The following is a 70,957-nucleotide window of genomic DNA, read 5'->3' on the forward strand; positions in this document are numbered from 1 at the left end:
GATATTCTTAAAATAATGGATGCTGTGTGCGAGCTAAAGTAACAGAACGTGGAGAAAGGCAACAACATATAGTTTACCGTCCTCCAGGCCCACACTCTGATTTTATACGTTCTTAACAAGCTTAGTTCTGAAAACAGAACAGATAATTGTGGGAGATTTTAACATTCATGTCAGTGACGACTGCCTTGCTACTGCCTTGTTGCCTGATCTGGTTCTCACGTATGGTATTGATATTGATCAATTACTAATTGTATTTCCACTGAATCCTTTTTTATCAGACCACAAATTCATCACTTTTACGTTTGTATTATTGGACTACGTGCCATCAAACAGAACTGCCTTGACTCGATGTCTATCTGATGGTGCTATTGATCAATTCAAAGAAATAATACCATCAACATTTATTGAACCTTTATTTAACCAGGTAAGTTAATTGAGAATTAATTTCTCTGTTTCAATAATGACCTGGACCTAACATTAAAATCTTTGTCGAGCCTTAACATGACTGAGGAGTTAGGGTAAAAAGTATTGAGACACACACAATGAATTAGGCAGACAAAGTTATTTTTCTACTGCAGGGGGAGACATGTTTTCACGTTTTCCCTGTGACCGCTAATTGTCGGTACCTGCAGCTCTATTTGAAGCACACAGAGCATAATAGAAGAGCTTTAGGAGAAGAATGTGAACGGATGGATGAAGAATGGATATAAGAAAGTTATTCAAGAAAGTAAGTTTATCACTGCTGGTAGTAACATTTAGTTAGTGTGTGACACACTTAAGGGAAACGCACAGATGCATTAGCCATGGAGCTGTACAGGGGCGTCACTAGGTTTTAAGGATAAGGGGGGCTTAGCCCCCAGGAGATGAAAAGGATGTGAGCAAATGTAGCGTACGAGCACAAAACCTCACAAACGGCTAACAAGGACTGAGAAATTATACATTATTATTATTTCAGTCTGTTTTTCAATACAGTACAACAACAAACAGGTTTAAACAGTAACAGGATGTTTACAGCATTAACAATAAACAAAATGGCTCACATTACAAGTTATTTGGTGGATGGAAGCATCAAAGAATGCCGTCTGTTTTTAAGAGAAGCAAATCGGTCGATCACTCTGTTGTGATTCTGAAGCTCGTCTTTTTCAATGACTGCAAGACTGTGAAGTCTTTTCTGGCTCGTTTGAGCCAGACGCAGTGCTCTAAAGGACCGTTCACATGAGCAGCTGCTTACGGGCACTGTTTGGGCAACTTGGGTAGAACCTTCAGAGAGGGAAACATGTCTGAATCAAGGAGGTTGTGAACAGACAATATATCTTTGGGAGAACATCCAGCCTCTGTTTTCTGGCCACCAGAACCTCCTCAGATATTGCAGGAGAACATCGAATGGGCCCGGATGAGGTTTAAACCGAGCAAGTCCAGGAGCTTATCTGTGGTGAAAGGGAAGCTATCAGACCAGCGCTTTAACATCGGCGAGGAGCCCATACCAACTGTGTTAGAGAAGCCAATCAAGAGCCTCGGGCGTTGGTACGATGCAACCCTTAAGGATATGGTTCAAGTGGAGCAGCTTAGACGGGATGCCATCAGCGGTCTTCAGAGCATTGACAGGACCATGCTCCCTGGCAGGCTGAAGCTTTGGTGTCTTCAGTTTGGTCTCATACCTCGGCTGATGTGGCCTCTGACCATTTATGAGGTACCATGCTCGAAGGTTGAGAAGCTGGAGAGGGTCATCAGCTCTTTTGCCAGGAAATGGCTTGGGCTTCCCAGGTGCCTTACCAACATAGCACTGTATGGTAAAGGCATCCTGGAGCTTCCTCTATGCAGCCTCACAGAGGAATACAAGAGCAGCAAAGTCAGGCTGGAGATGATGCTGACAGATTCTCGAGACCCCTGTGGAGCTCAAACCGCTCCTGCAATTGCAACTGGGAGGAAGTGGACTCCAACTGTAGCTATACACCAGGCTAAATCAGCCCTTAAGCACCGGGATATTGTCGGCCACATGCAAATGGGAAGAGGAGGCATTGGCCTAGAGGAGGGTAAACCATCCTGGTGCAAGGCATCTCCAGCTCAGCGACGTGGGCTGGTGGTCGAGGAGGTTCGCCGAGAGGAGCAGGCTGCAAGGTGTGCAAAGGCTGTCTCACAAGGAAAGCAAGGTCAATGGATGCGTTGGGAAGATGTTGAGAAGCGCAAGCTCTCTTGGAGAGAGATGTGGGACATGGAAGCTTATCGAACCAGCTTTATCCTGCGAGCGACATATGATGTGCTACCATCACCACAGAACCTCAACCAATGGTACGGAGAAGATCCTACATGCCCCCTCTGTCCATCTCCAGCAAACTTGAAGCACATTCTAGTTGGCTGCAAGACAAGCCTTACACAAGGCCGTTACACCTGGCGGCACAATCAAGTCCTGAAGTGTCTGGCAGCTGCACTGGAGAATAGAAGAATTGTCGTCAATGCCCTCCCCCCCCTTTCCTCCCATCTTACATCATTAGGACATTTTGTCCGTGAAGGGGAGAAACAGCAAAAGAGATGTATTCCAAAATCAGAGGTAGGACAGATGGGAGCAGCACGGGACTGGAGACTCCTTGTTGATCTGGAGCAGAGACTCTGCTTTCCAGTGGAGATTGCCACAACCAACCTCAGGCCAGATCTTGTGTTGTGGTCTACCTCAATTCGAAGTGTTTACATCATAGAGCTCACAGTGCCATGGGAGGATAATATAGGCGAGGCCTTTGAGCGGAAGAAGCTTCGGTATGCTGAGCTGGCAGCGGATGCTGAACAACGGGGCTGGAAGACCACAGTCCTCCCTGTAGAAGTGGGCTGCAGAGGCTTTGTGGGCAGGACTGCTACTAGTCTCCTCAGGGGCATGGGAATCCGGGGCCAGGCCCAACGGCAAATCATCAAAGCCCTGTCCAGTGCTGCTGAACGAGCAAGCCAGTGGCTCTGGATCAGGAGGAGAGACAACAGCTGGGCCCCAAAATGACAGAGACAACAACAGGGTGTATAGAAGGGGGTAAGGCAGAGGGGGGCACACCCGGGACGCCAGGTGTTGCTGCTGAGCCCTCTTGAGGTGTCGTGGGCCTGTTCAGTGAAACACCTATGATGGAGGGTGCCCACCTGATGACCCCAATGAAACCCTTAGCCCCTTCTATCCTGCCCTTTGATGACTATAATCCCTACCCATTTAGCAAGGCGAAAAGGATTGTAACATCCAGTCCCATTCCGGTATGCAGTCAGACGAGTTTGGCTCAGGGATGAGGATGCCCCTGCCGTGCAGAGTCCAGTGCACTTTGGGTAATAACACCATATCCTGTGTTTGTAAAACTATATAAAGTATTGTCACGTCAGGTTTTGTGGGATAAAAACATTCTTACGCGTTAAAAACCCCTAAAACCAAAGCGGTTCGGCGGCTTTGCGTTCCCGTTGGTTCAGCGCGGATCACGTGACCAGGAAGTGTCGCCCAGACTTGTGGGTAACGTCCCACTTTCCTAAAGTAACTCTCTTTCTCAGCGATACTGTGACGTTTTCTTCACTGCGCTGTGTTTTATGTTATTCGTTATTCACGCGACCCGGATCCGGTCCCGGTTCGTGACTCGGTTCTGCGGACCGTCAGTGAGAAGGACGGGGCGGCGGAAGACCCCCCCGCCTCGGACCCTACTCCGGTTATCGCTTCTCGGCCTTTTGGCTAAGATCAAGTGTAGTATCTGTTCTTATCAGTTTAATATCTGATACGTCCCCTACCCGGGGACCATATATTAAATTGATTTTTGGAGCAGGGAGATGGAATAGGGGCTTGCTCCGTCCACTCCACGCATCGACCTGGTATTGCAGTACCTCCAGGACCGGTGCACCCCCCCTTTGATGTTCAGAAATACAACCATAGAAGCTGCAGCGAGCTCCGCCGGGTCCGTGTTCTCCCACGCAGCGTGACGTCACGACCCAGGAGACAACACGTTCAGTGTTGTCGTTCAGACACGTTCAGACACTTAAAGATTTTACCCACTGATCTTAAAGTTCCTGTGTCTTTTAACCTGCCACCAGCTTACACTGCGATTAAAAATTTATTAAAGAATTTTAATCTGGAACATGAGGAGTTGTCGGTTTTAACCAGCCATCGCTCTCTTTTATGTGTTGTGCAGGAGCGCGAGCCGGTGAGTCCAGTGCGGGGGCTTGCACTCGGCGAACCCCAAACAGTTTGGCGCAACGTGAACCATCCTGCTCTTTCAAACAAGCTCCGGGATCTGTCCTGGATGGTGGCCCACGAGATCCTCCCGGTCAGGTCCGTAATGCACTCCCGGGGAATGGCGAGACTGTCGACCTGCCCCCGACCGGGTTGTGGCGCCCCGGAGTCGGTGAGGCATCTGCTCTGGGAGTGCGGCGCTGCTGTGGACCTGTGGGAAATGGCCAGCTCCTTGAATTTCCCGTACTTGCCAGCAAGGGAGGTCCTCACTGCACAACTGGTCCTCTACGGAGTGAACCAAAAACAAGTGCCTGCAAAAGAACACGCAAAGCAGTGGCTCGCCATCACCGCCATCAAAGACGCCATCTGGACCTCCAGAAACTTGCTGGTAAGGAAGCACATGCAGATCCCCCCCGTGGCTGCGTTCCGGATGGCGGCAGCAACCGTCAAAGCAGCTGAAGCTGCAGGCGGAAGGCTGCGGACGCAGCCACAAAGAAGAATCGCCTCTGTGCCCATTCGGACGAAGGAGCTGGACCCACGAAAATAAGGACACAGCAGCGGCGGCCTGGCTCTCCGGGTGAGGCAGGCGGGAAGGAGCACGAGGGCGGGGGATCTCCTCTGGGCACCGGGGCAGGACCCCGACAGACCGGCTGTTTGGAGGAGCAGGATGAGTTCCCCTTGGTAGGGACTCACTGCGCTCCGGCACAAACTGAAAGATCAGCAGAGCCTTTTAAACAATGCACTCCTCTTTTAAAGACTGTTTTAAGGATATTTGACACAGTTTTAACTTGTATAAGATCATCTTTTCACAAACACTTTTATCTGTATAACCTCTTTTAAGGCAGAATTTTAATGTCTTAGATGTGTTTTTACAGAATTGTGTTCACATACTATATGAAAAGAATTATATGAATGTATATATGAGTATTAAGTGTCAATAAAACTTTTCGAAAGAAAAAAAATCTGTTCTTATCAATTTAATATCTGATACGTCCCCTACCCGGGGACCATATATTAAATTGATTTTTGGAGCAGGGAGATGGAATAGGGGCTTGCTCCGTCCACTCCACGCATCGACCTGGTATTGCAGTACCTCCAGGACCGGTGCACCCCCCCTTTGATGTTCAGAAATACAACCATAGAAGCTGCAGCGAGCTCCGCCTGGTCCGTGTTCTCCCACGCAGCGTGACGTCACGACCCAGGAGACAACACGTTCAGTGCCGACGTGGACGTGGACACTTACTGACATGGATTAAAAAGTCAGTCAGGAAAACTCTAATGACGTCATCCGTGTTACGTGGTGGCGCCATCTTGTGTTAGAATCGGATATTACATCATGTGATTGATCTGCTGGAATCGATAAAATCAGGTGTGGCCCAGGGGTCACACCTGAGAGACGCTACCCAATACGCAGTCACAGGCCTCCCAAAAGACTGTCCCTCTGAGCAGACCTGGTTCCCGCGGGGGACGGCCCTGCCTCTGAGGAGTTTACTGCTGCTTTGTTTCTTGAGGTATGGTCTATCTTATTTTAATACCAGAACGTTTAAACATAAAATCTGAAACCGCAAAAAGATTACTTCACCTTTATCTCAGACACACACACACACACACACAGTAGTCGTATCATCTGGAATGGATTGTGGAGGTTTAATCCATTTTTACCTTTATGTTTTTGACAGCATTTATTTGTTTGTCTGTCTGTTTGTTCTCATTAAATATTGAGAATGATCCGGATGCCGGAAATCTGGATTTTCCCCATTTACTTACAGGAGGCATTTAAAAATAAAAAATAAAAAAGGACTATCTGGTGAGTCGTTGCCTCACTGATTAGGCATGATCTCACATTTCCGTGACTGAAAAGAGTGGGGGGCGGGGAAATGATCAACCCTGTAACAATGTAATAATTATAATACGTATGAGGAATAATTGTGTGTGTGTGTGTGTGTGTGTGTGTGTTTTGCACATCGATATGAGGTGGTATCCTAGCAACAAAAATATCAAAGCCTCAAAGGCAGCTGTGCCATAAAAGGAATTGGGTTCTTCCTTTGATGTCTTTATGCCAGACATCAAAGGAATGGGTCAAGCTTAAAATATATTTAAAGCTTGACCCAGGTTCAGGTCCAGACACTGGTAACAGTGAAATTAACATCCAGAAGAAGACACACCTTCAACGCAACTTGAACAGTCCCATTAAAATGAACCAAATGACGGACAGAATCAACACCGAAGTTGAGAAGGAGGATCTGCTTCGCTTCCTCCGCATGCAAGTGCAGGAAACGATGCACACAATGGCGGTGGCTGAGAAGCGTCTCAGACAGAAGCTGAAGGATGACTCCGTGAGCCTCTCCCAGAGCAAACATGCGGGGAGGTTCAACGTCCAGCTCAATGGCAAGCTGCTGATGGTTTTCCTTGTCAAGCTTCAGGCAAAGAAAGATGGCCACTCCTGGAGTGCCGAGAAGGAGCTCCTGAAGGAGAATATGCGCCATGTCGAAAGAGAGCTGCATGAAGCCAAGCAAGAAAGCATAATATGTCCAGTCGAGTATCTGGACTTGAATGCTGTCACCTTCTGCGATGTGAGGTCGGAAAAAGGCCTTCAGAGACAAGTGAAGAAGATGCAAGCAGAGATTAAGCGTCTGGAGCAGGAGCAGGAGGAACACAACAGGGCTGCACTCCACAGTCAGAGCATCTCCATTCAGATGAGAGACGCGCAGTGGCAGGCGCTTATGGAGAGAATGCAGGCTGAACATGAAGCCCAGCTTCAGGTGGGGCACACAGAGATTCTTCAGCTCCAAGATGATCTGAAGGAGTGTCGTCATCGGAATCTCCAACTCCAAGAGGAGAACGCCTCCCTGCTACAGGTAATTGAGTAATTAAATATTGGTTTTATTTTTATCTGTATTGTGAAATTTGTGTTGTTAAATGTCGATGATTTATGTACCAAGGACTTTCAACGGAAAGACCGCAAGGGCTTTTTAGAAATGCTCCTCTTAGACAGGATGTTTGACTTTATTTGTACTGTAAAACCTGCTACTGTGTGACTGTACTTGTACTCTAACATTCTATCTAATAAATATATTCATCATTCTTCACAGGAGGTGGCGACGTATGCTAAGACCATGGTGGAACAGACTCTGGAAAACAACAGCACTAAGAGGGCTTTGAAGGACCTGGAACGTCGCTGGGATGAGCAGGAGAAGAAGTCGTCTCCTCCTCCTCAAGAGACTAACCTTCAGTTGGGGAAAGAAGAGGAGCAACCGGAGAAAGACATGGCCTCCACATCGCAGCAAAATGACAAAGAGAGAACCTCAGGCTTGAATGAGGCTCCCCTTCTGGCAGAGAATGAGGAAGACTCTTTGAAGGAGGAGCAAGAAGAGGAAGACTCTTTGACGGAGGAGCAGGAAGAGGAAGACTCTTTGAAGGAGGAGCAGGAAGAGGAAGACAACACCAACGCCATGAGGACTTTGGAAGATCTTCAGAGGCCAATACCTGAAGAGAAGCCACAGAAGAAGAAAAAGAAGTGGTTCAGGAGAACGCTGGCCAGATTGTCCATCTTCAAAAAGCGTGCTCCAAAGTGAACTTTGCTGAAATGTGTACACATCAGGGGGGGCAGAAACAGAGAAGGAGATCCTGCCCCAAGTGGAGGAGTTCAAGTACCCGGGATCTTGTTCGCGAGTGAGGGAAGGATTGAGCGGGGATCGACAGACGGATCGGTGCAGCGTCTGCAGTGATGCGGACTCTGCACAGATCCGTCATGGTGAAGAGAGAGCTGAGCCGAAAGGCGGAAGCTCTCAATTTACCGGTCGATCTTCGTTCTCCGACCCTCACCTATGGTCACGAGCTTTGGGTAGTGACCGAAAGAACAAGATCGCGGGTACAAGCGGCTGAAATGAGCTTCTTCCGTAGGGTGGCTGGGCTCTCCCTTAGAGATAGGGTGAGAAGCTCAGTCATCCGGGAGGAGCTCGGAGTAGAGCCGCTGCTCCTCCACTTTGAGGGCAGGGTCATTCTCCAAAACGGGTGCCATTTCCAAATTTTCATGCACAACCCACAACGTGAAGGACGTGTTAATCCAACAACAAAACATATTTTCCCACCTCAGGAATAAACTCTTTATTAATAATATCCATTTGATTTACACCTTGTAGCCATTTTTGTACCGCTCCGTCACGGACAATATGTACACTATTTGAGTGGTGGTACATGAAAAAAATAAATAAAATCTAATGTTTTACTGCTCGTAAAATGTCCTTTTTCGGAAACCATCAATATTTAATCAGTTTTTTTCATTTTTATGATCATTATCTGTGAAATATGAATTTCACATGTCAACAGTGCCATTGTTTTTACAAAAAAAATATAGATTGACTTAAAAATTAGAAATAAAACATACTCCCTTCATTAGTCCACAAAACGAGAACGTTATTCAACATTAATTTCTGAACCATTTCAGTCTATTTCCATTTTTTTTTAACAAGATGACTCTGTGATTTGGTCAAAATAGCAAACCAATGCTGCAGGACAGCGTCCGTCATTTCTGTATCAAACGGCTCTGTAAGAAACGCTCTAAACCCTGAAGCAAGAGTCGTTCATATCGAGCACGCTTGCATGCACGCTACCATGCCCATTTTTGCCGGAACATTACCACCAAAATTAAACTCGATGCAGGGAAAATGCAGCAGAGCGTGGACGGGCAGAACACAGACACGGGGACGCACACACATCTAGTGCACATTTGCCCGCTGTGCCGTCACAGCGAGCGTAATTTCTTCCAGACGCATTTCAGGAGCTGATTACAGACCTACACAAACTACGAAGGATTGGCTTGATGGTTTATTTCGCTGTTTTGGGTTGATAAGGACCCAAAATCACAATAATAGTGTAGAAAGAAGGGGAAAGTGAGTTTTTCCATAATATTGGACCTTTAAGATTTTAATTATGTGTTGAAACTACATTATTACATAATTTGGACAGTTTTCTGAGTGAGTTGAAGAACCACCCCGTCACAATAAATTATGTGACAGGCTGGTAAAATTCATCCTAAAATGGCCTTTTTTCTCCATGTGATCAATTTCCTGACCTATAAGTGAGTATACTTTCAATTGATAATTTCATTTTCTTTACATTAATAGTGGACATTTTTTAATACAAATCTGTTTTCCCTCTCAATATTGCGTGAAGGGGTGGTTAGATTGAGCTTGACGGACCTCATCCAACATGACAAAACAACAAAAAAGGAATGGAAAGGAATGTCAGAACTTGCTTTCTTTGCTCCTGGATGCTAGAGGTTCAAATGATGTCACTTAATCTTTGTGATGTCACTTAAAGCAACAGTCAGTTATTTATAGACAAAAATAGTCAGTGTGAGGGGGGGAAGCACACAAATAATGTAATTTCTACCAAAAATAATGTTTTTATTTTTAATAAATATATTTTATGGAATCAGTGGTACATTTACACGTGCATATAAAATTTAAATTGAATCCCTGACTTCACCTTACAACTAAAGAGACTGCTATTACATGTGTAAGGAAGAAAGTATTCACCTGTCCTGTAAACTTCAACTTGTGTAAACTTCATACATGAAACATACAATATTGACAAAGTTTGTTGTCATGAAAGTGTTTCCTTAGCTTGAAGGTTTATTTTTCTTGAGGGACTTAATTCTGTGTCTTTTCTTCTGCTCCCCGCTGAATATTCATCCCAGTTTCTCACCGTCTCATTATCCCTGTTTATATAGTTTGTGTATGTACTTCTTTTGTCAGTTCAAAAAGCGTGTCCTTCCTGTGCTTCCTTGTGTTTGCTCCTGTGTTTCAGGCTGGCTTCCCCTGCTCCTCCTCAGCGTCTGCGGAATCCCTGTGAATTTTGTTGTTGGTATTTAAAGTCAAAAGTTGAGTAAGGTCATGTTTTTTTTCTCCCCTGTGAGTGTCCTTTAGGGGCCAAAATCAAAAATTAAAGTGTAATGTTTCTTAGCGGGCCTTTGAAGACTAACAGGTTTAAAATGTGTCCTCTACAGGTGCACACATTCTCTATCGGGTTTCCAGACACTCAGATGTGTCACATTAAGATAAACCACAACAAATTATAACTCTGAGTTGAAAATAAAAACAACTCCTGCCAGAAAGACTTCCCTGATCTTTCCCACAGAACACACCATGAATGCAAAATGACCTTGTGTCAAGTGCTGGAGGCATGTTAAATCTTTTTTTGTTTTGGGGGGATTTGTTGAGGTACAGTGCATGGAATTTGCTCATATGGGTTAAAGCTGTCCTGCCTTTTATTATCATCAGTGACAGACCTATTAGAAATCTCCCCTTCAGCGCCGTCATCCTGGCCCTCCCTTCAGCCTCACTTTCCTTTAAGCGTAGATCTACATGTTATCAGCTTACTTTCTGGGCCGAGGCAAAAAGCCCCAGAACTCCCTCTTGACAGGCCCTCTTGACCCCCCCCCTCACTCCTCCCACCCACCCCTTTTTTTTTTTTTTTTTTGGCTCCATTGTTGGTGTCAGTTTTTATTATTTTAATTATCAATGTAAGTGTGTATGGGTATGTGTACATTGTATGTGTATTTGTACATGCTGTACTTCAATGTTTTATGTGTTCATAAGAAAATAATAATAAAAAAAAAAAAATCGGCAACACTATAAAGGAGGATCGACAGGGTGTAGCTGGTGTGCTTGTTTTCATCGTGCTGCAGCCGATGCTCACTCATTGAATCTTGTTTCAATGTTGCATGTCATGACACTGATGCTTTCCATTTCCATATTTAATTTCAGTTTGCACGGAAAACAAACACAAATAATACTACCATGTCTGGGTTCACAACATTATCCGGACGCACACAAAGACAGCCGGCAAGCTTCTGCATCACACAGCTGTCCCCCCACCCCTACATGTGTTTGTGTATCTGATGTGAGATTTGCTCATTTAATTCGCACCGTTCACGTCTACTTGTGTCTCATTTCTGCTTTCCTACGACTTTGTAAATAACTGCACCACACACGTGAACTGAGTCACGCAGACAACGTTAAATGACACGCAAAGAACAAAAAAATCTCAATAACACTGAAACAAAGAGATGACGCAATCAGTTTATGCAACACACTCTTTCAGAATGAACTGTAATGCTGTAATTTGCAATAGGAATTAGCCTCCCATCTCTTATTGTCCTTTAGCAACAAATCCCCCTCTTTCATGCTATAAACAACACACACACACACACACACAGAGATAGACCTGCTCCGTTATGTAATGTTAACTGACCATATTTATAAGTATATAATTGCATTTTTCAGTTGTTCCAGGTATTTTAACAAGAGTAGTCGACACAAAGTGGAATGAATGAGTGTGCCAGCCCAACCTGTGGCCAAAGGAGCCATTAAACTATAGAGAACCACCTGCAGTCTATTGATCAAAGCAGCCATGCTTACTGAGATGCTAACTTTATACGCCTGACAAGACAAATGAACAATGGGTTAATTGCCCCGGTTTAGGATAAGAGGAAATAGCTCCAGCCCTGTGGGTACAGTGGCCCAATGAGCTCACCCCAGTACCAGTCCTGCCTGCGTGGGTGGGTACAGAGAAATAACCCAGAACCCCCAAAGAGCAATGATAAGACCAAGAAGATCAGCCGCAAACCACTAGCTGCCAAGAACAAATAGAGAGTACAAAGGCCGGAGAACTTGCTAAGCAGCTGACTTCACTGCATTAGATCCTTTTACTTCTGTTTTATGAATAAAACAATATGTCGCATCCTAATGTATTCATTAGGTTTCTCATTCTGTAATCTTTTAATGTGCACGCAGCACCATACCAGCTACAGCAATAGATATGGTTTTTAATGGTGTGAACTGATGGATTGTGGGGATGTACATTCTGACTTTCATACATACCTGCATTTGAGAACTATTTTATGTGTAATGGTGAGGGAGCCTGCCAAGAACTGTTCATTCCACTGATCTGAGAATCACTTCTTGCATTTGAACCTCGCTGTACCTCCGAATTTAAACGTATCTTTATTGTATAACCTTTAACAAGCATCATGGCGTTTAAGACTGTTGCAAATATGAATGAATATATTTTTTAACAATTCACGCTTTTATCACTGCCTCTCTGTATTGCACACTTAAAATAAACCATTTATACAACCCTCTGGCATGTTGTTCTTTTCCGAAAGATATTCTGTCGCATCCTGATCCTTTCTTCACAGTCACATAAAGTAATGTAGAGATTCAAGGACAGGCTAAAAAGTATTTATATTATAAAAGGTTTGTCAAATAGATTAAAAAAAACAAGGAAGTGTCGAGGATTTGGAGGAGAAAAAACATTCCTTCATCCGCTTCCTAGCAGAAGAAATGAAAGATATTGTAAAATTACAAAAGGATATTCTTAAAATAATGGATGCTGTGTGCGAGCTAAAGTAACAGAACGTGGAGAAAGGCAACAACATATAGTTTACCGTCCTCCAGGCCCACACTCTGATTTTATACGTTCTTAACAAGCTTAGTTCTGAAAACAGAACAGATAATTGTGGGAGATTTTAACATTCATGTCAGTGACGACTGCCTTGCTACTGCCTTGTTGCCTGATCTGGTTCTCACGTATGGTATTGATATTGATCAATTACTAATTGTATTTCCACTGAATCCTTTTTTATCAGACCACAAATTCATCACTTTTACGTTTGTATTATTGGACTACGTGCCATCAAACAGAACTGCCTTGACTCGATGTCTATCTGATGGTGCTATTGATCAATTCAAAGAAATAATACCATCAACATTTATTGAACCTTTATTTAACCAGGTAAGTTAATTGAGAATTAATTTCTCTGTTTCAATAATGACCTGGACCTAACATTAAAATCTTTGTCGAGCCTTAACATGACTGAGGAGTTAGGGTAAAAAGTATTGAGACACACACAATGAATTAGGCAGACAAAGTTATTTTTCTACTGCAGGGGGAGACATGTTTTCACGTTTTCCCTGTGACCGCTAATTGTCGGTACCTGCAGCTCTATTTGAAGCACACAGAGCATAATAGAAGAGCTTTAGGAGAAGAATGTGAACGGATGGATGAAGAATGGATATAAGAAAGTTATTCAAGAAAGTAAGTTTATCACTGCTGGTAGTAACATTTAGTTAGTGTGTGACACACTTAAGGGAAACGCACAGATGCATTAGCCATGGAGCTGTACAGGGGCGTCACTAGGTTTTAAGGATAAGGGGGGCTTAGCCCCCAGGAGATGAAAAGGATGTGAGCAAATGTAGCGTACGAGCACAAAACCTCACAAACGGCTAACAAGGACTGAGAAATTATACATTATTATTATTTCAGTCTGTTTTTCAATACAGTACAACAACAAACAGGTTTAAACAGTAACAGGATGTTTACAGCATTAACAATAAACAAAATGGCTCACATTACAAGTTATTTGGTGGATGGAAGCATCAAAGAATGCCGTCTGTTTTTAAGAGAAGCAAATCGGTCGATCACTCTGTTGTGATTCTGAAGCTCGTCTTTTTCAATGACTGCAAGACTGTGAAGTCTTTTCTGGCTCGTTTGAGCCAGACGCAGTGCTCTAAAGGACCGTTCACATGAGCAGCTGCTTACGGGCACTGTTTGGGCAACTTGGGTAGAACCTTCAGAGAGGGAAACATGTCTGAATCAAGGAGGTTGTGAACAGACAATATATCTTTGGGAGAACATCCAGCCTCTGTTTTCTGGCCACCAGAACCTCCTCAGATATTGCAGGAGAACATCGAATGGGCCCGGATGAGGTTTAAACCGAGCAAGTCCAGGAGCTTATCTGTGGTGAAAGGGAAGCTATCAGACCAGCGCTTTAACATCGGCGAGGAGCCCATACCAACTGTGTTAGAGAAGCCAATCAAGAGCCTCGGGCGTTGGTACGATGCAACCCTTAAGGATATGGTTCAAGTGGAGCAGCTTAGACGGGATGCCATCAGCGGTCTTCAGAGCATTGACAGGACCATGCTCCCTGGCAGGCTGAAGCTTTGGTGTCTTCAGTTTGGTCTCATACCTCGGCTGATGTGGCCTCTGACCATTTATGAGGTACCATGCTCGAAGGTTGAGAAGCTGGAGAGGGTCATCAGCTCTTTTGCCAGGAAATGGCTTGGGCTTCCCAGGTGCCTTACCAACATAGCACTGTATGGTAAAGGCATCCTGGAGCTTCCTCTATGCAGCCTCACAGAGGAATACAAGAGCAGCAAAGTCAGGCTGGAGATGATGCTGACAGATTCTCGAGACCCCTGTGGAGCTCAAACCGCTCCTGCAATTGCAACTGGGAGGAAGTGGACTCCAACTGTAGCTATACACCAGGCTAAATCAGCCCTTAAGCACCGGGATATTGTCGGCCACATGCAAATGGGAAGAGGAGGCATTGGCCTAGAGGAGGGTAAACCATCCTGGTGCAAGGCATCTCCAGCTCAGCGACGTGGGCTGGTGGTCGAGGAGGTTCGCCGAGAGGAGCAGGCTGCAAGGTGTGCAAAGGCTGTCTCACAAGGAAAGCAAGGTCAATGGATGCGTTGGGAAGATGTTGAGAAGCGCAAGCTCTCTTGGAGAGAGATGTGGGACATGGAAGCTTATCGAACCAGCTTTATCCTGCGAGCGACATATGATGTGCTACCATCACCACAGAACCTCAACCAATGGTACGGAGAAGATCCTACATGCCCCCTCTGTCCATCTCCAGCAAACTTGAAGCACATTCTAGTTGGCTGCAAGACAAGCCTTACACAAGGCCGTTACACCTGGCGGCACAATCAAGTCCTGAAGTGTCTGGCAGCTGCACTGGAGAATAGAAGAATTGTCGTCAATGCCCTCCCCCCCCTTTCCTCCCATCTTACATCATTAGGACATTTTGTCCGTGAAGGGGAGAAACAGCAAAAGAGATGTATTCCAAAATCAGAGGTAGGACAGATGGGAGCAGCACGGGACTGGAGACTCCTTGTTGATCTGGAGCAGAGACTCTGCTTTCCAGTGGAGATTGCCACAACCAACCTCAGGCCAGATCTTGTGTTGTGGTCTACCTCAATTCGAAGTGTTTACATCATAGAGCTCACAGTGCCATGGGAGGATAATATAGGCGAGGCCTTTGAGCGGAAGAAGCTTCGGTATGCTGAGCTGGCAGCGGATGCTGAACAACGGGGCTGGAAGACCACAGTCCTCCCTGTAGAAGTGGGCTGCAGAGGCTTTGTGGGCAGGACTGCTACTAGTCTCCTCAGGGGCATGGGAATCCGGGGCCAGGCCCAACGGCAAATCATCAAAGCCCTGTCCAGTGCTGCTGAACGAGCAAGCCAGTGGCTCTGGATCAGGAGGAGAGACAACAGCTGGGCCCCAAAATGACAGAGACAACAACAGGGTGTATAGAAGGGGGTAAGGCAGAGGGGGGCACACCCGGGACGCCAGGTGTTGCTGCTGAGCCCTCTTGAGGTGTCGTGGGCCTGTTCAGTGAAACACCTATGATGGAGGGTGCCCACCTGATGACCCCAATGAAACCCTTAGCCCCTTCTATCCTGCCCTTTGATGACTATAATCCCTACCCATTTAGCAAGGCGAAAAGGATTGTAACATCCAGTCCCATTCCGGTATGCAGTCAGACGAGTTTGGCTCAGGGATGAGGATGCCCCTGCCGTGCAGAGTCCAGTGCACTTTGGGTAATAACACCATATCCTGTGTTTGTAAAACTATATAAAGTATTGTCACGTCAGGTTTTGTGGGATAAAAACATTCTTACGCGTTAAAAACCCCTAAAACCAAAGCGGTTCGGCGGCTTTGCGTTCCCGTTGGTTCAGCGCGGATCACGTGACCAGGAAGTGTCGCCCAGACTTGTGGGTAACGTCCCACTTTCCTAAAGTAACTCTCTTTCTCAGCGATACTGTGACGTTTTCTTCACTGCGCTGTGTTTTATGTTATTCGTTATTCACGCGACCCGGATCCGGTCCCGGTTCGTGACTCGGTTCTGCGGACCGTCAGTGAGAAGGACGGGGCGGCGGAAGACCCCCCCGCCTCGGACCCTACTCCGGTTATCGCTTCTCGGCCTTTTGGCTAAGATCAAGTGTAGTATCTGTTCTTATCAGTTTAATATCTGATACGTCCCCTACCCGGGGACCATATATTAAATTGATTTTTGGAGCAGGGAGATGGAATAGGGGCTTGCTCCGTCCACTCCACGCATCGACCTGGTATTGCAGTACCTCCAGGACCGGTGCACCCCCCCTTTGATGTTCAGAAATACAACCATAGAAGCTGCAGCGAGCTCCGCCGGGTCCGTGTTCTCCCACGCAGCGTGACGTCACGACCCAGGAGACAACACGTTCAGTGTTGTCGTTCAGACACGTTCAGACACTTAAAGATTTTACCCACTGATCTTAAAGTTCCTGTGTCTTTTAACCTGCCACCAGCTTACACTGCGATTAAAAATTTATTAAAGAATTTTAATCTGGAACATGAGGAGTTGTCGGTTTTAACCAGCCATCGCTCTCTTTTATGTGTTGTGCAGGAGCGCGAGCCGGTGAGTCCAGTGCGGGGGCTTGCACTCGGCGAACCCCAAACAGTTTGGCGCAACGTGAACCATCCTGCTCTTTCAAACAAGCTCCGGGATCTGTCCTGGATGGTGGCCCACGAGATCCTCCCGGTCAGGTCCGTAATGCACTCCCGGGGAATGGCGAGACTGTCGACCTGCCCCCGACCGGGTTGTGGCGCCCCGGAGTCGGTGAGGCATCTGCTCTGGGAGTGCGGCGCTGCTGTGGACCTGTGGGAAATGGCCAGCTCCTTGAATTTCCCGTACTTGCCAGCAAGGGAGGTCCTCACTGCACAACTGGTCCTCTACGGAGTGAACCAAAAACAAGTGCCTGCAAAAGAACACGCAAAGCAGTGGCTCGCCATCACCGCCATCAAAGACGCCATCTGGACCTCCAGAAACTTGCTGGTAAGGAAGCACATGCAGATCCCCCCCGTGGCTGCGTTCCGGATGGCGGCAGCAACCGTCAAAGCAGCTGAAGCTGCAGGCGGAAGGCTGCGGACGCAGCCACAAAGAAGAATCGCCTCTGTGCCCATTCGGACGAAGGAGCTGGACCCACGAAAATAAGGACACAGCAGCGGCGGCCTGGCTCTCCGGGTGAGGCAGGCGGGAAGGAGCACGAGGGCGGGGGATCTCCTCTGGGCACCGGGGCAGGACCCCGACAGACCGGCTGTTTGGAGGAGCAGGATGAGTTCCCCTTGGTAGGGACTCACTGCGCTCCGGCACAAACTGAAAGATCAGCAGAGCCTTTTAAACAATGCACTCCTCTTTTAAAGACTGTTTTAAGGATATTTGACACAGTTTTAACTTGTATAAGATCATCTTTTCACAAACACTTTTATCTGTATAACCTCTTTTAAGGCAGAATTTTAATGTCTTAGATGTGTTTTTACAGAATTGTGTTCACATACTATATGAAAAGAATTATATGAATGTATATATGAGTATTAAGTGTCAATAAAACTTTTCGAAAGAAAAAAAATCTGTTCTTATCAATTTAATATCTGATACGTCCCCTACCCGGGGACCATATATTAAATTGATTTTTGGAGCAGGGAGGTGGAATAGGGGCTTGCTCCGTCCACTCCACGCATCGACCTGGTATTGCAGTACCTCCGGGAACGGTGCACCCCCCCAATAATGTAAAGAAACAAACAAAAAGCTGGTAAAGACTGAAGCTCTACGTCACTTCCGGGTTCCAGAAGAGCCCAACGCTGTTGTGTGTGTCGCAGATTATTTTAACCAAATAAACCTTCATTTCTCTCAGTGTGGAAATTCTTTATAACACAAATGCGCAGTGCGCGTAGGGGGCGTGGTCTCAATAGCCATGCAGGAAGCATCTGTTTTTTTTAGTCAAGATTATACTAAAATGTACTTTCCCCAACTATATTTAGGTTCCCTATGTGGAGCAAACCTTCAATTTGGAAAATTCCCAGTTTATTCCCCGTTAATCCATTAAATTCCCATTAATTCCATTCCTCCCGTCGCTGATCAAACTTTAATCTCTGGCTCCACCGAATGGCAAGAAATGCCATACAGGTATTAATGTCGCGCATGCAGTCCGTCCTCCGGAACACCAGGCGGCGCTAATGTCTCATTTAAATGACGTGACGTAACGTTTATTCATTGACAAAAACAAAGTGCGTCGAGCTGTTTCAGTCCGGAGACTCGTTACCCACCAGGTAAAAGGAATTACAGCTGGAAGAGTTAATTTTCTGATTCCTAATTCATGTGATCAACAATGATTGTCAATCCCGAGATGTGTCGAAAAGTTGCAAAAGAACTTTAACCGTCACTTTGGAATAGTCCTCAGAAAGAAGTTCATGGAGGAGATGTGACGTAACAAAGACATGAAAGGGTTTAATAATTATAATAAAGACAAACACAACGTGCTATTATTGGATTATCAGCGTTTCCCTTTTTGTGTTTTGGCCTCTGCGTGGGATTTCATGTCCTTCCTCGTACAACTTTAAGAAAATATCAATCACCCAAAAAGAAAAACACACTCAATAATTTCATTTCATAAAATGAGTTTAGCTATGTTTTTAAAAATGTAAAACCGTGTTCATAAATGTTGTCCTAAAGCATTGTTTTAAAAAAATTTTTTTTTTTCATTTTTCTAAAATGAGTGCGGAGATGGACTTGCAGCTTCCACCTCACGAAGGAGACGAGTTCTCAGTGGTGGACATGCACGCAGGAGGACACCCTTTACGGATAGTCCTCAGTGGCTACCCAGCAGTCGAGGGGGACGGCGTGCTGTCCAAACGCCGTTACGCCCGGGACCACCTGGACCACCTCAGGAAGACGCTGCTGTTCGAGCCCCGGGGACACTACGGTGAAGAGCGAGCTGCCCGAGGCCGACAGGGGGCGCTGTTCATGCACAACGAGGGCTACAGCACCACGTGTGGACACGCCGTCATCGCCCTGGGACGCTTTGCCGTGGACTACGGACTGGTGGAGCGTCCCCCCGGTCTCCAGAGACCCAAGTGAACATCCACTGCCCCTGCGGGCTGGTGAAGGCGTTTGTCGAGTACTCTGACGGTAAAACGGGGGCGGTGAGGTTTCACAGCGTGCCAGCCTTCGTCTGCGCTACGGGTAGGATGTGTGAAACTGATCCCTAGAGGGGTCCGCGTGTCCTGCGGGACTAATGAAGGGACCTGTCCTTCTAGATGTGACGGTGGACATCAGCTACGGAGGAGCCTTCTACGCCTTCGTCGGCGCCCAGAGGTTCGGCCTCGACGTGTCCAAGTCCAGGACGCGAGATCTGGTGGACGCGGCCACGGCCGTGACCGACGCCGTCAAGTCTCAGGTGGAGCAATAGACTACAGTACCCATGATTCAGAGCGAGTGGGAGAGCCCAAAGAGGAACATTTCTGCTCCTCGAGAGAGAAAAACAAATGCGTACGAGAAACGGGTTGATCTTACATTCAGTCTCTCTAAGAGCCGTTTGACCTCCAGGTGAAGTTCCGCCACCCCACCAGTGAGGATCTGGCCTTCTGTTATGGGACCATCCTCACCGATGGCAGAGATGATTTCTCCTCCGATGCCACCGCCAATGTCTGCGTGTTTGCAGACGCTCGGGTACCTCGGGTGGGGAGGCCGCCTCATACCGGACACACACGGAGCGATTCGATATCGAGAGGTTTTAAACCGATATAAACCTGGTCGCAGGTGGACCGGAGCCCCACGGGTTCTGGTGTGACGGCGCGAGTGGCTCTTCAGTATCACAAAGGGCTCGTCCAGCTGGACCAGGCCAGGACCTTTCAGAGTGGAACCACTGGATCCCGGTTCACAGGGCGAGCCGTCAAGGTACCAGAGTTGGAGCCGGTTATGTGATCGCCCAGAATGGATTAAAGTTTGAGGCACATCTGGATTCTGATGCTCAATCAAGATCACTTTGTTTTTTTTATCTGACTTTTTGCCCAATATATCATGAATAAAAATACCCAGGCGTGTACAACTCAAGCCATCACAGAAAATGTCTGTTTTTATTGATGTAGGAAATGCATCTTGAACACTAAACGTTTCCCTTCTGACCAGCATGAAGTATGAACATCTCTTTGAGAATGAATCCCTCAGTTTGCCTGCTCAGGTGGAATCGGTTCAGAATGACATTAATGACTGGACGCCCTCTAAATACCTTTATGACGTTGATGGCTGTTGCAACAAAGAACCGCCTGCTTGGTTGACGCCTTCGTTTCTGTTCAGGAGACAACGTGTGGCGGCTACGAGGCCGTCGTGGTGGAAGTTGCTGGCAGAGCCTTTTATACCGGAGCTTCACGCTTCGTCCAGGAGACGGATGACGAGCTGAAACTCGGCTTTCTGCTCAACTAAACCGGCGTTGCACGTTGTGTTTGCACACGAGCGCTCCAACAAGGGGTGTGGATCCATAATTGTGTAAGGAAAATACAGTATTCAAATATTCCATTGGCTTTGATTGTTTTGTTTTTCAAAATAATATTTTTTATTTTGAATTAAAAGCTCTAGTGTATAGAATTTCCTGGTAATTGACAGTTACAGGCAATTAAACAACCTCCACCTCACCCTCATCTAAGGGGGCCACCGAAACACCTGATAATCCCTGAGGAGATAATCTAAATGAAATAAATAAATCATATCAATTGCATTGACCGACCACTAGATGGAGCTACACCCTACTCACAGCAAGAAGGTGCTGGCTTTGTTTGGGGGGGGCTCTCTAGGTTCCTCCAACAACATGCAACTTGGGTGAACTGGTCACACCAAATTCTCTGCAGGTGTGTGAGCGTGTCGTTTCTTTCGTGTGGCTCCGATGAGCTGGCGCCTTGTCCGGGGTGTACCCCCAACCCTCTTCTGTTCAAATGGGAGAACATAAAAAAGAATAGAATCCAAAGTGCAAGATGTTGCAAACGACACAGGAAGCCGCATCACTGTTCTTCCTCTTTATTATTAACAGTTCAGTATAATGGAAGGAAATATTTAAATGATATAAAGTCCAATAACGGAGGTCGACACTGGATGGATCCACGCTGGATCCACATCCTTCAAAACGGCCCTAAAAATACACCTTTCAGGGGGACAGAAACGGAGATAGTCATCACGACTCTCTCCGGATCAACCCCCCCCCCCCCCCCCTTTTTTTTTGTCCACCTACGTTGCACATATTAATTGCCTTAGTAATTTATTGTAATTTATGTAATCTATTGTCATTCATTGTCATTTTGCATCAGTGGTGTAATTTATTTTAGATTAATTGTTAGTTTGCATCAGTGGTGTAAAATCATTTTATTTTTATTTTTCTAATGTTACGTTGCATCAATTGAGTTATTGAATATTGGTTTTATTTGTATTTGTATTGTTAAATTTGTATTGTTAATTGTGGATGATTTATGTACGAAGGACTTTCAACGGAAACAAGACCGCAAGGGCTTTTTAGAAATGCTCCTCTTAGACAGGATGTTTGACTTTATTTGTACTGTAATACATGCTACTGTGTGACTGTACTTGTACTGTAATACATGCTACTGTGTGACTGTACTTGTACTGTAATACACGCTCCTGTGTGACTGTACTTGTACTGTAATACATGCTACTGTGTGACTGTACTTGTACTGTAATACATGCTACTGTGTGACTGTACTTGTACTCTAACATTGTATCTAATAAATATATTCATTCATTCATTCACGCTGCTCATGGAGCAAACCTAAATCAAGTTGGACAGTGGGCATGACGATGACCCCCAACCCCTTTAGATGTTGCGTTTTGTGACGGGTCGCTCTCTAGCATCTGTAGTCTGGTTGTTGATACGCTTTCGGTTGCGTTTCATCTTGGATAAGTCCTCGTCAAAGACCTCCCCCGACCGCAGCGCAGACACCAAGTGGTCAAATTCACCGCCGTCGTCCTCCCCGTTGGCCTTCGCCTTCCGGGCCTTGCGCTCCTTCAGCTGGGGGAGACAGAATAAAATTGTTTCAATCGTGTCGGAGGCGACCACCAGCAGCTGTTTATTTTAGATTAGCATAAAAATAGGAAATAGCCTTTAGCGCTGGCCGAAGGTAACAAAATCTGACGAGCTGCTTCTTGGCTGCACTCACATCTCCAGACTGACGGATTTGATGTTGAAATAATACACGAGAGCAGTATCAATCTGTAATTCTGATCATCTGCCAGAAAGAAACGGATATGCTTATCAAAAATATTCATAGAATTAAAGAACATTCTAAGTAAAAGAGACCAGTTCAATTTACTAGCTAAACTTTTCACTTGAAAGATTAAAGTCATGTTTAAAAATAAAATGTTGCTTTAACTCTGCATTCAGTTCTCAATGGATGAATCTAAAAGGGAAAGTCAGATTATGCTCCACGATCTTAAAGTATCGGTGCATTCTGACGGCTGTCGTGCCTGAGCTTCCGTTTTGGCCCTGCGCTCCTCCTCCTCTTTGCGTTTGCGCACGTTCTCGTTCTCCTGCTGAGCCTCAGAGAACGACTGCAGGAACTGGTCGAAGACGCCGAAGAACTCATCCGGCTGCATCTTACCGGGATCCTCACCGAAGTGCTTCACCGCCCTCAGGAACTGTGGGACCAAAGAGAAGGGGCAAGCGGGGGGGGGGGGGGGGGGGGCATGGAATTAGGTTTACAGCAGGACGCAGTAGAAGCACGTTTTACTGAGTCTCTGACCGTTTCACAGGAGACTCGTTAGATCTCGGCGCTTTGAAAGGAGAGCAGGGAACCAGCTGTGAGACATCGAAGGCTCACAGCTGGTTCCCTGCTCTCCTCCTGTATAATATTCATCTTATTTTTTTCCTCTTATTGACAAACCAAATAGAGTGACCTGTAAAACAGCCACTCTTATTGACAACATTATAACTAATACATTTGATTATCAAGTTAACTCAGGAATATTATACTCTGGCATTTCTGACCATTTTCCTGTTTTCCATGTCACTTCAAGTAATAGTTTTAAACATAAGGTTGCAAATGTTGGAGTAAGTTTCCGCAAATTCAATGAAGATAACATCAAATGCTTTAGAGGTAAGGTCGAGAACGTAAATTGGGAAGAAGTTTATCATCAGCAGGATGCCAACAAAGCCGATCAATCTTTTATCCATCTGTTCAATACCGTATTTAATGAGTGTTTTCCACTTGTGAACATCAAAATCAATAAACGACATGGTTTCAATAAACCCTGGTTCACTACTGGTTTCTTAAAATCCTCATTTAAGAAAAACAGATTATATCAAAAGTTAATCTCCAATCCGACTCCACAGAACTCTAATACATATAAAAGATATAGAAACAAGTTTACTTATTTACTTCGTATGGCAAAGAAGAAATACTATTCAGATAAATTCAAAGAATCTACTAATAACATAAAAAATACATGGAATATTATAAATAAATATAAATTTATATTCATAAATTCTTTCTGTTATCATCTGATATCCACTCATATTCAGTAAGAGGTCAGAAACATTTTCATTTACCGCTTTGTCGTACATCGAGTCATAAATTCTATATACATCAATCATATATATTGATTGATTTTGTTTAGTTAATTTGAACTTGAGGGGAGGATTTTTATATAAGCCCTTTCGGCTTCTTTTCCTCTCCTGCACTATTATTTGCCTTTGTAATGTTTTGTTTATGTTTATTATTGTGCATATGAATAAAATAAAAAAATTAAATGAAAGGTTTCCTTTTAAAACTCAAAGCTGGTTCGGGCTCAAACCCACAAACTCAACATCTCAGGTCAGACGCTGATCCTGCTGAACCACCAGAGGCCCAAGAGTCGGTCAGAACTCGAGATTTACAGATGCAATGAGAGAATTCATTCTCAATTTACTTACCGGGTTAAATAAAGGTTAAATGTTTTTTTTTTTTTAATGAGAGCTGGAAGATGAAACAAAAAAAAAACAGAGCCCGGTGTTTACGAGGTCGCAGAAAGACGCGACTCGAAGCGTTGACATTGTCGATGCCAGCCTGGTTGGAAGCAGGTAAGGGGAGGAGCCACTGCGAGGATCTGTAAACAACGCAAATGTAAATATTAAATTAAAACACACAAATACTGCAGGTTCGAGCGCCGGTACGTTTTTACACTTTTGTGACGTCGGTCGAAAAACCCGACATAAGATCTAATATATTTATTGAAAAATAGCTTTTATGTGTTGCATCTGGAACAGTTAGAAAATAAGTGTCGCGTTTTTCGCCATAATAAAGCGCCTTTGGTTAGAATCTGTGATTTGGACCCGACCATGAAAAGTCAAAGTGAATCAGAGTTGATTTGTATTTTTACCTGATTTTTTAATCCATAAATGGTTTTAATGTTTTTTTCTGGACTCATTCTGGTTCAGATCCAGAAGACATTTATTATGATAGTTCATATCGGACTCCTTTGAGACTGTGATTTTATTTATATTATATATTATATATTAAACTATAAAATATGGGTCTTTCTTATCACCAGTTGCTGCTCTTTTTAACAATTAATTTAACTTCAACTTCAACCTCAATTTACTGTCCAACATGAAACAGATTATACCGTTTGTTTTCCTATAAATAGTAAATAAAGTTACAATCCATGAAACGTTCAGCACCGCTGCATTATAGGAGCCGACGGCGGTCTAACAGTCGCTATACTGAATGATAATGAGAGGTGTCCCTTGTGATAGCTGCTAATGCCTTCACGGAACCTCAAACGGTGACATATAGAGACACCCTCGAGAAGATAACACACACACACACACACACAGTGTTGTGTAATAACAGGCAGTGAGGAAGAAGAGGCAAAGGAAGATAGTGAATATCATACTTTGACACTATTGTAGTGAAGAACTTGGATGAGAGACCGGCGTATATTTTATGAGAAAAAGACAGGAAGAGATGGAGACAAGAGTGAATCTTTGGAAGTCGGACAAATTCAGGATATATTCAGAATATTTCAAGGTAGTTACGATCACTAGGACACTTCAAGGAGATCACACACTCATGCACAGTGTGTGAGTGTGCGTGCGTGTGCTTTGAAGGTGGAATCCAAGCATTGCCAAGATCAAAGCCATAAAGGCAGCTGTGACATTCCTTTCATCTCTACCTATAACTGCTGACCCTGTATGAGGTGCAGACGTTTCCTGACAGTGGAAGCTTCTGACAGAGAGATGACTGAAATCAGCTGCCAAATGTCCCCTCTGATGGACAGGGTCAACGTTGAGATTAAAGAGGAGCTGCTGTTGTTCTTCCTCGGGTTGAGACACAAGAAGACGATGCAAGCCACTGAGAAACGTCTTCGACGTGAGCTGCGCGACGACTCTGTGATTCTCTCCCAGAGTAAACTTGTGGGGAGCTACAGCATCCAACTGGACAAGAAGCTGCTGGAGGGTTTCCTTGACAAGCTTCAGGCAAAAAAAGATTGCCACCCATGGAGCACGGAGAATGAGCTCCAGAAAAAAGAGATTCAGCACCTCAAAGCCGAGCTGGCTGAAGCGAAACAGGCCAGCCAAACAGATCAAGTCCAGTTTCTGGAGGCTCAGGTCACGGCCCTCTGTGAGGTGCCGCAGAATGCTTCATCGTCCGACTGCGACTGCCTCCGTAAACAGCTGGCGACGGATTCATATATTGAGATGCTGGAGGAGTATCTGCATTACGACAGGGAAGCCTTTCACAGTCTGCACATGGCTTCCTGGAAGAGGGACAATGAGTGGGTTGCAGTTCTGGAAGGAATGAAGGCTGAACATGAAGCCCAACGTCAGGCGTCCAGCGCAGAGATTGATGCGTTAAAAGCTGATCTGAAGGCATCGCATCATCTGTGGCAGCAACTCCAGCAGGAGAAGAACTCCCTGATACAAGAGTTGGAGACATCCAGAAGTCAGCAAGTGGAGGAGATTGGGGCAATCTCTCTGGAAATGAACACTGCTAAGAATGCTCTGAAGGAGCTGCAACGTCGTTGGGAGGAGAAGGAGCAGAAGTCGTCTCTTCTCCAAGAGACAAACGTTCAGCCGAGGGAGGAGCAGGACCTGCAGGAGAAAGAGGCGTCCTCCACACCCCAGCTTAACCTCAAGGAGAGATCATCATCCTGCAATGAAGCTGATCTGCAGGAGAACAAGGAGAACTGTGTGACCGAGCAGGGGCCTCATTTAGAAAATGAAGAGGAGCTGGAGCACACAGACAAAACCGACATGGAAGATCTTCAGAGCCCCGTCCCAGAACAGAAGCCACAGAAAAAAAAGAAGTGGTACAGAAGATTGCTGGCCAGACTGAAATAACTTATTTAACCTCCTGACAGCTCCGCCCCTGCACATATGTCCGGACACCCTTATGCTTCTTCAAGCATAAGGGTGTCCGGACATATGTGCACTTGGCACCAGGACACGCTCGATGATCGACTTTGTAGTCGTCTCACCGGACTTGCGGCCGCATGTCTTGGACACTCGGGTGAAGAGAGGGGCGGAGCTGTCAACCGACCATCACCTGGTGGTGAGTCAACTCCGATGGTGGGGGGGGGGGGATGCCGGACAGACCTGGCAGGCCCAAACGTATTGTGAGGGTCTGTCGGGAACGTCTGGCAGAATCTCCTGTCAGAAGGAGTTTTAACTCCCACCTCCGGGAGAGCTTCGACCATGTACCGGGGGAGGCAGGGGACATCGAGTCCGAGTGGACCATGTTTCGTGCCTCCATTGTTGAAGCGGCCGATCGGTGCTGTGGCCGTAAGGTGGTCGGTGCCTGTCGTGGCGGCAATCCCAGAACGTCTTGGTGGACACCGGTGGTGAGGGACGCCGTCAAGCTGAAGAAGGAGTCCTATCAGGCCTTTTTGGCAGCAGACAGGTACCGACAGACCGAGCGGGGCGCAGCTACCGCGGTTGCTGAGGCAGAAACCCGGGCATGGGAGGAGTTCGGTGAGGCCGTGGAAAACGACTTCCGGACGGCTTCGAAGAGGTTCTGGACCACCATCCGGCGTCTCAGGAGGGGGAAGCAGTGCACGGTCATATAATGGACATATGTCCACTACAGAGCTTTCTGGTAAACACCAGAAAGCTCTGGCCAAAGCAGGAGAACAGGCTTCTCTGGTGTCAAATGTAAAATGTTTCTCCTGAACTATAATCACAACTTTAAATAAAATTAGCAAAAAAATGTCCATTCGAGTCCTGTGTGTTACTAACTATTTATTACATGAACTGATCCGTTCCGATGACAGCAGACGACTGGACTCGGATCTGATTACGGATGAGTCGTGACCGTCCTGTTGAGGCGATGTAGAGTTTGAGAAGTCACGAATGTGCACACTTAACCCTCTTGACTCACCTTCACCATCGTTTAAACATACTCACTTAGCTGATTTGTATTTTTGGATTCTAAACATATACACATCTATAAATAGTCTATCAATACTTCATCACATATAGTTTCTAATCTTTATATAAATCTATACAGACAAAAAAACCACACACGCTGACTTTAGTTTGTCCCTTCAGAGAGCTAGCACAGGAAGTTTGTGTATTCCTGTTTCCTCCCAGTGACTGACATTACGTTCCAGATTTACGTTGCAGGAAAACATTATAATTTTTTTTTGCAGGACTTCTGCGAACCCTCAAAGGATTCCTTCGAGTTTTTTGGTTACATAAATCTGGTAAATCCATCATCAGTGGTGGGTAAGCTGGTTACAAGAGTGGGCTTCAAACGCAGCGTAGAAGTTAGCCTTAGATGAAGCCACCTCGAGCGAGAGAGAAAAAAAGAAGCGACGCGAAGATAAAAGTCAAGAAATTAAGAACAACAAGAAATTATTCAAGAAGAAGAAAACTACGGCTGATTCCTCTCCCGCTACTCAGCCAACGAGGTATTTTGCCTGTTTTATTTTGTAGTTATTTGATTTTTCTTTAAATTTGAGATTAATTGTTTTGTTTTTTTAACTCTTGTTTTCTTTAGCTCTGAGACATTGATAAAAAAAAAAAAAGAAGTCAGCAGTAATACTCCTGGAAAGCTGTTCAATTAACGAAGGAAATAATCACCAAATACGAAAATGGCGTCCGGTGTCTTCGGATTTCGATTTTTCTCAAGAAAACTGCGCATAACGATATGGAGAAATCAACCATTTCAAAATGTATTTTTATTTTTAAACTCAGCTAAATAGAAAGAAAAGGGAATTCATCTCGTTTCCACTATTTCTTACGGGAAATATAACTTCGACTTTTGAATAAATTCTGAACAGTATTACAGAACTAATTGTATTCTACAACGGAGGTTCGACTGGCTGCAGGGCTGGGTGGATGACAACGTGTCTGTTAACGCGTTCACAACTCGTGAATGTGTTCATCTTGAAATCACGAGACCTCTTCCATGAACAAATGATCTTGCGCTCTAACTTTAATGTCGCAGTCTCTATTACCATTCCTCGTGCTCCATTCTTTATGATCTGATGCCCTCTGCTGGTCACATAATATATCAGAATTACATTGCATATCAACACAGTGAGTAGGATTTTCTTTGCGCAGTTAATGTTTTACAAATGTGAGATTTTATCCGGAAAATATTCTGTTCGTTGTGTTTATTCAGGAAAGTGTGCTGCAGTTACGGCTTGCGTCCACTAGAGGCTGTCGGCTCCGGCATTTCAAACAAAACATTTAAATTTTAATTTTAATGCCATTTAAAAACCTCGTCTTTTTTCCAACTGTAGCTGAACTACGTTAGGGTTATCATACTTCGAATAAAAACATTTCTTACGCCTTCAAAACACTAAAAAATAAGGAGATTTTCTCGGCTTTGAGTTTTCATTGGTTTAGCATGAAACACGTGACCAGGAAGTGTCTACCAGACTGCGGGTAACTTTTTTTTTTTTTTTCAAACTTTATTAACTTAACTCACAGTACAAAACTCACAGCATAGATCTCGCCCTTCGACATTACATCAAACATTCACATCTTCATAAATCAAACATATAAGTAAATCCAACAGTGAGGCATATACAATCACTAATCCAGATCCAAATGAAATGTGCAAAAGAAAGGAAAGGATGAGAAGGAAAATAAATAAACAGAAAAACAAACAAGAATACACATAAAAATAAAATATACAGGAAAATACAACAAAGGTTACAAGCAAGGGGTATGGGAAAGGTTAAATTCTGACATAAATGTGTTCAATCTTTTTGCCTGGGGAGTATTTATTTGTTTTAGTATCACTTGTAACAGGGAGAGCTCATTCCTAAGAGCAGGCCATGACGGGGGTGATTTAGCATACCGACATTTGTGTATATAGTACTTTGTAATAATAACAAGATTGTTCACCAAAAACTCACTATTTTTGTCTTTGAGGATTACTCCTAACAGAATATCTTGAGGGGACCAAGAAGCAATGTCTCTGGAACTGGACGATATTAAGTCATAGAGAGATTTCCACAGCTTTTGGACAATCTCACATTCATAGAACACATGCTCAGACTGCGGGTAACTAAAATAACTCTCTTTCCCCGCCGGTCTGTGACGTTTTCTTCACTGCGCTGTGTTTTATGTTATTCGTTATTCACGCGACCCGGATCCGGTCCCGGTTCGTGACTCGGTTCTGTGGACCGTCAGTGAGAAGGACGGGGCGGCGGAAGACCCCCCCGCCTCGGACCCTATTCCGGTTATCGCTTCTCGGCCTTTTGGCTAAGATCAAGTGTAGTATCTGTTCTTATCAGTTTAATATCTGATACGTCCCCTACCCGGGGACCATATATTAAATTGATTTTTGGAGCAGGGAGATGGAATAGGGGCTTGCTCCGTCCACTCCACGCATCGACCTGGTATTGCAGTACCTCCAGGACCGGTGCACCCCCCCTTTGATGTAAAGAAACAAACAAAAAGCTGGTAAAGACTGGAGCTCTACGTCACTTCCGGGTTCCAGAAGAACCCAACGCTGTTGTGTGTGTCGCGGATTATTTTAACCAAATAAACCTTCATTTCTCTCTGTGTGGAAATTCTTTATAACACAAATGCGCAGTGCGTGTAGGGGGCGTGGTCTCAATAGCCATGCAGGAAGCATCTGTTTTTTTAGTCAAGATGATGCTAAAATGTACTTTCCCCAACTATATTTAGGTTCCCTATGTGGAGCAAAGCTTCAATTTGGAAAATTCCCAGTTTATTTCCCGTTAATCCATTAAATTCCCATTAATTCCATTCCTCCCGTCGCTGATCAAACTTTAATCTCTGGCTCCACCGAATGGCAAGAAATGCCATACAGGTATTAATGTCGCGCATGCAGTCCGTCCTCCGGAACACCAGGCGGCGCTAATGTCTCATTTAAATGACGTGACGTAACGTTTATTCATTGACAAAAACAAAGTGCGTCGAGCTGTTTCAGTCCGAAGACTCGTTACCCACCAGGTAAAAGGAATTACAGCTGGAAGAGTTAATTTTCTGATTCCTAATTCATGTGATCAACAATGATTGTCAATCCCGAGATGTGTCGAAAAGTTGCAAAAGAACTTTAACCGTCACTTTGGAATAGTCCTCAGAAAGAAGTTCATGGAGGAAATGTGACGTAACAAAGACATGAAAGGGTTTAATAATTATAATAAAGACAAACACAACGTGCTATTATTGGATTATCAGCGTTTCCCTTTTTGTGTTTTGGCCTCTGCGTGGGATTTCATGTCCTTCCTTGTATAACTTTAAGAAAATATCAATCACCCAAAAAGAAAAACACACTCAATAATTTCATTTCATAAAATGAGTTTAGCTATGTTTTTAAAAATGTAAAACCGTGTTCATAAATGTTGTCCTAAAGCATTGTTTAAATTTTTATTTTATTTTTTAATTTTTCTAAAACTAGTGCAGAGATGGACTTGCAGCTTCCACCTCACGAAGGAGACGAGTTCTCAGTGGTGGACATGCACGCAGGAGGACACCCTTTACGGATAGTCCTCAGTGGCTACCCAGCAGTCGAGGGGGACGGCGTGCTGTCCAAACGCCGTTACGCCCGGGACCACCTGGACCACCTCAGGAAGACGCTGCTGTTCGAGCCCCGGGGACACTACGGTGAAGAGCGAGCTGCCCGAGGCCGACAGGGGGCGCTGTTCATGCACAACGAGGGCTACAGCACCACGTGTGGACACGCCGTCATCGCCCTGGGACGCTTTGCCGTGGACTACGGACTGGTGGAGCGTCCCCCCGGTCTCCAGAGACCCAAGTGAACATCCACTGCCCCTGCGGGCTGGTGAAGGCGTTTGTCGAGTACTCTGACGGTAAAACGGGGGCGGTGAGGTTTCACAGCGTGCCAGCCTTCGTCTTCGCTACGGGTAGGATGCGTGAAACTGATCCCTAGAGGGGTCCGCGTGTCCTGCGGGACGAATGAAGGGACCTGTCCTTCTAGATGTGACGGTGGCGGTGGAGGGATTCGGCCACGTGACGGTGGACATCAGCTACGGAGGAGCCTTCTACGCCTTCGTCGGCGCCCAGAGGTTCGGCCTCGACGTGTCCAAGTCCAGGACGCGAGATCTGGTGGACGCGGCCACGGCCGTGACCGACGCCGTCAAGTCTCAGGTGGAGCAATAGACTACAGTACCCATGATTCAGAGCGAGTGGGAGAGCCCAAAGAGGAACGTTTCTGCTCCTCGTGAGAGAAAAACAAATGCGTACGAGAAACGGGTTGATCTTACATTCAGTCTCTCTCAGACCCGTTTGACCTCCAGGTGAAGTTCCGCCACCCCACCAGTGAGGATCTGGCCTTCTGTTATGGGACCATCCTCACCGATGGCAGAGATGATTTCTCCTCCGATGCCACCGCCAATGTCTGCGTGTTTGCAGACGCTCAGGTACCTCGGGTGGGGAGGCCGCCTCATACCGGACACACACGGAGCGATTCGATATCCAGAGGTTTTAAACCGATATAAACCTGGTCGCAGGTGGACCGGAGCCCCACGGGTTCTGGTGTGACGGCGCGAGTGGCTCTTCAGTATCACAAAGGGCTCGTCCAGCTGGACCAGGCCAGGACCTTTCAGAGTGGAACCACTGGATCCCGGTTCACAGGGCGAGCCGTCAAGGTACCAGAGCTGGAGCCGGTTATGTGATCGCCCAGAATGGATTAAAGTTTGAGGCACATCTGGATTCTGATGCTCAATCAAGATCACTTTGTTTTTTTTATCTGACTTTTTGCCCAATATATCATGAATAAAAATACCCAGGCGTGTACAACTCAAGCCATCACAGAAAATGTCTGTTTTTATTGATGTAGGAAATGCATCTTGAACACTAAACGTTTCCCTTCTGACCAGCATGAAGTATGAACATCTCTTTGAGAATGAATCCCTCAGTTTGCCTGCTCAGGTGGAATCGGTTCAGAATGACATTAATGACTGGACGCCCTCTAAATACCTTTATGACGTTGATGGCTGTTGCAACAAAGAACCGCCTGCTTGGTTGATGCCTTCGTTTCTGTTCAGGAGACAACGTGTGGCGGCTACGAGGCCGTCGTGGTGGAAGTTGCTGGCAGAGCCTTTTCTACCGGAGCTTCACGCTTCGTCCAGGAGACGGATGACGAGCTGAAACTCGGCTTTCTGCTCAACTAAACCGGCATTGCACGTTGTGTTTGCACACGAGCGCTCCAACAAGGGGTGTGGATCCATAATTGTGTCAGGAAAATACAGTATTCAAATATTCCATTGGCTTTGGTTGTTTTGTTTTTCAAAATAATATTTTTTATTTTGAATTAAAAGCTCTAGTGTATAGAATTTCCTGGTAATTGACAGTTACGGGCAATTAAACAACCTCCACCTCACCCTAATCTAAGGGGGCCACCGAAACACCTGATAATCCCTGAGTAGATAATCTAAATGAAATGAATAAATCATATCAATTGCATTGACCGACCACTAGATGGAGCTACACCCTACTCACAGCAAGAAGGTGCTGGCTTTGTTTGGGGGGGGGGCTCTCTAGATTCCTCCAACAACATGCAACTTGGGTGAACTGGTCACACCAAATTCTCTGCAGGTGTGTGAGCGTGTCGTTTCTTTCGTGTGGCTCCGATGAGCTGGCGCCTTGTCCGGGGTGTACCCCCAACCCTCTTCTGTTCAAATGGGAGAACATAAAAAAGAATAGAATCCAAAGTGCAAGATGTTGCAAACGACACAGGAAGCCGCATCACTGTTCTTCCTCTTTATTATTAACAGTTCAGTATAATGGAAGGAAATATTTAAATGATATAAAGTCCAATTACGGAGGTCGACACTGGATGGATCCACACTGGATCCACATCCTTCAAAACGGCCCTAAAAATACACCTTTCAGGGGGACAGAAACGGAGATAGTCATCACGACTCTCTCCGGATCAACCCCCCCCCCCCCCCCTTTTTTTTGTCCACCTACGTTGCACATATTAATTGCCTTAGTAATTTATTGTAATTTATGTAATCTATTGTCATTCATTGTCATTTTGCATCAGTGGTGTAATTTATTTTAGATTAATTGTTAGTTTGCATCGGCGGTGTAAAATCATTTTATTTTTATTTTTCTAACATTACGTTGCATCAACTGAGTTATTGAATATTGATTTTATTTGTATTTGTATTGTTAAATTTGTATTGTTAATTGTGGATGATTTATGTACTAAGGACTTTCAACGGAAACAAGACCGCAAGGGCTTTTTAGAAATGCTCCTCTTAGACAGGATGTTTGACTGTACTTGTACTGTAATACATGCTTCTGTGTGACTGTACTTGTACTGTAATACATGCTACTGTGTGACTGTACTTGTACTGTAATACATGCTACTGTGTGACTGTTCTTGTACTCTAACATTGTATCTAATAAATATATTCATTCATTCATTCACGCTGCTCATGGAGCAAACCTAAATCAAGTTGGACAGTGGGCGGTGACGATGACCCCCAACCCCTTTAGATGTTGCGTTTTGTGACGGGTCGCTCTCTAGCATCTGTAGTCTGGTTGTCGATACGCTTTCGGTTGCGTTTCGTCTTGGATAAGTCCTCGTCAAAGACCTCCCCCGACCGCAGCGCCGACACCAAGTCGCCAAATTCACCGCCGTCGTCCTCCCCGTTGGCCTTCGCCTTCCGGGCCTTGCGCTCCTTCAGCTGGGGGAGACAGAATAAAATTTACCATTTACCGCTTTGTCGTACATCGAGTCATAAATTCTTTATCAAATTCCGTGGTCCCCAACTTTGGAACTCTTTAGACAAGTCGTTAAAACTATTATCTACGTACACAATGTTTAAGTCTAATTTGGTGAAGTATATTCTGTCCAGGCATGTATAGTATTTTAAAATTAATTTGTAGTTTGTATGATCTTTGTTCTTGTTGTTTTTTTGTTTGTTTTGATTTTGGGTTTTATTTTTAAAATTGTTTTTATTTTACTTTATTTTATTTTCTATATTTTCTTTCTTTCTTTTGCTCAGTTTGTTTGCTGGGTTTTTTCCGTGTATCTTTTCCTTTTTAGCATTTATTTAACTTCCTTTTTTTTGTTTTATATATATATTGATTGATTTTGTTTAGTTAATTTGAACTTGAGGGGAGGATTTTTATATAAGCCCTTTCGGCTTCTTTTCCTCTCCTGCACTATTATTTGCCTTTGTAATGTTTTGTTTATGTTTATTATTGTGCATATGAATAAAATAAAAAAATTAAATGAAAGGTTTCCTTTTAAAACTCAGAGCTGGTTCGGGCTCGAACCCACAAACTCAACGTCTCAGGTCAGACGCTGATCCTGCTGAACCACCAGAGGCCCGAGAGTCAGTCAGAACTCGAGATTTACAGATACAATGAGAGAATTCATTCTCAATTTACTTACCGGGTTAAATAAAGGTTAAATGTTTTTTTTTTTTTTTTAATGAGAGCTGGAAGATGAAACATAAAAAAAAACAGAGCCCGGTGTTTACGAGGTCGCAGAAAGACGCGACTCGAAGCGTTGACATCGTCGATGCCAGCCTGGTTGGAAGCAGGTAAGGGGAGGAGCCACTGCGAGGATCTGTAAACAACGCAAATGTAAACATTAAATTAAAACACACAAGTACTGCAGGTTTGAGCGCCGGTACGTTTTTACACTTTTGTGACGTCGGTCGAAAAACCCGACATAAGATCTAATATATTTATTGAAAAACGGCCTTTATGTGTTGCATCTGGAACAGTTAGAAAATAAGTGTTGCGTTTTTCGCCATAATAAAGCGCCTTTGGTTAGAATCTGTGATTTGGACCCGACCATGAAAAGTCAAAGTGAATCAGAGTTGATTTGTATTTTTACCTGATTTTTTAATCCATAAATGGTTTTAATGTCTTTTTTTCTGGACTCATTCTGGTTCAGATCCAGAAGACATTTATTATGATAGTTCATATCGGACTCCTTTGAGACTGATTTTTGCTGAGTGAATTTAATGCATATTATACAGTATATATATATATATATATTTAAATCTTCCATTATAAATAAATGGGAAAATCCAGATTATTATAAAAATTTTATTTAATAATTGCATTTTTTTAAAATCTGGATCGCTCTCGAAATGTAATGGAATCCAAGTTAGACCAAGACCCATTTTCAGATTTTTTATCAAGATTCATCCAACAGTTTTTCCGTAATCCTGCTAACAATGACGTAAAATAACTAAAAACAACCTCCTTGCTGGACGTATCAAATGAATGCTGTGGCTCCAAGCTTTGACCAGACCTCTATTGATGATAAACAACTTGGTGTTGGAATTAGAGCTGGGGGGGGGGGGGGGGGGCATCGAATAGACTCGCTATATCGCGGGTTGTTCAACGTGAGATGTATGAAAGACACATCGAGACCGGCGAGGACAAATTATTAACGTAAATGTTTTACCGCATCGGTCCCTTCTAAATGCGTCCCTCTGCTGTTGATTTTAAAGTATTACAAACTTCATCATTGATTGATTGATAGTCTTGACATCGATTTCTGATTATTTATTTTAAATCTTTGTCTGGTGGACAATTTAATCATATTAAACTATAAAATATGTCATGTGTAAACTGTTTTCTTTCTTTTTTTAAAGTTATTGTAAATACTTCTATCAGAGTGATAAACTATAGTTAATTATCTTATTCCAAACTTTTAAATGCCAAATTCAACCAATCAGCACCTCGCACATCATTTGGAGCGTTGGATCAAAGCCCATCGTCCTGACAACGGCGAGTATAGCGATCGAAGCCACAGTGAAGTCTGCGCGTCTTTCTCATCACGAGTAGCTTCGTTGCGGCTTTTTTTTTAACAATTCAACCTCGAGACAACTTTAATAAGAAAATGGCGGCCACGGCAAGTCACACCGAACGTAAGTAACTCTCCTTTTGCCCAGCAGGGGGCGGAGAAGGGTCGAGCTGGATATTTGTTTGCTGAAGCGGTTGGGATCGATACCAACACTTCCGGTCTTTGCATTAAATGAACCCAAATTTATTTGATGCAAAGACTGGAAGTCTTGTTAAGAAGATAAATATGTGTTTATGCTAATATCTGCTGTTTGCAATGCATCAATGTCAAATAAGGATTTAAATGGTGACGACTTTGGGGACAACAGTTGGACTGTTGGACAAATGAAATCCTGGACACGTCCTCGCTGAAAGTAAAACCTTCATGTCAATTCAGGATGTTATCTCCTCTGCCATAGTTTAAAAAATATATGCTCTTAATCATCATTTTCTTTTGGGTGGGGGCTCAACCTTTATTTAGAGTTATTGAAAATACTTCTGACAGAGTGATGAACTAATAAGAGCGTAACGGAAGCTACGACGCAGGCAGGAAGAAACCCAGACGTGACGACGTTATTATTAAATACAATGTTTATATTATCACAGGAAGGGACGTAATGTCAGGCAGCTTATAAGGAACTTTAATATTATTTGTTTTTTGTTCCTTTCATTCAAATCAGTGGCGTTTGGGGGGGGGGGGCAGCTTCGTTGAATCCATCGAGTTTCAGTAATAATTGATCATTAATGCAGAATAAAAGCAGGAAGATTCAGTAACTTTCCTTTTGCCCAGTAGGGGGCGCCCTTATATCATCGTCAAAATTATACCCGGAACTCAATCCGGGAATTAGACGAGCCCGTTGTCAGCGCTCAGGACGCTGATTGGCTGAGCATTGGTTATCAGCGACGATGCCCCGCCCCCTGCGGACGGAGAGAGAGGAGAAGCAGAAAATGTTCCATCGTCTCACGGAAGAGTTTCAGTCTTTGCTGCTGCGATGATTATTTTATCTTGATAATCTAAATGATCTGTTAAAGTCTGCTTTGTGAAATAATGACACAGATTCCAGAATCATCTGTGTTTCATGCTGGGGGGGGGGGGTGTTACAACAACTTGGTTGTGTTTCCCTCCCTCGCTGAGTAAATTCTCTCCATCTTCTCTCATCACCCGAAGCGACTGAGATCCAGGAAGGTCAGCTCCTCCGAAGCGTCTCCTCCTGCTACCTGGTGCAGGAGTTCATCGGGGAAGGGACTTTTGGGAAGGTCAACATCTGTGCCAACCTGAGAACGCAGGAGAAAGTGGCCGTGAAGTTCCTGAACAAGAAGAAAGGGAAACTCCACCTGGAGAAGGAGGTGCAGTTCTTCAGTGTGTGTGTGTGCGTGTGTGTGTGTGTGTGTGTGTGTGTGTGTGTGTGTGTGTGTGCGCTCCTCCAGAACATGAACCAAGTCTCCCGTCTTTACCCCCCAGTTCCACATGTTGGAGCTCCTGAGGGCCTTGAACCCAGACCGGTCAAACATCTCCAAGGTCATCGAGCAGTTTGAGCACGGGGGCAACGTTTGTCAAGTGTTCGAGCTGCTCGACATTAATCTGCTGGACCTGATGGAACGTCGGGACTGGCAGCCGCTGTCCCTGGATGAGCTCCGGTCAATCGGCCGTCAGGTGTGTGCTGCAACATGACATCAATCACCCTGGGGGCGATGGTGGCGCAGTGGTTGAAAGGGGCAGACAGGATAGGGAGGGTGGACATAGGGCTGAAGGAGAGGAAGGATTATTTTAGGGTGTTAGGAGTCAACTTAGGGATAGCGGATAGAGAAGGGAGAGACATGCAGTACGAAGGGATCGTCAACAGCATCAGGAAGTGGTTGAGGTTTTGGAAGAGGAGAGGGTTGAAGCTGAGGGGGAAAGTGGTTGTGCTGAACGGGTTGGTGATGAGTCAGCTTGTGTGTGCGATGGCTGTGTTGGATGTGCCGGAGAGGGTGATGCGAGATGTGGATGAGCTGGTTAAGGATCTTCTGTGGGGAGGGAAGGGAGTCAGGATAGCGAGGGAGGTACTGGAAAACGATTATGTGGACGGGGGATTGAAGCTGATTAATTTACGGGATAAGGTGAAGGCACTCAGAGTTAAAACGGTGATTAGATATTTGGATAAAGGTAGGGACCGTGGGTGGAAGGTTTTTTTGAGGGAGGCGATAAATAAATGTGGGGGGTGCGGGGAGAGCGGAGTGTTCATGACACTGAAGAAGGCAAGAATGGACGGAGTGAGCGAGTTTTATAAGGAAGTACTGGCGGCATGGGGAGAGTTTGTGAAGTATGAGTGTGCGAACGTGAAGCAGGTGTGGGAGCAACCACTGTTCTTTAACCCACAAATAACACACGAGGGGAACACAATGTACAACAGGGTCATGTGGGAGGCGGGGTTTAGGAAGATCAGGGATATAGTCTATGAACATGTACCGGGGTTCATGAGGGCACAGGTGATGGTGGATGAGGTGAGGGAAAGGGAGGAAGAGATTTGGCGGGGCACGGCGGAAGGAGTGATGGAGAGAATGAAGAGTGGAATGCCGTGCGAATGGGTGAGAATGATTGAGGAGGAGGAGAGCGTGTGAAGAAGGAGAGATCGAGATGTATGTGGGTGAGGGTGAACGGAGGGTGAGGCTGGAGAATGTCAAGACGAGAATGGTGTATAAATGCTTGAGGGCGAATGAGGTGAGGAGACCGGCTGCAGAGAGAGTGTGGGTGAGAGTAGTGAACGAAGTGAGAGTGGAAACAATATGGAAGAACCTGAGGGTGAAATGGAACAGCCATGAATGTGAGGATTTTGATTTTCTTTTACGTCACAATAGGGTGTTCAATAATTTAATAATTAGTAGGTTTGATGCGAATGTGAAGAAAGAATGTGATGTGTGTAGCGTGAGGGTAGAAACGTGTGTGCGTGAGTTTGTTGAATGTAGAGAGCTTCAGGATGAGGGAGATGATTGACAGATGCTGGAGAGGACGGTATGTGGTGGAGATGGAGTGGAAGGCGTTGTGGCTGTTCGGAGTGACCGGGAAGAAGAAGGGGGAGAACATCAATCTGTTAAACCTGGTCCTGAGCCATGCGAGGTATGCGGTAAAATTCAGGAGGAATCTGGCCCACTATGACAATAATGTAACGGACGTCTGGAGGTTATTCAGGAACACGGTGAGGAGGACAATAACGACACTTCATAAAAACATTGATCACAAAGACTTTCTGCAGGGGTTTATTGAGGGGAGCACTTTGGTTCAAATGCACGGTGAAGCACTGAAATCTAATTTTGACTGAGTTACTGATGTTCGGTTTTATTGATTTGTTTTGATTTGGTGGGAGGCCGAGTGTCTGTCCACCATTATGTTTCCTGAGTTTATGTGTTTATGATTTGGTGAGAGGCCTCGTGCCTACTCACCCTTATGTTTTGCTGTGTTTATGGTTTTATGATTTCGGTGCCGGTTTGGAGTACGCATGAGTACGCATGTATGGACTGCTGACACCCGTTTTTATCACTGTATATATTGTAAAATTGTAAATAATATGAAATTTTTGATAATAAAAGATAAAAAAAAAGAGAGGGTCGCCCGATGATCGAGAGGTTGGCGGTTCGATCCCCGGCTCAGGCACATGTGTACACTGTCGTTGTGTCCTTAGGCAAGGCACTTCACCCACATTGCCCGGGCGCATGCGCACGCTGCGACCAGCAGCAGAGTTAACTGCTGTAAACCAAATCTACCTTCGGGTACAGATAAAGTCACCTTACCTTACCTGTTGCTAAGCAGCAGCAGGACACGTGAAACGGTCCCGTCTCTGTCCCTGCAGCTGTGTGTGGCGTTGGACTCCCTGAAGACGCTTGGCGTCGTCCACACGGACATCAAGCCGGACAACATCATGCTGGTGGACCGTCTGGAGCAGCCGCTGAGGGTCAAGCTGATTGACTTTGGACAAGCCGTGGAAGTGTCTGAAATCCGGCCGGGGATGATGCTGCAGCCGTGTGGATACAGGTGACCTGTGGGGGGGGGGGGGGGGGTTGGTCCTCGCACACAGCCAAGAGTTTTCTCACCTTTGACCTTTGTCCTCCCACCTCAGAGCTCCAGAAGTGTCCCTCGGCCTGCCCTTCAACGAAGCCATTGACGTGTGGAGCGTGGGATGCGTCCTGGCGTCCCTCTACCTCGTAGAGAACGTCTTTTCCATCGACGGCAACGTGCAGATGGTAAAGCGGACCGCAGCGCACGGCCGAGCCGAGCCGGTCTCCACGCCGGAGACTGACGGGACTCTGTTTGTCGTTTGCAGATGAAGGACATTGTGTCTCTGCTGGGCCAGCCAGAGGACAAGCTGCTCTTCGCCAGGGTGTACACCAAAGCGTATTTTAAAAGGGCGCCCCTTTCCGCCAGGCCGAGGTGGAGGCTCAAGGTACGTACTGAACAGAAAGTACTGTAACGACTGCTTCAAGGATGTTTTGCTCTATCTGTTGTCGTTAGCCTCTTTATTCTAATGAGGTTTCTCTTTTATTTGAGGACTGGTTTGTTTTCTTTGATGGGGGGTTGTGGAAGCAGCACTGTAAAGACCCGCTGAGACCCGCTGAGAGACTGACGTACCCCGGTGAGCGTATTGCGTCACTTCCTGTCCGCTTGTTACATGAATTGTTTGTTCTCTCTGCCACTTTTTCTGCTCTTTTCCCACATAACTTTAATCACTACCTGTCCTATTTATTGTTAGCGGATTAACGCCGCCAATTTTCACAACTCTTTGGGGCGTTTCTCCTTTGGTTTGATAAGCTAACTATCGAATAGCATTTAGCACCGCTAGCTAGCTAGCGATGGCTTCTCCCTCTGCCTCTCCGCTGTCCTGCTCAGTGTGTCAAATGTTTAGCTTCTCCTCTGCTTCCTTTACTGACAGCGAAACGTGTAAGAGGTGTAGTCTATTTGTTATGTTGGAGACGAGGCTAAATGATTTAGAGACCCGGTTCCGCACCATAGAAGCGAATCCAGTAGCTTCGATAGCTAGCCAGCCCTCCCTTAGCGGTGCGGACCGAGCCGCTAACCGTCTCGGGACACCAAGGCGGCTGGGTGACTGTTTGGAGGAAGCATAGTCCGAAGCCCGCTACGGTTCACCACCGCCCCGTTCACGTTTCTAATAGATTTTCCCCGCTCAGCAACACACCTGCTGAGGACAGTACTCTGGTGATTGGTGACTCCATTCTCAGAAACGTGAAGCTAGCGACTCCAGCGGCCATAGTGAGGTGTATCCCGGGGGCCAGAGCGGGCGACATTGAATCAAATTTGAAGTTGCTGGCGAAAGCTAAACGTAAATACCGTAAGATTGTAATCCACGTCGGCACTAATGACGTCCGGCTACGACAGTCGGAGGTCACTAAAATTAATATTGAGTCGGTGTGTAGCTTTGCTAGGACTATGTCGGACTCCGTAGTTTTCTCTGGCCCCCTCCCCAATCTGACGGGTGACGATATGTTTAGCCGCATGTCGTCATTCAACCGCTGGCTGTCTAGGTGGTGTCCGGAAAACAACGTGGGCTTCGTAAATAACTGGCAGACATTCTGGGGAAAACCTGGTCTTATTAGGAGAGACGGTGTCCATCCTACGTTTGGTGGCGCAGCTCTCATTTCTAGCAATCTGACCGAGTTTGTTAGACAACCAAAACCCTGACAATCCAGAGTCGGGACCAGGAGTCAGAGATGTAGTCCTACACCCATCTCTGAGCGTCCTCTGGATCAGTCACCCACCCAGAACCCCATCCAGAACCCCACACGGAACCCCATAGAGATGGTGTCTATAGAGATGGTGTCTGTTCCCCGACCCCCTAAGGTTGTTAAATTGTACAGGAGACGTGTTACTCCTGGAAACCTTATAAAAATAAAAATTGCTGCCACAGAAATTAATAATAGTAAAACCATTAAATGTGGACTATTGAATATTTGCTCTTTGGCGTCAAAGGCATTTTTAATAAATGATCTGATCTCAGATCAGCATGTTGATATTTTCTCTTTGACTGAAACCTGGCTGGGTCCTGAAGATTATTTCAGTTTAAATGAAGCCACGCCTCAGAGTTATGTTAACTCTCACATTTCTCGAGACGCCGGCCGAGGAGGTGGAGTTGGAGCCATCTATAACTCTGAGCTCCAGATTAACACTAAACCTAAATTAAACTATACCTCCTTTGAGAGTCTTATTCTTAGTCTGTCACTCCCAACATGGAAATCAAGCCAGCCAGTCCTGATTGTTATAGTTTACCGCCCTCCAGGCCCATACTCTGATTTCATGTCAGAATTTTCAGAATTTTTAACAAGCTTAGTTCTGAAAGCAGAACAGATACTTGTTGTGGGAGATTTTAACATTCATGTAGATGTCAGTGACGACTGCCTTGCTACTGCCTTCCTCTCATTACTGGACTCAATTGGCTTCTCCCAGATAGTGAACGAACCCGCCCACAGCTTTAACCATACCTTGGATCTGGTTCTCACGTATGGTATTGATATCGATCAATTAATTGTATTTCCACTGAACCCTTTTTTATCAGACCACAAGTTCATCACTTTTACGTTTGTATTATTGGACTACGTTCCATCAAACAGAACTGCCTTGACTAGATGTCTGTCTGATGGTGCTATTGCTAAATTCAAAGAAGTGATCCCGTCAGCATTAAACTCTTTATCGAGCCTTAACATTACTGAGGAGTCATGTGGTAACTTTAGCCCCTCCCACATAGATCATCTTGTAGGTGGTGCTGGGGACTTGATGCGCACGACGCTTGACTCCATCGCCCCCTTAAGAATTAAAAAACTAAAACCAAAAAGGAAAGCTCCGTGGTTCAATTCTGAGATTAGATTGTTAAAGCACACAGCCAGAAGACTGGAGAGAAGGTGGCGCTCAACTAAATTGGAGGAGTCTTGTTTAATCTGGAAAAACAGCCTGAAAATGTACAGGAAGACGCTCCGCAAGGCAAGAGGTGCATATTACTCATCTCTAATAGAAGAGAACAAATCTAATCCGAGGTTTCTCTCTGTCACCGTAGCTAGGCTGACACAAAGCGCCAGCTCTGTTGACCCTTTTGTCCCGACAGGTCTCAGTAGTGAAGATTTCATGAACTTCTTCAGTACCAAAATCGAATCGATTAGGGACGTCATTCATCAGCGTCTGCCTTCGTGTGGCATTGACCCCTCCCTGAGTGATGGAAGTAGAGATACGGCTGGTCGATCAGTTGGTTAGACTTCAGACGTGCCTTAAGGACATTAACTCCTGGATGACCGAGAACTTCCTGTTATTAAATCTAAATAAAACTGAGGTTCTGGTTCTTGGGCCAAAGCATCTCTGAAATGTTTGTTCTAGTGTTGTAGTTGAACTAGATGGCGTCTCAGTGTCCACCAGCACCACGTCCAAGAATCTGGGTGTAATCTTTGATCAGGACCTGTCATTTCAGTCCCAGATAAAGCATATTTCAAGGACTGCGTTCTTTCACCTTTGGAATATTTCAAAAGTCAGGCACCTACTAACCCGAAAAGATGCAGAAAAAATAGTCCATGCTTTTGTGACTTCCAGACTGGACTACTGCAACTCCTTACTGTCCGGCTGCCCAAAAAAGTCTATTAAACATCTCCAGCTAATCCAGAATGCAGCAGCTCGTGTTTTGACGGGGACCAGACTGAGAGAACACATTTCCCCTGTTCTGGCGTCTCTGCATTGGCTTCCTGTTAGGGAACGGATTGAATATAAAATCCTTCTACTTACTTTTAAAGCCCTCACTGGCCAGGCCCCTCCTTACCTTACAGAGATGATTATCCCGTATTGCCCCACTAGGACCCTGCGGTCCCAAAACGCTGGCCTGCTCGTGGTTCCAAAAATTTCCAAGAGCAGACAGGGGGGCGGAGCTTTCAGTTATCAAGCTCCTTTATTGTGGAATCGGCTCCCCGTTTTGGTTCGTGAGACAGACACCATCTCTATGTTCAAGAGTAGATTAAAGACTTTCCTTTTTAACAAAGCTTATAACTAATCGATGCAGTAATCAGTATAATCAATCTGCTGTCATTATGCAGCATTGGTGGCTTAACATCATGACACACTGAGCTCCTCCCCCTTTATCTGATTATTTATGTTATAAATATATGTGTGCAATCTGTCTCTATTCCCCGTAGTCTTGTTCGCTCTCTCCCGCTGTTTGTCCCTCTCTCTCTTTCAGGTCCTTCTGTCCGTGGTGCTGCAGAACCTGGACCTGTGTCCCTCAACACTGAAGTCCACGTCGCTAGCATTAGCATTTTGTTTTTGTCTGCTCCTGCTCTGTCTCGCTATCACTTCCCTATCCATCTCCTTGACTCGTCTCCGACCTGCCATTCTCTCTCTCTCTCTCTCTCTCTCTCTCAACCCAGCCGGCCAGACAGATGGCCGTCCACCATGAGCCTAGGTTCTGTCCAAGGTTTCTGCCCGTTAAAGGGAAGTTTTTCCTTGCCTCCGTTGCTCTTGTGGGTCAAGTTGGGTTCTGTGTTTCCCTGCAGGTCTTTCCCTGCTAATCCTGTAAAGTGCCTTGAGATGACTTTATGTTGTGATCTGGCGCTATATAAATAAAAAAAACTGAATAAAGTACGAACGCTGTTAGTTTTTTTTACCACTTTGTATTTGGGTTTAATTTACGATGGAAAGAAGAAATGATTGTTTTATCAATGAATAATGATTTGATCATCTGTATTTTGTTCATTCATCCAGTGAATTATCTAAATAACTATCCACAGGATCCACAGCTGTCTTGATGAGACGTCATCAGATGCTTCCACCTGGAACAAGAGAACACGGAAGTGTCAGAATCATGAAAGCAATAAAACAAACGCAAATGATTCAGGGTTGTTAATTAGGTCTTTTTGGTGCCCGTAATTGCAGAATAGGATTCTGAACAATTAAAACTCGTTGTAAACAACGCAAATGTAAACATTAAATTAAAACACACAAGTACTGCAGGTTCGAGCGCCGGTACGTTTTTACACTTTTGTGACGTCGGTCGAAAAACATAAGATCTAATATATTTATTGAAAAATAGCTTTTATGTGTTGCATCTGGAGCAGTTAGAAAATAAGTGTCGCGTTTTTCGCCATAATAAAGCGCCTTTGGTTAGAATCTGTGATTTGGACCCGACCATGAAAAGTCAAAGTGAATCAGAGTTGATTTGTAATTTTACCTGATTTTTTAATCCATAAATGGTTTTAATGTTAAGATTTAATGTGTTTTTTTCTGGACTCATTCTGGTTCAGATCCAGAAGGCATTTATTATGACAGTTCATATCGGACTCCTTTGAGACTGTGATTTTATTTATATTATATATTATATATTAAACTATAAAATATGGGTCTTTCTTATCACCAGTTGCTGCTCTTTTTAATAATTAATTTAACTTCAACTTCAACCTCAATTTACTGTCCAACATGAAACAGATTATACCGTTCGTTTTCCTATAAATAGTAAATAAAGTTACAATCCATGAAACGTTCAGCACCGCTGCATTATAGGAGCCGACGGCAGTCTAACAGTCGCTATACTGAATGATAATGAGAGGTGTCCCTTGTGATAGCTGCTAATGCCTTCACGGAACCTCAAACGGTGACATATAGAGACACCCTCGAGAAGATAACACACACACACACACACACAGTGTTGTGTAATAACAGGCAGTGAGGAAGAAGAGGCAAAGGAAGATAGTGAATATCATACTTTGACACTATTGTAGTGAAGAACTTGGATGAGAGACCGGCGTATATTTTATGAGAAAAAGACAGGAAGAGATGGAGACAAGAGTGAATCTTTGGAAGTCGGACAAATTCAGGATATATTCAGAATATTTCAAGGTAGTTACGATCACTAGGACACTTCAAGGAGATCACACACTCATGCACAGTGTGTGAGTGTGCGTGCGTGTGCTTTGAAGGTGGAATCCAAGCATTGCCAACATCAAAGCCATAAAGGCAGCTGTGACATTCCTTTCATCTCTACCTATAAGTGCTGACCCTGTATGAGGTGCAGACGTTTCCTGACAGTGGAAGCTTCTGACAGAGAGATGACTGAAATCAGCTGCCAAATGTCCCCTCTGATGGACAGGGTCAACGTTGAGATTAAAGAGGAGCTGCTGTTGTTCTTCCTCGGGTTGAGACACAAGAAGACGATGCAAGCCACTGAGAAACGTCTTCGACGTGAGCTGCGCGACGACTCTGTGATTCTCTCCCAGAGTAAACTTGTGGGGAGCTACAGCATCCAACTGGACAAGAAGCTGCTGGCGGGTTTCCTTGACAAGCTTCAGGCAAAAAAAGATTGCCACCCATGGAGCACGGAGAATGAGCTCCAGAAAAAAGAGATTCAGCACCTCAAAGCCGAGCTGGCTGAAGCGAAACAGGCCAGCCAAACAGATCAAGTCCAGTTTCTGGAGGCTCAGGTCACGGCCCTCTGTGAGGTGCCGCAGAATGCTCCATCGTCCGACTGCGACTGCCTCCGGAAACAGCTGGCGACGGATTCATATATTGAGATGCTGGAGGAGTATCTGCATTACGACAGGGAAGCCTTTCACAGTCTGCACATGGATTCCTGGAAGAGGGACAATGAGTGGCTTGCAGTTCTGGAAGGAATGAAGGCTGAACATGAAGCCCAACGTCAGGCATCCAGCGCAGAGATTGATGCGTTAAAAGCTGATCTGAAGGCATCGCATCATCTGTGGCAGCAACTCCAGCAGGAGAAGAACTCCCTGATACAAGAGTTGGAGACATCCAGAAGTCAGCAAGTGGAGGAGATTGGGGCAATCTCTCTGGAAATGAACACTGCTAAGAATGCTCTGAAGGAGCTGCAACGTCGTTGGGAGGAGAAGGAGCAGAAGTCGTCTCTTCTCCAAGAGACAAACGTTCAGCCGAGGGAGGAGCAGGACCTGCAGGAGAAAGAGGCGTCCTCCACACCCCAGCTTAACCTCAAGGAGAGATCATCATCCTGCAATGAAGCTGATCTGCAGGAGAACAAGGAGAACTGTGTGACCGAGCAGGGGCCTCATTTAGAAAATGAAGAGGAGCTGGAGCACACAGACAAAACCGACATGGAAGATCTTCAGAGCCCCGTCCCAGAACAGAAGCCACAGAAAAAAAAGAAGTGGTACAGAAGATTGCTGGCCAGACTGAAATAACTTATTTAACCTCCGGACAGCTCCGCCCCTGCACAGATGTCCGGACACCCTTATGCTTGAAGCTTCAAGCATAAGGGTGTCCGGACATATGTGCACTTGGCACCAGGACACGCTCGATGATCGACTTTGTAGTCGTCTCACCGGACTTGCGGCCGCATGTCTTGGACACTCGGGTGAAGAGAGGGGCGGAGCTGTCAACCGACCATCACCTGGTGGTGAGTCAACTCCGATGGTGGGGGAGGATGCCGGACAGACCTGGCAGGCCCAAACGTATTGTGAGGGTCTGTTGGGAACGTCTGGCAGAATCTCCTGTCAGAAGGAGTTTTAACTCCCACCTCCGGGAGAGCTTCGACCATGTACCGGGGGAGGCAGGGGACATCGAGTCCGAGTGGACCATGTTTCGTGCCTCCATTGTTGAAGCGGCCGATCGGTGCTGTGGCCGTAAGGTGGTCGGTGCCTGTCGTGGCGGCAATCCCAGAACCTCTTGGTGGACACCGGTGGTGAGGGACGCCGTCAGGCTGAAGAAGGAGTCCTATCAGGCCTTTTTGGCAGCAGACAGGTACCGACAGACCAAGCGGGGCGCAGCTACCGCGGTTGCTGAGGCAGAAACCCGGGCATGGGAGGAGTTCGGTGAGGCCATGGAAAACGACTTCCGGACGGCTTCGAAGAGGTTCTGGACCACCATCCGGCGTCTCAGGAGGGGGAAGCAGTGCACGGTCATATAATGGACATATGTCCACTACAGAGCTTTCTGGTAAACACCAGAAAGCTCTGGCCAAAGCAGAACAGGCTTCTCTGGTGTCAAATGTAAAATGTTTCTCCTGAACTATAATCACAACTTTAAATAAAATTAGCAAAAAAATGTCCATTCGAGTCCTGTGTGTTACTAACTATTTATTACATGAACTGATCCGTTCCGATGACAGCAGACGACTGGACTCGGATCTGATTACGGATGAGTCGTGACCGTCCTGTTGAGGCGATGTAGAGTTTGAGAAGTCACGAATGTGCACACTTAACCCTCTTGACTCACCTTCACCATCGTTTAAACATACTCACTTAGCTGATTTGTATTTTTGGATTCTAAACATATACACATCTATAAATAGTCTATCAATACTTCATCACATATAGTTTCCAATCTTTATATAAATCTATACAGACAAAAAAAACACACACGCTGACTTTAGTTTGTCCCTTCAGAGAGCTAGCACAGGAAGTTTGTGTATTCCTGTTTCCACCCAGTGACTGACATTACGTTCCAGGTTTACATTGCAGGAAAACATTATAAATTTTTTTTGCAGGACTTCTGCGAACCCTCAAAGGATTCGTTCGAGTTTTTTGGTTACATAAATCTGGTAAATCCATCATCAGTGGTGGGTAAGCTGGTTACAAGAGTGGGCTTCGAACGCAGCGTAGAAGTTAGCCTTAGATGAAGCCACCTCGAGCGAGAGAGAAAAAAAGAAGCGACGCCAAGATAAAAGTCAAGAAATTAAGAACAACAAGAAATTATTCAAGAAGAAGAAAACTACGGCTGATTCCTCTCCCGCTACTCAGCCAACGAGGTATTTTGCCTGTTTTATTTTGTAGTTATTTGATTTTTCTTTAAATTTGAGATTAATTGTTTTGTTTTTTTAACTCTTGTTTTCTTTATCTCTGAGTCATTGATAAAAAAAATAAAAAAAGAAGTCAGCAGTAATACTCCTGGAAAGCTGTTCAATTAACGAAGGAAATAATCACCAAATACGAAAATGGCGTCCGGTGTCTTCGGATTTTGATTTTTCTCAAGAAAACTGCGCATAACGATATGGAGAAATCAACCATTTCAAAATGTATTTTTATTTTTAAACTCAGCTAAATAGAAAGAAAAGGGAATTCATCTAGTTTCCACTATTTCTTACGGGAAATATAACTTCGACTTTTGAATAAATTCTGAACAGTATTACAGAACTAATTGTATTCTACAACGGAGGTTCGACTGGCTGCAGGGCTGGGTGGATGACAACGTGTCTGTTAACGCGTTCACAACTCGTGAATGTGTTCATCTTGAAATCACGAGACCTCTTACATGAACAAATGATCTTCCGCTCTAACTTTAATGTCGCAGTCTCTATTACCATTCCTCGTGCTCCATTCTTTATGATCTGATGCCCTCTGCTGGTCACATAATATATCAGAATTACATTGCATATCATCACAGTCAGTAGGATTTTCTTTGCGCAGTTAATGTTTTACAAATGTGAGATTTTATCCGGAAAATATTCTGTTTGTTGTGTTTATTCAGGAAAGTGTGCTGCAGTTACGGCTTGCGTCCACTAGAGGCTGTCGGCTCCGGCATTTCAAACAAAACATTTAAATTTTAATTTTAATGCCATTTAAAAACCTCGTCTTTTTTCCAACTGTAGCTGAACTACGTTAGGGTTAGCATATTTCGAATAAAAACATTTCTTACGCCTTCAAAACACTAAAAAATAAGGCGATTTTCTCGGCTTTGAGTTTTCATTGGTTTAGCATGAAACACGTGACCAGGAAGTGTCTACCAGACTGCGGGTAACTAAAATAACTCTCTTTCCCCGCCGTTCTGTGACGTTTTCTTCACTGCGCTGTGTTTTATGTTATTCGTTATTCACGCGACCCGGATCCGGTCCCGGTTCGTGACTCGGTTCTGCGGACCGTCAGTGAGAAGGACGGGGCGGCGGAAGACCCCCCCGCCTCGGACCCTATTCCGGTTATCGCTTCTCGGCCTTTTGGCTAAGACAGTGATCACTCCTTGGCAGCAAGGTCTTTCCAAATTATTGGAAAAATCCCTTAGCTTGAGAGGAGGATATTGTTCCGTTTCTGTGTTAATTTGTTGTATTTTGCACATTACTTGCTTGTTTGCACTTTTTCCACTTGCACTTTAGGTCTACCTCAAGGTAAGTTTTAACATTTTTTATATTTTAAATTGTATTTTACCTGTTTTTAGCTAATTTATTGTTCTTGGTGGTGCCTCTCGCCATGTCGGCTGCACGTGCCGGCATGCGGAGGCACCACAGTGTGCGTTTTAAATTCAGGGAGGAGGGTGGGAGGCTCCTGGGGATGTCGAGGCTAGACTTCTCCAGGAAGCTAATCCAGCAGGCCCTAGGTTTTCAGCCAGATGACCTCCATTGTATTTTGACCCTCCCTTTTAACAAAGGTTTTGACGTAAGTTTTATGTCCGATTTATTACTGAAACAGTTTTGGATGAAGTATGAAAATGTGAAGACCCAGTTCTCTGTGTTCGAAATTGAGAAACTGACCGACAATAGCCTTAAAACGGTTATTGTCAGGATGTTCAATGAAATGGTGAACGCAGGAGACATTTTGGTTTGGCTGGGTAGATACTGCACGGTCAAAGGACAGGCTACCAAAGTGAGGGATGTGGATGGCATTTGGAACTGTGCCTGGAGGGTCCCCATTCAACAATGGGAGGACCCTCAGGGCTTCCAGGGCCTGAAGCATCTCCCGTCCATGATAGTCCTGGGAAACGACCGGGGCTACATCCACTATCAAGGACAGCCCAAGCTGTGCCACAAGTGTGGTGAGCATGGGCACCTTGCTGAGGCGTGTCCGCACATCATTTGTGGTAAATGTAGAGAGATTGGGCATACATTTGAGGAATGTACCAATGGCAGAAAGTGTAATCTCTGTGGAGTCACTACCCATCTCTTCAGGGATTGCCCAAACTCATTTGCGAACAAATTGAAGGCCAGACCGACAATGACTGACACACCTGCGGAAAATGGCGGCAAAGTGCTGATTGAAGGGGCGGGGCTGGGAAATTCAAACTTCCCGCCAAAACTGGTGATTGGAGGAGAGCCCGGTGAGGCGGGAAAAGGGGAGGGGCCTGAACTCAACCCAGCAGAGGGAGCTGAGGAGCCTGCCGTGGCGAGCCAGGCAGCTGGGGAGCCTGCTGGGGAGAGTCAGGCAGATGGTGGAGCTGGACCTAGCTCTTCCGGTGAGGACTCCACGGGAAGTCTTATCACAGTGAGTGAAGAGGGGTCCGGTGAAACCTGCCTCCCCAATGCCCAGCCCTGTTATAAGAGGACTGCATCGGAACTGTCGAGCTCTGAGGCTGAGGAAGCCTTGGAGAAGAGGGGAAGGGCTGAGCCAGGCTCTCACAGTTCCTCTGTGGAGCAGGACGAAGCCCCCCCCTCCGGTTCACCAGGTCAGTGTTCCTTCCTAACAATTGCACTGCAATCAACTCCATTGGAACGGCGAGCAGATATTGCTTTCCGGAGGACAGGATCTCGAAGTTCACCTCCCGACTGTGAGGATATTATGACATGAGATCCTGTTACAATATTGGCGGACACGTACGACTAGGTTTAGTGTTTTAATTATTTATTGTCTTTTAAAATGTTGTACCTGTTTTTAATAACCATATTCACGACCCTCACCTTCACGACAATTAATGTCAGGAGTGTGAAGTCGAAGGTGAGGGCACAGAGTATTTTATCCTTCCTTTACAATTTTAAGTCAGATGTGTTTTTAATTCAAGAATGCAACCTTCCGTTTTTAAAGAGGTACACGCAGTGGGAGGAGATGTGGCCACTCCCGTCTATATGGAGCGGATCAGACGAAAACAAGAATGACGGAGTGGCCATTTTAGTAAAAAATCCTCAGATTGTGGTGAAGGGCAGCACTGTGGTGAGACACGGTCGGGCACTTTTAGCACATTTGACTTTTATGGAACAGGATTTTAACCTCTTAAATGTTTATGGTTTTAATGACAAAAACGACAGGTACGACTTTTTAGAAGACCTGCAGTCCCACATGCTAGGTAGGGCGCCATTAGTTGTAGGGGGTGATTTTAATTGTATCTTGAGTAGGCAGGATAGGAAGAGAGCAGGGACAGATTTTAAAATAGACAAGACGTCGGTTTTACTTCAGGGAATTTGCAAGGATTTTAAGCTGACTGACTGCTTTAAATCCATGCATCCCAGAGAGGAGGGCTTCACCTGGACCAGTGGTGACGGCACCAGAGCCTCTCGCATCGATTACATTTTTACCCGGGGTTGCCCACCCACCGATGCTAGATTAATCCCTGTTTTCTTCTCAGATCACTCGATGCTGACCTGCACCCTCTCACTCTCTTCAGGTGTGACTGTAGGGACGGGTCTGTGGAAGCTCAACTGCTCCCTTCTAGAAGATAGGGAGTTAGTTAGTCAGTACAGGGAGCAGTACACAATGTGGCAGACCCTCCAGGACTTCTACGATACACGAGCACTATGGTGGGAAATGGTTAAAAAAAGGACCCAGACTTTCTTTAGGCAGGCAGGTAAGAGAAAGAAAGATAGGGAAAACAGACGCATGATGGGACTGCAGAAAAGACTGCAGCGTTATTTTAGATTAACTTTACAAGGTTTGGATTTTAGGGAGGAGGTAAAATATATTAAGCGTGAAATGTCAATTTTAGCAGATAACCACAGTAAAGGTGTCATTTTAAGAAGCAGGGAGAAGCAGCTAGAGGAAGGGGAAAAGTGCACGCGATACTTTTTTAGAAAGATTTTAAATAAAAGAGGGGCAATTTTAAAACTAAAGGACCCGAACGGATGCACTTTTAATACTTCCAAAGAAATACGAGAGCATATAGAAAGCTTTTATTCTGAATTGTATAGAGAAAAACCTGTTTTTATTGACACCTTGAATGAAGTTTTAGATTCCACTGAACAGGTTTTAAGTGACAGTGTGCTTTTATCCCAAGATTTTAACATGCTAGAGTTAAATAAATCCATACAAGCTTTTACGAAAGGGAAGTCCCCAGGACAAGACGGACTTCCCTTGGAATTTTATTTGACATTTTGGGATCTTTTAGCACCTGACTTACTGACTGTTTTTATGGAATTCGAACGACTAGATCGGCTACCTGACAGTTTTAGGACAGGGATAGTGACCCTCCTATTGAAAAACAAAGACAAGACTGACATTAGAAACTGGAGACCAATCACGCTTTTAAACTTTGACTGTAAACTTTTTAGCAAACTTTTAGCAGTTCGGATGTCCCTTGTTTTAGAAGACTTGATTCACCCGGATCAAGCCTGTGCCGTCCCGGGGAGGAAGATCGCCGACAGCCTCGTACTGATCCGAGACACCATCTGTTTTGCGAGAGACAGGAATATTCGGTTAGTTGTTTTAAACCTAGATTTTGAGAAAGCCTTCGATCGGGTCTCGCACCAGTACCTGTTCCAGGTGCTGCAAAAAATGGGGTTTCCAGGGAGGTTTATAGCTTGGGTGGGATTGCTGTACAAAGACATCACCAGCAAATTCATGGTTAACGGGGATCTTACAAAAGCAGTGGAGATTAACTGCGGTGTCCGTCAGGGTTGTCCGTTATCCGCTCTCCTCTATGTAATCTGCATCGAACCGCTGGCACAGGTCTTGAGAAGGGACCCACAAATCCACGGGGTGGTAGTACCAGGGTCCGGGGGACTGAGTAACAAATGCGTTTTATACATGGATGACATCAACGTTTTATGCACTGACCTTTTATCTGTCAACCGGACCCTGGACTTGACTGACTGGTTTGGGCGGGCTTCTGGTTCCAAACTGAACAGAAGCAAGACGCTAGCCCAATTTTATGGCCCTTGGACACTGACTGAACGTACAGGACTGCCCCTGACTGTGACTCAGACTGACCAAAAGATTCTGGGGATTAAATTTGACAGGGATGGGGGAGGGCATACAAATTGGCCAGACGTGGTAGGGAAAGTTAGGCAGAGACTAGGGTATTGGGGACTAAGGGAACTGACTATGGAAGGGAAGGTTTTAATCATTAAAGCCGTGATTTTACCTTTGCTTTTATTGGTCAGTTCTGTTTTTACCCCTCCGAGGAGAGTGATTTTAGACCTGGAACGAGCCATTTTTTATTTTTTATGGGGATCCAAGTGGGAAAGGTTGAGGAGAGGTGTGGTAAAAAGGCCAAAGGAGAAAGGAGGCAAGGGGGTTCCAGACCTGACCTTGTTTTTAACGTCCTTGTACACCACAGCGCACATTGGAGCAGCCACAGCCCCATCCAGAAACCCAAAAACTGCGGCCATGGCACGCTTCTGGATGGGGTCCTACCTCAGACACTTAAAGATTTTACCCACTGATCTTAAAGTTCCTGTGTCTTTTAACCTGCCACCAGCTTACACTGCGATTAAAAATTTCTTAATGAATTTTAATCTGGAACATGAGGAGTTGTTGGTTTTAACCAGCCATCGCTCTCTTTTATGTGTTGTGCAGGAGCGCGAGCCGGTGAGTCCAGTGCGGGGGCTTGCACTCGGCGAACCCCAAACAGTTTGGCGCAACGTGAACCATCCTGCTCTTTCAAACAAGCTCCGGGATCTGTCCTGGATGGTGGCCCACGAGATCCTCCCGGTCAGGTCCGTAATGCACTCCCGGGGGATGGCAAGACTGTCGATCTGCCCCCGACCGGGTTGTGGCACCCCGGAGTCGGTGAGGCATCTGCTCTGGGAGTGCGGCGCTGCTGTGGACCTGTGGGAAATGGCCAGCTCCTTGAATTTCCCGTACTTGCCAGCAAGGGAGGTCCTCACTGCACAACTGGTCCTCTACGGAGTGAACCGAAAACAAGTGCCTGCAAAAGAACATTCAAAGCAGTGGCTCGCCATCACCGCCATCAAAGACGCCATCTGGACCTCCAGAAACTTGCTGGTAAGGAAGCACATGCAGATCCCCCCCGTGGCTGCGTTCCGGATGGCGGCAGCAACCGTCAAAGCAGCTGAAGCTGCAGGCGGAAGGCTGCGGACGCAGCCACAAAGAAGAATCGCCTCTGTGCCCATTCGGACGAAGGAGCTGGACCCACGAAAATAAGGACACAGCAGCGGCGGCCTGGCTCTCCGGGTGAGGCAGGCGGGAAGGAGCACGAGGGCGGGGGATCTCCTCTGGGCACCGGGGCAGGACCCCGACAGACCGGCTGTTTGGAGGAGCAGGATGAGTTCCCCTTGGTAGGGACTCACTGCGCTCCGGCACAAACTGAAAGATCAGCAGAGCCTTTTAAACAATGCACTCCTCTTTTAAAGACTGTTTTAAGGATATTTGACACAGTTTTAACTTGTATAAGATCATCTTTTCACAAACACTTTTATCTGTATAACCTCTTTTAAGGCAGAATTTTAATGTCTTAGATGTGTTTTTACAGAATTGTGTTCACATACTATATGAAAAGAATTATATGAATGTATATATGAGTATTAAGTGTCAATAAAACTTTTCGAAAGAAAGAAAAATCTGTTCTTATCAGTTTAATATCTGATACGTCCCCTACCCGGGGACCATATATTAAATTGGTTTTTGGAGCAGGGAGATGGAATAGGGGCTTGCTCCGTCCACTCCACGCATCGACCTGGTATTGCAGTACCTCCAGGACCGGTGCACCCCCCCAACAATGTAAAGAAACAAACAAAAAGCTGGTAAAGACTGGAGCTCTGCGTCACTTCCGGGTTCCAGATGAACCCAACGCTGTTGTGTGTGTCGCAGATTATTTTAACCAAATAAACCTTCATTTCTCTCAGTGTGGAAATTCTTTATAACACAAATGCGCAGTGCGCGTAGGGGGCGTGGTCTCAATAGCCATGCAGGAAGCATCTGTTTTTTTTAGTCAAGATTATACTAAAATGTACTTTCCCCAACTATATTTAGGTTCCCTATGTGGAGCAAACCTTCAATTTGGAAAATTCCCAGTTTATTCCCCGTTAATCCATTAAATTCCCATTAATTCCATTCCTCCCGTCGCTGATCAAACTTTAATCTCTGGCTCCACCGAATGGCAAGAAATGCCATACAGGTGTTAAGGTCGCGCATGCAGTCCGTCCTCCGGAACACCAGGCGGCGCTAATGTCTCATTTAAATGACGTGACGTAACGTTTATTCATTGACAAAAACAAAGTGCGTCGAGCTGTTTCAGTCCGAAGACTCGTTACCCACCAGGTAAAAAGAATTACAGCTGGAAGAGTTAATTTTCTGATTCCTAATTCATGTGATCAACAATGATTGTCAATCCCGAGATGTGTCGAAAAGTTGCAAAAGAACTTTAACCGTCACTTTGGAATAGTCCTCAGAAAGAAGTTCATGGAGGAAATGTGACGTAACAAAGACATGAAAGGGTTTAATAATTATAATAAAGACAAACACAACGTGCTATTATTGGATTATCGGCGTTTCCCTTTTTGTGTTTTGGCCTCTGCGTGGGATTTCATGTCCTTCCTCGTATAACTTTAAGAAAATATCAATCACCCAAAAAGAAAAACACACTCAATAATTTCATTTCATAAAATGAGTTTAGCTATGTTTTTAAAAATGTAAAACCGTGTTCATAAATGTTGTCCTAAAGCATTGTTTTAAAAAATATATTTTTTTAATTTTTCTAAAATGAGTGCGGAGATGGACTTGCAGCTTCCACCTCACGAAGGAGACGAGTTCTCAGTGGTGGACATGCACGCAGGAGGACACCCTTTACGGATAGTCCTCAGTGGCTACCCAGCAGTCGAGGGGGACGGCGTGCTGTCCAAACGCCGTTACGCCCGGGACCACCTGGACCACCTCAGGAAGACGCTGCTGTTCGAGCCCCGGGGACACTACGGTGAAGAGCGAGCTGCCCGAGGCCGACAGGGGGCGCTGTTCATGCACAACGAGGGCTACAGCACCACGTGTGGACACGCCGTCATCGCCCTGGGACGCTTTGCCGTGGACTACGGACTGGTGCAGTGGCCACCGGTCTCCAGAGACCCAAGTGAACATCCACTGCCCCTGCGGGCTGGTGAAGGCGTTTGTTGAGTACTCTGACGGTAAAACGGGGGCGGTGAGGTTTCACAGCGTGCCAGCGTTCGTCTTCGCTACGGGTAGGATGCGTGAAACGGATCCCTAGAGGGGTCCACGTGTCCTGCGGGACTCATGAAGGGACCTGTCCTTCTAGATGTGACGGTGGCGGTGGAGGGATTCGGCCACGTGACGGTGGACATCAGCTACGGAGGAGCCTTCTACGCCTTCGTCGGCGCCCAGAGGTTCGGCCTCGACGTGTCCAAGTCCAGGACGCGAGATCTGGTGGACGCGGCCACGGCCGTGACCGACGCCGTCAAGTCTCAGGTGGAGCAATAGACTACAGTACCCATGATTCAGAGCGAGTGGGAGAGCCCAAAGAGGAACATTTCTGCTCCTCGTGAGAGAAAAACAAATACGTACGAGAAACGGGTTGGTCTTACATTCAGTCTCTCTAAGAGCCGTTTGACCTCCAGGTGAAGTTCCGGCACCCCACCAGTGAGGATCTGGCCTTCTGTTATGGGACCATCCTCACCGATGGCAGAGATGATTTCTCCTCCGATGCCACCGCCAATGTCTGCGTGTTTGCAGACGCTCAGGTACCTCGGGTGGGGAGGCCGCCTCATACCGGACACACACGGAGCGATTCGATATCGAGAGGTTTTAAACCGATATAAACCTGGTTGCAGGTGGACCGGAGCCCCACGGGTTCTGGTGTGACGGCGCGAGTGGCTCTTCAGTATCACAAAGGGCTCGTCCAGCTGGACCAGGCCAGGACCTTTCAGAGTGGAACCACTGGATCCCGGTTCACAGGCCGAGCCGTCAAGGTACCAGAGTTGGAGCCGGTTATGTGATCGCCCAGAATGGGTTAAAGTTTGAGGCACATCTGGATTCTGATGCTCAATCAAGATCACTTTGTTTTTTTTATCTGACTTTTTGCCCAATATATCATGAATAAAAATACCCAGGCGTGTACAACTCAAGCCATCACAGAAAATGTCTGTTTTTATTGATGTAGGAAATGCATCTTGAACACTAAACGCTTCCCTTCTGACCAGCATGAAGTATGAACATCTCTTTGAGAATGAATCCCTCAGTTTGCCTGCTCAGGTGGAATCGGTTCAGAATGACATTAATGACTGGACGCCCTCTAAATACCTTTATGACGTTGATGGCTGTTGCAACAAAGAACCGCCTGCTTGGTTGATGCCTTCGTTTCTGTTCAGGAGACAACGTGTGGCGGCTACGAGGCCGTCGTGGTGGAAGTTGCTGGCAGAGCCTTTTATACCGGAGCTTCACGCTTCGTCCAGGAGACGGATGACGAGCTGAAACTCGGCTTTCTGCTCAACTAAACCGGCGTTGCACGTTGTGTTTGCACACGAGCGCTCCAACAAGGGGTGTGGATCCATAATTGTGTCAGGAAAATACAGTATTCGAATATTCCATTGGCTTTGGTTGTTTTGTTTTTCAAAATAATATTTTTTATTTTGAATTAAAAGCTCTAGTGTATAGAATTTCCTGGTAATTGACAGTTACGGGCAATTAAACAACCTCCACCTCACCCTCATCTAAGGGGGCCACCGAAACACCTGATAATCCCTGAGTAGATAATCTAAATGAAATAAATAAATCATATCAATTGCATTGACCGACCACTAGATGGAGCTACACCCTACTCACAGCAAGAATGTGCTGGCTTTGTTTGGGGGGGGCTCTCTAGATTCCTCCAACAACATGCAACTTGGGTGAACTGGTCACACCAAATTCTCTGCAGGTGTGTGAGCGTGTCGTTTCTTTCGTGTGGCTCCGATGAGCTGGCGCCTTGTCCGGGGTGTACCCCCAACCCTCTTCTGTTCAAATGGGAGAACATAAAAAAGAATAGAATCCAAAGTGCAAGATGTTGCAAACGACACAGGAAGCCGCATCACTGTTCTTCCTCTTTATTATTAACAGTTCAGTATAATGGAAGGAAATATTTAAATGATATAAAGTCCAATAACGGAGGTCGACACTGGATGGATCCACACTGGATCCACATCCTTCAAAACGGCCCTAAAAATACACCTTTCAGGGGGACAGAAACGGAGATAGTCATCACGACTCTCTCCGGATCAACCCCCCCCCCCCCCCTTTTTTGTCCACCTACGTTGCACATATTACTTGCCTTAGTAATTTATTGTAATTTATGTAATCTATTGTCATTCATTGTCATTTTGCATCAGTGGTGTAATTTATTTTAGATTTATTGTTAGTTTGCATCGGCGGTGTAAAATCATTTTATTTTTATTTTTCTAATGTTACTTTGCATCAATTGAGTTATTGAATATTGGTTTTATTTGTATTTGTATTGTTAAATTTGTATTGTTAATTGTGGATGATTTATATACGAAGGACTTTCAACGGAAACAAGACCGCAAGGGCTTTTTAGAAATGCTCCTCTTAGACAGGATGTTTGACTTTAGTTGTACTGTAATACATGCTACTGTGTGACTGTACTTGTACTGTAATACATGCTACTGTGTGACTGTACTTGTACTCTAACATTCTATCTAATAAATATATTCATTCATTCATTCACACTGCTCATGGAGCAAACCTAAATCAAGTTGGACAGTGGGCGGTGACGATGACCCCCAACCCCTTTAGATGTTGCGTTTTGTGACGGGTCGCTCTCTAGCATCTGTAGTCTGGTTGTCGATACGCTTTCGGTTGCGTTTCGTCTTGGATAAGTCCTCGTCAAAGACCTCCCCCGACCGCAGCGCCGACACCAAGTCGCCAAATTCACCGCCGTCGTCCTCCCCGTTGGCCTTCGCCTTCTGGGCCTTGCGCTCCTTCTCCTTTTGCTCCTTCAGCTGGGGGAGACAGAATAAAATTTACCATTTACCGCTTTGTCGTACATCGAGTCATAAATTCTTTATCAAATTCCGTGGTCCCCAACTTTGGAACTCTTTAGACAAGTCGTTAAAACTATTATCTACGTACACAATGTTTAAGTCTAATTTGGTGAAGTATATTCTGTCCAGGCATGTATAGTATTTTAAAATTAATTTGTAGTTTGTATGATCTTTGTTCTTGTTGTTTTTTTGTTTGTTTTGATTTCGGGTTTTATTTTTCAAATTGTTTTTATTTTACTTTCTTTTCTTTTCTATATTTTCTTTCTTTCTTTTGCTCAGTTTGTTTGCTGGGTTTTTTCCGTGTATCTTTTCCTTTTTAGCATTTATTTAACTTCCTTTTTTTTGTTTTATATATATATTGATTGATTTTGTTTAGTTAATTTGAACTTGAGGGGAGGATTTTTATATAAGCCCTTTCGGCTTCTTTTCCTCTCCTGCACTATTATTTGCCTTTGTAATGTTTTGTTTATGTTTATTATTGTGCATATGAATAAAATAAAAAAATTAAATGAAAGGTTTCCTTTTAAAACTCAAAGCTGGTTCGGGCTCGAACCCACAAACTCAACATCTCAGGTCAGACGCTGATCCTGCTGAACCACCAGAGGCCCGAGAGTCAGTCAGAACTCGAGATTTACAGATACAATGAGAGAATTCATTCTCAATTTACTTACCGGGTTAAATAAAGGTTAAATGTTTTTTTTTTTTTTTTAATGAGAGCTGGAAGATGAAACATAAAAAAAAACAGAGCCCGGTGTTTACGAGGTCGCAGAAAGACGCGACTCGAAGCGTTGACATCGTCGATGCCAGCCTGGCTGGAAGCAGGTAAGGGGAGGAGCCACTGCGAGGATCTGTAAACAACGCAAATGTAAACATTAAATGAAAACACACAAGTACTGCAGGTTCGAGCGCCGGTACGTTTTTACACTTTTGTGACATAAGATCTAATATATTTATTGAAAAACGGCTTTTATGTGTTGCATCTGGAACAATTAGAAAATAAGTGTTGCGTTTTTCGCCATAATAAAGCGCCTTTGGTTAGAATCTGTGATTTGGACCCGACCGTGAAAAGTCAAAGTGAATCAGAGTTGATTTGTATTTTTACCTGATTTTTTAATCCATAAATGGTTTTAATGTCTTTTTTTCTGGACTCATTCTGGTTCAGATCCAGAAGACATTTATTATGATAGTTCATATCGGACTCCTTTGAGACTGATTTTTGCTGAGTGAATTTAATGCATATTATACAGTATATATATATATATATTTAAATCTTCCATTATAAATAAATGGGAAAATCCAGATTATTATAAAAATTTTATTTAATAATTGCATTTTTTTAAAATCTGGATCGCTCTCGAAATGTAATGGAATCCAAGTTAGACCAAGACCCATTTTCAGATTTTTTATCAAGATTCATCCAACAGTTTTTCCGTAATCCTGCTAACAATGACGTAAAATAACTAAAAACAACCTCCTTGCTGGACGTATCAAATGAATGCTGTGGCTCCAAGCTTTGACCAGACCTCTATTGATGATAAACAACTTGGTGTTGGAATTAGAGCTGGGGGGGGGGCATCGAATAGACTCGCTATATCGCGGGTTGTTCAACGTGAGATGTATGAAAGACACATCGAGACCGGCGAGGACAAATTATTAACGTAAATGTTTTACCGCATCGGTCCCTTCAAAATGCGTCCCTCTGCTGTTGATTTTAAAGTATTACAAACTTCATCATTGATTGATTGATAGTCTTGACATCGATTTCTGATTATTTATTTAAAATCTTTGTCTGGTGGACAATTTAATCATATTAAACTATAAAATATGTCATGTGTAAACTGTTTTCTTTCTTTTTTTAAAGTTATTGTAAATACTTCTATCAGAGTGATAAACTATAGTTAATTATCTTATTCCAAACTTTTAAATGCCAAATTCAACCAATCAGCACCTCGCACATCATTTGGAGCGTTGGATCAAAGCCCATCGTCCTGACAACGGCGAGTATAGCGATCGAAGCCACAGTGAAGTCTGCGCGTCTTTCTCATCACGAGTAGCTTCGTTGCGGCTTTTTTTTTAACAATTCAACCTCGAGACAACTTTAATAAGAAGATGGCGGCCACGGCAAGTCACACCGAACGTAAGTAACTCTCCTTTTGCCCAGCAGGGGGCGGAGAAGGGTCGAGCTGGATATTTGTTTGCTGAAGCGGTTGGGATCGATACCAACACTTCCGGTCTTTGCATTAAATGAACCCAAATTTATTTGATGCAAAGACTGGAAGTCTTGTTAAGAAGATAAATATGTGTTTATGCTAATATCTGCTGTTTGCAATGCATCAATGTCAAATAAGGATTTAAATGGTGACGACTTTGGGGACAACAGTTGGACTGTTGGACAAATGAAATCCTGGACACGTCCTCGCTGAAAGTAAAACCTTCATGTCAATTCAGGATGTTATCTCCTCTGCCACAGTTTAAAAAATATATGCTCTTAATCATCATTTTCTTTTGGGTGGGGGCTCAACCTTTATTTAGAGTTATTGAAAATACTTCTGACAGAGTGATGAACTAGTTAATAAGAGCGTAACGGAAGCTACGACGCAGGCAGGAAGAAACCCAGACGTGACGACGTTATTATTAAATACAATGTTTATATTATCACAGGAAGGGACGTAACGTCAGGCAGCTTATAAGGAACTTTAATATTATTTGTTTTTTGTTCCTTTCATTCAAATCAGTGGCGTTTGGGGGGGGGGGCAGCTTCGTTTAATCCATCGAGTTTCAGTAATAATTGATCATTAATGCAGAATAAAAGCAGGAAGATTCAGTAACTTTCCTTTTGCCCAGTAGGGGGCGCCCTTATATCATCGTCAAAATTATACCCGGAACTCAATCCGGGAATTCGACGAGCCCGTTGTCAGCGCTCAGGACGCTGATTGGCTGAGCGTTGGTTAAACAGCGACGATGCCCCGCCCCCTGCGGACGGAGAGAGAGGAGAAGCAGAAAATGTTCCATCGTCTCACGGAAGAGTTTCAGTCTTTGCTGCTGCGATGATTATTTTATCCTGATAATCTAAATGATCTGTTAAAGTCTGCTTTGTGAAATAATGACACAGATTCCAGAATCATCTGTGTTTCATGCTGGGGGGGGGGGGGTTACAACAACTTGGTTGTGTTTCCCTCCCTCGCTGAGTAAATTCTCTCCATCTTCTCTCATCACCCGAAGCGACTGAGATCCAGGAAGGTCAGCTCCTCCGAAGCGTCTCCTCCTGCTACCTGGTGCAGGAGTTCATCGGGGAAGGGACTTTTGGGAAGGTCAACATCTGTGCCAACCTGAGAACGCAGGAGAAAGTGGCCGTGAAGTTCCTGAACAAGAAGAAAGGGAAACTCCACCTGGAGAAGGAGGTGCAGTTCTTCAGTGTGTGTGTGCGTGTGTGTGTGTGTGTGTGCGTGTGCGTGTGCGTGTGCGTGTGCGTGCGTGTGTGTGTGTGTGTGCGTGTGTGTGTGTGTGTGTGTGTGTGTGTGTGTGTGTGTGTGTGTGTGTGTGTGTGTGTGTGTGTGTGTGTGTGTGCGTGCGTGCGTGCGTGCGTGCGTGTGTGTGTGTGTGTGTGTGTGTGTGTGTGTGTGTGTGCGTGCGCTCCTCCAGAACATGAACCAAGTCTCCCGTCTTTACCCCCCAGTTCCACATGTTGGAGCTCCTGAGGGCCTTGAACCCAGACCGGTCAAACATCTCCAAGGTCATCGAGCAGTTTGAGCACGGGGGCAACGTTTGTCAAGTGTTCGAGCTGCTCGACATTAATCTGCTGGACCTGATGGAACGTCGGGACTGGCAGCCGCTGTCCCTGGATGAGCTCCGGTCAATCGGGCGTCAGGTGTGTGCTGCAACATGACATCAATCACCCTGGGGGCGATGGTGGCGCAGTGGTTGAAAGGGGCAGACAGGATAGGGAGGGTGGACATAGGGCTGAAGGAGAGGAAGGATTATTTTAGGGTGTTAGGAGTCAACTTAGGGATAGCGGATAGAGAAGGGAGAGACATGCAGTACGAAGGGATCGTCAACAGCATCAGGAAGTGGTTGAGGTTCTGGAAGAGGAGAGGGTTGAAGCTGAGGGGGAAAGTGGTTGTGCTGAACGGGTTGGTGATGAGTCAGCTTGTGTGTGCGATGGCTGTGTTGGATGTGCCGGAGAGGGTGATGCGAGATGTGGATGAGCTGGTTAAGGATCTTCTGTGGGGAGGGAAGGGAGTCAGGATAGCTAGGGAGGTACTGGAAAACGATTATGTGGACGGGGGATTGAAGCTGATTAATTTACGGGATAAGGTGAAGGCACTCAGAGTTAAAACGGTGATTAGATATTTGGATAAGGGTAGGGACCGTGGGTGGAAGGTTTTTTTTGAGGGAGGCGATAAATAAATGTGGGGGGTGCGGGGAGAGCGAGGTGTTCATGGCACTGAAGAAGGCAAGAATGGACGGAGTGAGCGAGTTTTATAAGGAAGTACTGGCGGCATGGGGAGAGTTTGTGAAGTATGAGTGTGCGAACGTGAAGCAGGTGTGGGAGCAACCACTGTTCTTTAACCCACAAATAACACACGAGGGGAACACAATGTACAACAGGGTCATGTGGGAGGCGGGGTTTAGGAAGATCAGGGATATAGTCTATGAACATGTACCGGGGTTCATGAGGGCACAGGTGATGGTGGATGAGGTGAGGGAAAGGGAGGAAGAGATTTGCCGGGGCACGGCGGAAGGAGTGATGGAGAGAATGAAGAGTGGAATGCCGTGCGAATGGGTGAGAATGATTGAGGAGGAGGAGAGCGTGTGAAGAAGGAGAGATCGAGATGTATGTGGGTGAGGGTGAACGGAGGGTGAGGCTGGAGAATGTCAAGACGAGAATGGTGTATAAATGCTTGAGGGCGAATGAGGTGAGGAGACCGGCTGCAGAGAGAGAGTGGGTGAGAGTAGTGAACGAAGTGAGGGTGGAAACGATATGGAAGAACCTGAGGGTGAAATGGAACAGCCATGAATGTGAGGATTGTGATTTTCTTTTACGTCACAATAGGGTGTTCAATAATGTAATAATTAGTAGGTTTGATGCGAATGTGAAGAAAGAATGTGATGTGTGTAGCGTGAGCGTAGAAACGTGTGTGCGTGAGTTTGTTGAATGTAGAGAGCTTCAGGATGAGGGAGATGATTGACAGATGCTGGAGAGGACGGTTTGTGGTGGAGATGGAGTGGAAGGCGTTGTGGCTGTTTGGAGTGACCGGGAAGAAGAAGGGGGAGAACATCAATCTGTTAAACCTGGTCCTGAGCCATGCGAGGTATGCGGTAAAATTCAGGAGGAATCTGGCCCACTATGACAATAATGTAACGGACGTCTGGAGGTTATTCAGGAACACGGTGAGGAGGACAATAACGACACTACACAAGAACATTGATCACAAAGACTTTCTGCAGGGGTTTATTGAGGGGAGCACTTTGGTTCAAATGCACGGTGAAGCACTGAAATTTAATTTTGACTGAGTTACTGATGTTCGGTTTTATTGATTTGTTTTGATTTGGTGGGAGGCCGAGTGTCTGTCCACCATTATGTTTCCTGAGTTCATGTGTTTATGATTTGGTGAGAGGCCTCGTGCCTACTCACCCTTATGTTTTGCTGTGTTTATGGTTTTATGATTTCGGTGCCGGTTTGGAGTACGCATGAGTACGCATGTATGGACTGCTGCCACCCGTTTTTATCACTGTGTATATTGTAAAATTGTAAATAATATGAAATTTTTGATAATAAAAGATAAAAAGAAAGAGAGGGTCGCCCTATGATCGAGAGGTTGGCGGTTCGATCCCCGGCTCAGGCACATGTGTACACTGTCGTTGTGTCCTTAGGCAAGAAACTTCACCCACATTGCCCGGGCGCATGCGCACGCTGCGACCAGCAGCAGAGTTAACTGCTGTAAACCAAATCTACCTTCGGGTACAAATAAAGTCACCTTACCTTACCTGTTGCTAAGCAGGACACGTGAAACGGTCCCGTCTCTGTCCCTGCAGCTGTGTGTGGCGTTGGACTCCCTGAAGACGCTTGGCGTCGTCCACACGGACATCAAGCCGGACAACATCATGCTGGTGGACCGTCTGGAGCAGCCGCTGAGGGTCAAGCTGATTGACTTTGGACAAGCCGTGGAAGTGTCTGAAATCCGGCCGGGGATGATGCTGCAGCCGTGTGGATACAGGTGACCTGTGGGGGGGGGGGGGGGGGGTGGGTTGGTCCTCGCACGCAGCCAAGAGTTTTCTCACCTTTGACCTTCGTCCTCCCACCTCAGAGCTCCAGAAGTGTCCCTCGGCCTGCCCTTCGATGAAGCCATTGACGTGTGGAGCGTGGGATGCGTCCTGGCGTCCCTCTACCTCGTAGAGAACGTCTTTTCCATCGACGGCAACGTGCAGATGGTAAAGCGGACCGCAGCGCACGGCCGAGCCGAGCCGGTCTCCACGCCGGAGACTGACGGGACTCTGTTTGTCGTTTGCAGATGAAGGACATTGTGTCTCTGCTGGGCCAGCCAGAGGACAAGCTGCTCTTCGCTGGGGTGTACACCAAAGCGTATTTTAAAAGGGCGCCCCTTTTCGCCAGGCCGAGGTGGAGGCTCAAGGTACGGCGAGCCGCGTTCCAGTGCGTCTGAATGCATCCATTGTGCTCGACATCCTTTGACGCGATCCTCACGTCTTGTCCCCGCAGACCTCACAGGACAGCTCCGCTGACGTCCCCGTGCGAGGCGGGACACCCGGCGACTGGCGCGGCCCGTCTCTGGACAGCCTGCTGGATGTGAGCGCTCTTTGTTGCAGAACCGGTACCTGCTGATGATCCGTCTCTGAGAGGATCAACTGACCTGAATCCGTTTCCCCATCCAGGTCTATCCGAGAGGCGACCTGGTCCAGTTCTGGGACCGGCGGGCTTTTGTTGACCTGCTCAAATGCCTGCTGCGCCTGGACGCCGCTGAAAGGATGTCCGCCCGTGAGGCCCTGCTGCACCCGTTCATCTCCATGTCCCACCTGACGGAGGACAGTGACTGCAGTGGACAACCGGAGCAAGACGCTGCCGCTGCAGACGCTCCTCCGGCCACGGACAATGTTGCTGCTGATGGAGGTACGAGCTCTGACGCTCCGGAAGCTCCAGAAGCTCCGGAAGTTCCAGAAGCTCCGGAAGATCCAGAAGCTCCGGAAGCTCCGGAAGCTCCGGAAGTTCCGGAAGTTCCAGAAGCTCCAGAATCTCCAGAAGTTCCAGAAGCTCCAGAAGCTCCTCTGACCTCAAACGTCTCAGACGACGCTGCAGAAGCTCCGGTCAAGGAAGCGTCTGATGAGGTTCTGCTGGAGGAGCCAGATGGGACTGAACAAGAAGGAGCTTCCAAACGAGACCTAGAAGCTCCTCCGGACTCCACCAGGAGCTTCCAGAAACGAGTCAGAGAGGCGTTGGGGAGGCTTTTCCGGCGCTGTTTTTGTTGCTTCCGACCAACGACTGTGGAGGACTGAAGTTTTTTTTTTTGTACTTTAATCAAATGACGATCAGATACTTTTCAAATCTTTCTCAGGCCCAAAACGCTTTCTAGTCCCCGTCGTGCCTCCAACGCCGATCCGCATCGCAGAACTTTAGGACAGGAGACGTGGACGGTAGGGGGGGGGCTCTTTGATCTGTGTTGCTGTCGTCCTGCTTTGTCTCCTTCCTCGATGCGTTCGGCTGGTCCCGTTGCCCGTGCAGGTCGTTAGCCGTCTGGCTCTGGATCCCGTTCGCTGGGAGTGACTCGTTCTTTTCCTCGTGTTTGGCCTCCCCCTGAAATTGCCCCCCCGTGCGGCTCCAGTTTCTGCTCGCGTGTTGAATGTCTCTCCTTCCAGAACGCTCAGATCTGCGTCAATCTGAAATGTAACCGCCGTTGGGCCGATCAGAGTCTCAACAGTCCGTTGGTCGCTCTCGCTGCTCGCGTCTGCGACCGCCCCGAGGAAATATGGCGCCCCCCCACCTCCTCTCCCTGCTGGTGCACCTTCTCGGGATATCCTGACGGCGGTTTACGAGACGCCTCTTTGTCCCGCCTCCATCCGGTCTCTGATGTCCTCCTCGCTGCGTGTCCCGAAGTCACAATGTTCCGATAGTTCAGAGGGCTCTGCTAAACCTTTTGGTTTCCTCGCCGGGCCGCTGCGCTCTCCGGTGGGAACGTGCACGCTCGTGGATAACGTTCCTTTTCGGGTAGAAGTATTCGTCGTAGTTTTCTAACACAACCTCAGATTTCTTTCGCTCCGCCTCCTTCCGCAACAGTGAATGCTTTAAAAATGTTCCCGTGCCATAAATCGGGGGACTGACTTGGACCTCACCGTCCTCCGTATTCAGTCTTTTCGCCGCCCCAAAATGCTGGAAACGCTGCTTCCAATCTCGCCGTTCAGTCGGCCGGTCGAACGGGAAATCCTCCGGGGGAGTTCGACTTCACCGTTTCCTTGAAGCCGCACGTCCGTCAGCAGCTTCTGACGCCGTGTAAAGCAACCGGATGTCCACACAGTGCTTTGGCTGAGCTAACGTGAAAGGGTTAAACTGGCAGCCGCTGTCCCTGGATGAGCTCCGGTCAACCGGCCGTCAGGTGTGTGCTGCAATATGACATCAATCACCCTGTTGCTAAGCAGCAGCAGGACACGTGAAACGGTCCCGTCTCTGTCCCTGCAGCTGTGTGTGGCGTTGGACTCCCTGAAGACGCTTGGCGTCGTCCACACGGACATCAAGCCGGACAACATCATGCTGGTGGACCGTCTGGAGCAGCCGCTGAGGGTCAAGCTGATTGACTTTGGACAAGCCGTGGAAGTGTCTGAAACCCGGCCGGGGATGATGCTTCAGCCGTGTGGATACAGGTGACCTGTGGTGGGGGGGGGGTTGGTCCTCGCACGCAGCCAAGAGTTTTCTCACCTTTGACCTTTGTCCTCCCACCTCAGAGCTCCAGAAGTGTCCCTCGGCCTGCCCTTCGACGAAGCCATTGACGTGTGGAGCGTGGGATGCGTCCTGGCGTCCCTCTACCTCGTAGAGAACGTCTTTTCCATCGACGGCAACGTGCAGATGGTAAAGCGGACCGCAGCGCACGGCCGAGCCGAGCCGGTCTCCACGCCGGAGACTGACGGGACTCTGTTTGTCGTTTGCAGATGAAGGACATTGTGTCTCTGCTGGGCCAGCCAGAGGACAAGCTGCTCTTCGCTGGGGTGTACACCAAAGCGTATTTTAAAAGGGCGCCCCTTTCCGCCAGGCCGAGGTGGAGGCTCAAGGTACGGCGAGCCGCGTTCCAGTGCGTCTGAATGCATCCATTGTGCTCGACATCCTTTGACGCGATCCTCACGTCTTGTCCCCGCAGACCTCACAGGACAGCTCCGCTGACGTCCCCGTGCGAGGCGGGACACCCGGCGACTGGCGCGGCCCGTCTCTGGACAGCCTGCTGGATGTGAGCGCTCTTTGTTGCAGAACCGGTACCTGCTGATGATCCGTCTCTGAGAGGATCAACTGACCTGAATCCGTTTCCCCATCCAGGTCTATCCGAGAGGCGACCTGGTCCAGTTCTGGGACCGGCGGGCTTTTGTTGACCTGCTCAAATGCCTGCTGCGCCTGGACGCCGCTGAAAGGATGTCCGCCCGTGAGCCCCTGCTGCACCCGTTCATCTCCATGTCCCACCTGACGGAGGACAGTGACTGCAGTGGACAACCGGAGCAAGACGCTGCCGCTGCAGACGCTCCTCCGGCCACGGACAATGTTGCTGCTGATGGAGGTACGAGCTCTGACGCTCCGGAAGCTCCGGAAGCTCCAGAAGCTCCGGAAGCTCAAGAAGTTCCAGAAGTTCCGGAAGATCCTCTGACCTCAAACGTCGCAGACGATGCTGCAGAAGCTCCGGTCAAGGAAGCGTCTGATGAGGTTCTGCTGGAGGAGCCAGATGGGACTGAACAAGAAGGAGCTTCCAAACGAGACCTAGAAGCTCCTCCGGACTCCACCAGGAGCTTCCAGAAACGAGTCAGAGAGGCGTTGGGGAGGCTTTTCCGGCGCTGTTTTTGTTGCTTCCGACCAACGACTGTGGAGGACTGAAGTTTTTTTTTTGTACTTTAATCAAATGACGATCAGATACTTTTCAAATCTTTCTCAGGCCCAAAACGCTTTCTAGTCCCCGTCGTGCCTCCAACGCCGATCCGCATCGCAGAACTTTAGGACAGGAGACGTGGACGGTAGGGGGGGGGGCTCTTTGATCTGTGTTACTGTCGTCCTGCTTTGTCTCCTTCCTCGATGCGTTCGGCTGGTCCCGTTGCCCGTGCAGGTCGTTCGCCGTCTGGCTCTGGATCCCGTTCGCTGGGAGTGACTCGTTCTTTTCCTCGTGTTTGGCCTCCCCCTGAAATTGCCCCCCCGTGCGGCTCCAGTTTCTGCTCGCGTGTTGAATGTCTCTCCTTCCAGAACGCTCAGATCTGCGTCAATCTGAAATGTAACCGCCGTTGGGCCGATCACAGTCTCAACAGTCCGTTGGTCGCTCTCGCTGCTCGTGTCTGCGACCGCCCCGAGGAAATATGGCGCCCCCCCACCTCCTCTCCCTGCTGGTGCACCTTCTCGGGATCTTGGGATATCCTGACGGCAGTTTACGAGACGCCTCTTTGTCCCGCCTCCATCCGGTCTCTGATGTCCTCCTCGCTGCGTGTCCCGAAGTCACAATGTTCCGATAGTTCAGAGGGCTCTGCTAAACCTTTTGGTTTCCTCGCCGGGCCGCTGCGCTCTC

General features: G+C 46.1%; 5 protein-coding genes, 3 non-coding genes and 4 pseudogenes across 8 annotated transcripts; all 12 read left to right on the forward strand.

The window, feature by feature from the left end:
- Nucleotides 1-3,665: 3,665 nt before the first annotated feature.
- Nucleotides 3,666-3,856, forward strand: LOC137914690 (U2 spliceosomal RNA). The gene has a single exon (XR_011106420.1). It is a non-coding gene; the product is annotated as a U2 spliceosomal RNA (small nuclear RNA).
- A 1,263-nt stretch (nucleotides 3,857-5,119) lies between these two features.
- Nucleotides 5,120-5,295, forward strand: LOC137914687 (U2 spliceosomal RNA; annotated as a pseudogene).
- A 10,925-nt stretch (nucleotides 5,296-16,220) lies between these two features.
- LOC137914691 (U2 spliceosomal RNA) lies at nucleotides 16,221-16,411 on the forward strand. The gene has a single exon (XR_011106421.1). It is a non-coding gene; the product is annotated as a U2 spliceosomal RNA (small nuclear RNA).
- A 1,263-nt stretch (nucleotides 16,412-17,674) lies between these two features.
- Nucleotides 17,675-17,850, forward strand: LOC137914688 (U2 spliceosomal RNA; annotated as a pseudogene).
- Nucleotides 17,851-18,851: 1,001 nt separating this feature from the next.
- On the forward strand, nucleotides 18,852-20,549 carry LOC137914674 (trans-L-3-hydroxyproline dehydratase-like; annotated as a pseudogene).
- Nucleotides 20,550-25,344: 4,795 nt separating this feature from the next.
- LOC137914669 (sarcolemmal membrane-associated protein-like) lies at nucleotides 25,345-26,448 on the forward strand. Its single transcript, XM_068758184.1, has one exon. The coding sequence runs from the start codon at nucleotides 25,345-25,347 to the stop codon at nucleotides 26,446-26,448; it is 1,104 nt and encodes a 367-aa protein (XP_068614285.1).
- A 3,355-nt stretch (nucleotides 26,449-29,803) lies between these two features.
- On the forward strand, nucleotides 29,804-29,994 carry LOC137914692 (U2 spliceosomal RNA). The gene has a single exon (XR_011106422.1). It is a non-coding gene; the product is annotated as a U2 spliceosomal RNA (small nuclear RNA).
- A 1,001-nt stretch (nucleotides 29,995-30,995) lies between these two features.
- LOC137914673 (trans-L-3-hydroxyproline dehydratase-like) lies at nucleotides 30,996-32,723 on the forward strand. Its single transcript, XM_068758187.1, is given in 6 exon segments — nucleotides 30,996-31,322; nucleotides 31,325-31,454; nucleotides 31,529-31,698; nucleotides 31,848-31,970; nucleotides 32,061-32,198; nucleotides 32,598-32,723. Coding segments are annotated over 6 exon segments (1,014 nt in total).
- An 8,470-nt stretch (nucleotides 32,724-41,193) lies between these two features.
- On the forward strand, nucleotides 41,194-42,227 carry LOC137914677 (uncharacterized). The gene is given in 2 exon segments (XM_068758189.1): nucleotides 41,194-41,414; nucleotides 41,416-42,227. Coding segments are annotated over 2 exon segments (846 nt in total). The 3' UTR covers nucleotides 42,041-42,227.
- A 4,201-nt stretch (nucleotides 42,228-46,428) lies between these two features.
- Nucleotides 46,429-47,532, forward strand: LOC137914670 (sarcolemmal membrane-associated protein-like). Its single transcript, XM_068758185.1, has one exon. It carries the CDS (start codon nucleotides 46,429-46,431, stop codon nucleotides 47,530-47,532), a length of 1,104 nt encoding a protein of 367 aa, XP_068614286.1.
- Nucleotides 47,533-55,757: 8,225 nt separating this feature from the next.
- Nucleotides 55,758-55,934, forward strand: LOC137914683 (U2 spliceosomal RNA; annotated as a pseudogene).
- Nucleotides 55,935-56,934: 1,000 nt separating this feature from the next.
- LOC137914672 (trans-L-3-hydroxyproline dehydratase-like) lies at nucleotides 56,935-58,661 on the forward strand. Its single transcript, XM_068758186.1, is given in 6 exon segments — nucleotides 56,935-57,264; nucleotides 57,266-57,392; nucleotides 57,467-57,636; nucleotides 57,786-57,908; nucleotides 57,999-58,136; nucleotides 58,536-58,661. Coding segments are annotated over 6 exon segments (1,014 nt in total).
- Nucleotides 58,662-70,957: the final 12,296 nt, after the last annotated feature.

The sequence above is a fragment of the Brachionichthys hirsutus genome, unplaced genomic scaffold, assembly GCF_040956055.1.
Source record: "Brachionichthys hirsutus isolate HB-005 unplaced genomic scaffold, CSIRO-AGI_Bhir_v1 contig_405, whole genome shotgun sequence".
NCBI lineage: Eukaryota > Metazoa > Chordata > Actinopteri > Lophiiformes > Brachionichthyidae > Brachionichthys > Brachionichthys hirsutus.

Excerpts from the sequence above, each read along its gene's own strand:
- LOC137914669 (XM_068758184.1), top strand. The coding sequence starts at position 25,345 with ATGACTGAAATCAGCTGCCAAATGTCCCCTCTGATGGACAGGGTCAAC.
- LOC137914670 (XM_068758185.1), top strand. The coding sequence starts at position 46,429 with ATGACTGAAATCAGCTGCCAAATGTCCCCTCTGATGGACAGGGTCAAC.